Consider the following 51,919-nt stretch of genomic DNA (forward strand, 5'->3'; position numbering starts at 1 on the left):
TTTCTTACATATAAACTACACAAATGAGTTGGATTCAAACTAACAATGGTGAGAGGCAAGTGGTTACAAGTCGATGATCTCGACCACTAGGCCATGTATGTCCCTCATATAGCATTTTAATTTTTCCAAATTTACAATATTTATGCAAAATGGTGAAGGAATAGTCAAAAAGTGAGTTCTTTTTGATACATAGAGATAAATACAGATAGAAATTACTGTTTATTGACATACAATTACAAATAAAGGCATGGGGACTGTTATGGCTGTTTCTGGCCCCAAAATTTGAAAAATTAAAAATCAGTTGAAAACTACAACAAAGCATCTAGTTTTAGGGGTCACCACCTAAATCTAATATTTTTCAGGCAGAGTGTTTAGAAATAAATTTTCCGTTTCTATTGCCAACGGTCTAAAAGTAGAAAGAAATGTTTATTTAAAGCTATTTTTTAGCGTAATTTTGGGTATTTGGTGACATTTACATACTCCGCAAATCAGAACCAATGAAATTTTTAAAAGTATATAATTTATGTTATTTAATACATATTTTGAGTAATTTCTGGTGTTGGTTCTTGCAGCGAGGGAGTTGAATTTAATCCCACGTATCCAGGGTATACGCCCTGGGGTCTAGGCGACAGTGTCAATGAATCTGCTTCTTTAAGTCAAAACGCTTGTCGTTTTCAAAATTAACAAAAGAGAAATTTAACCAGTTTGTTCAGAAGGTTTGCATGGTTCCAACTGATGTCTAGTTAAATAGCCACGGGTCACCGGATTCGTAAAACCGACGGGGACAGAAGAGCAGACATACGAGTATATCAGAGGGAGGCTTACAACTCGTAAATAAGTCAGGAAAGCAGCTATATCTCTTCATATGATTCTACGTATCAGCGATCGTTAATCATTTATACGCAAAGGCTTTTTTTTAATTGTGTCGCCACGGCCGTATCTTTACCCGATGAGCCATTTAATTATATCGGGATAATGAAATTAATAAAAACTTGTAATCTAATTTCAAACCACAATTTTTATAAACGGTGTAAAAAAATCCGACGAACGTATAATTGCCATTTACAGTATCAAAAAATAAAAATGATAGATCTAGTCTAGATTTGGTGTCAGATTTTGTTTTGTTTTTATGCCAGAAATAACGAACATAAAAATCATATATTTCTACATGATTTCATTTTATTCAGTTAATTTATAGATCCCGACATGTTAATGATACGTAAATTCAAACAAAAGTTTATTGTGACGCGCTGCGATTACGCTGGGTTTTCGCTCCCCTGGCTTACAATACGGGGTGGTTTAAGTCGAGCGTTGGTGTTTAAAATGCAAAAGCGGTTTATTTGTCGATTGATTACCTTCAGTTCTCTTTATTTACATGAATAAAAAATATTTTTTATGTCGCGAACGTTTTGTGGAACAAAGCACATAGTTACCAGGACATTAAACTTAATTAAAATCTGTACAGGGTGCAGAAATTGTTACTAAATGTTTAGATGTGTTTGCTATTTTTCTATGCAGCTGGATATGACGATTTTTCCCGTCTGAGTAGTTTACTTTAAAAGCAAATGCTTTGCCCCGCCCCCCCCCCCCCCAACCCCCCACCCCTCACCCCTTTTTGGGGATTCACTCCTAAAGAATTGGGTTTTTTTTTCTGTTATCAGTCCACCTGTACGTCCGTCCGATTTTGTTTGGATGTCTCAAAAAGTCATTGACCTAAAGTCATTAAACTTCAAATGATTGTTATTCAGCATGTTAAGTTGTGTCCCTGTGTTTCAATTGGGATTTACACAGTCAGACACGAATTAGGCCTTGATAAACAAAATGCATAAAAAGCCTAAAATGCTTGTGTCGCCTGTATCTCAAAGTATTTAAACCTAGGATTATGAAACCATTAGGGAAATATTAATTAGCATGTGAACTTTTGCACCTTTGTTTTGTTTGGGATTTTTATTGGAAAGACCAGAGTTATATGATTCTTGGTCGTCAAAAAAAATGCATAAATGGCATAACGTTTTGTCGCATGTATTTCAAAATGTATTTGACTTAGAGTCATTACACTTTAGAGGATTTTGTAAAAGCAAGTGAAGTTGCATATCTGTTGTTCTGTTTGGTGTTTCTACTCTCCAGCCCGGAGTTATTGGTCGTTGGCCTAAATGAAAAATACATATAAAGTACTTAAAATTTTTGCGTTGCATTTATTTTGTAAATGTTTTACCAAACAATCGAAGGGGTCCGTTCAAAAGGTACCTATCTTCTAATTTTGGTCAAAAGGAGTTAGACCTTTGGGCATAAAAAAAGACATTCCCACATGATTAACCCATCAGTTGTATTCTTCTGTTTTAAGATTTAAAAAATGGTATTTAAGGTATGCAACAATTGGGTCTAACTCCGCAGTGAGTTGACATCAAGATTTCAGGGCTTTGCTGGCTGTTTCGGATAATAAAAGAACAAACCCTATAGTAAATGGGCTATATCAAAAATTTTTAAAAAGGGCATAAAGGTATGTGAAATTAATATATTCATTGATATATTAGGCAAAATGATGCCCAAATCAGGGTTTTAAATGCAACAATGGTCTTAATCCATGGACTTAGAACCTTGTTGCATAACTCAATGGACTTAGAACCCTTGTTGCATAAAAAATAATTGACAAAAACCAACTTTTTTTGTTATAAAATGATATAAATAGTGCAAAATACACGAAATTTGGTAATATGACTGCTTAGATAGTATACAATCTATAGCTGCAATTATTTTGAAAATATCACACTTCACCAAAATTTTACAAAAAGCGTTTTCAACATTTTTACTAAATGGAGATATGTCCTTCTTGAAGGGACCCTTCCACTAATTTTAAAATTTTATTATCATGAAACTAGTAATGGTGAATTTATGCGTCTGACGTTTGTTTTAAAGTTTTCATGCTGCACAAAAAAGAGTTATGGCGCTTGATTTGGCCCCAGAGTACGCATTAAGAGCATAATTTTGTTTTCCATATATCTCAAAATGTATTTGATCTGAGTCTAAAACTTAAAGGATTATTATATAGCATGTGAAGTTGTACACCAGTGTTCTTTTTGGACATGTACTAAGCCAGACCAGACAGTCCTTGGCTTATTGAAAAAAAAATCATAAAGTGCTTAAAATTGTGTTGCTTATATCATAAAAAATCCACCTAGAATCTTAAAATAATTTTACAGTGACAGGAAGTAGGGGCACCATGTCCCTGTTGACAACGTGTTTAATTATATTTCCCCCGCCCTCCCCCAACTCCCCTCACTGGGGTAGACATATTGTTTTTGTCTGTCTGTCCATCCGCCCGTCACACTTAATTCCGATCAATAACTGGACAACCATTGTCATAGAACCTTCAAATTTCATAGAGTTGTGGGGCTTTTGGAGAAAAAATGACCCCTATTGATTTTGGGGTCACTCCGTTGAAGGTCAAAGTCACAGGGGCCTGAACAAGAAACCCCGTTTCCGATCAATAACCGGAGACGACCCAGAATTTGAAATTTTTAGGATAAATGAACATGCAGAGAGAGGCCCCTATCCCCTATTGATTTGGGTTCACTTGATCTAAGTGGCCAGAAACATGGAAAACCGTTTCCGATCATAACTTGAGAACCCTGTGCCCAGGGGTGTGAAACTTCACGGGTGATTGGACATGAATGTAATTGACCCCTATGACTTGGGGCCATTTTTTCAGAGGTAAAGGGTCACAGGGGCCAGAACGTGAAAAAAAACCCGTTTCGGATCCATAACTTGAGAACACATGCCGGGAACATTGAAACTCATGGGTACTGGACATGCCGAGAAGATGTATTCTATTGCATTTAGTCACATAAAATAGGGTTTAAGGGTTTGGGTGTGTCCCGACTCAACATGGCTAAAAACATGCACGGGAACACTTTAATACACACTGTGGATTGATATCTTTTGTGAATATGACGACGAACATTTTTTGAGAGCAAAATTCAAGCAGGGCATACATCATCAGTTTTTACAAATTTTATATCAAATACAATGAAGCAAGCGTTTGCACATGGTATCGAACATGCAAACCTAGAACTAGGGTTGTTGGAACGTGCCACATTGTATCTGTCTGTACCGGGGTATGCTCGATATTAGGAAAAACAGTGGCAAAGCAAATTAAAAATTGGCTTGACTTTGTGCAAAAGGCTGACAGACAACTTAATGACGTTGGTTCAAGTGATGATGACACTGTATCAAATCAAGATATAAGAGAAGAAGAATAGATTAAAATGCTTATATGGAAGAATGGGAGTATTCCAATTGATTAATTCCGTATTAAATGTTTTATTGTCAAAATTGTTAGTTTAAAAGTAATATTACAATGAACAACAGTTAACTTGGAATGTTTAATATCGTTATTAATGCTGTTGTTGACAGTTTTAACTTTCGGAAACCATAAGTTACGGAACAAATCAACAATAAATGAATCATTTAGACATTAAAAAAATGTAGGGATTAAATTTTTCCCCAATTAATTACGTATATGCTACAAACACAAATGAATTTGTGCAGAACTGCAATTTCAGAAAATAATGTAAACTGGTTGCTATGAAACCATCTTTCAGGTATTTAATAAATGTTTGTTTTATGGTAAAAATGTCTTGATCTATTATTGGGTAAATTTCTTGAAGTCGAGAAGGGCCAAAAACAGTCATTATAGTCCCAGCCTTAATCCCAAAAGTAGATAATTTATTTAAAAGGTTGAATAATTGATATATAAAAAAGAATTTACTTTTGAAGTTCAGATAAAAGTTAATTAACCAGATATGATGCATAGTTCTATCTATAAGAATCTGTTCTAGAGCTACAAATTACAAAATGATTTTGACATTGTGAAACTTACAGATTTAGGAAAGCACCTGTTCAGTGTAAAAGGCCATTTGTTAGCTAAGTGCTGATAAAACTTCTAAATTGCCAGTGGAGAGGTTTGGGAAAATAGAGGCATTGTTCATAATGATTCCAAAAGGCTAAAGATTTATCAGTATAGTTGCATGGATGCTTTCCCTTTCTGTGCTCATGGTTAGGTAACTTGGGATCAAATAGGATAATAAAATTTGTGCCAAATAAAAAAAGTTACCAACTTCAAACAGCTTAAACTTGTGTGAAAATTAGTTAAAAGTTGAATTTAGGTATTTAATTGTATTATAGGCAGAATGATGTATTGCACAGTGTAAAACTTACTTTTCTGCTAATTTATTCTTCCTGAAAATTACAACTGTTAAAAAGCTTCGAATTTAGTCAGCTACGTTGTCTTGGCAGTTACACCAGGGCCCGTATTGTCGACATTTCAAGACTGAAACTTAACCCTTACCCTGCTAAATTTCGATATTAATGAACTTGTCCATCTTTTAATTTGGGCAGTACCATTAACTGTTAAAAGCGGTGCATACCAAAATGATACTGACTGAATGGAGAACAGTGCACATCTTGATCAGACTGACCTTGATCTACACTGTTTGCAAAGGCAGAATCAATTTGTGTCCAGCATGATAAGGGTAAAGACTTGAAATCAGAAATTATGCTTTTAGCTGAAATTACTTTTTGCCATATGTTTGTAAATCTTATATGGATTTTAACGAAGCTTGGCAAGAATATGGCATATTCTACAGTAAAAAGCTGGGCAAATTTTCTGCTATATATAATTTATACAAAGCAAGTTACTACAATTGATTTAAAATATAGTACTTAGTCTTAATTTCAGACTTAAGATGTTGATGAATACTGCACCACGGTCCACAGTTGTACATGTGTTTGGAGACCATACTCAGTCATGTCAGTCAGCCTTGAATCTGATTGGTTGTTTCTTAGCACTTGCTTGAAAATTGACAACTGGAAAAGTCTGCATTTCTTAGACTGGTTTCCAAACAATTCTTACAAAAAAAAAACTTGTATCATTTATTTTAAGCAGTAGGAATTTATTGAACCCATTGAACATGATCTTGCAAGAAAATTGACTACCACTGCTCAAACTTTCAAAGTTTCAAACATCCGTGGTACCTGAATAGTAAAATAGTTAAGTGCTATTTTAGTGTTAGATTGAGCATTTGATATGTGTGAGGTTAAAAGTGTTACGTTTGTTTTTTTAAATTATTTGAATAGTTTTCGCTTTGATTACAATCTTAGAGAGTTAGACCATGGTTCAGTAAGTATGAATAAGCCATTCTTCATTGAATTTGATAGAAACAACTATATAAAGTTACTGTTGGGGTGAGTGATATAGTAAACAAACGATGCATACTGTCATTAGGAGATGATTGCGGTGTGAAATCACTGAGAGACTGACTTGTTACTCTTGAGAAATTGTTAGTAACCCAGGATTTTTTGCTGAAAGAAAAAATAACAGTACCCACACAAAGAAACATTGTTGATGTTAAGGTTTAAGTTTGTTTTGAACAGTATGTGGAGTTTAATTTTAAGCCCCTCTTAAATGAAAGTTTATTAGGAAGACCCTGATTGCTGTTGGTTTGAAATGATCGGGTGTAGAATTCTTCAGAGGGGGTGTATTATGTGAACACCCGTGGGGGGCGGTCGGCGTCCAAAGTATGCCCGCATCTAAGTCAAACAGTTTTCTCCTCTTCACCAAACTTGCTGATAATGTTTGTGGGAATAATATCTCAGCCAAGTTCTGTAACCAGCCAAATCGTTTCCAGGCACTCTTGGATTATAGCCTTGATTACTAGAAAAATGTGAATTTAGCCTTGTCCGCTCTTAAGTCGACCAGTTTTCTTTTGATCTTCACCAAACTTGCTGTAATGTTTGTGGGCATAATATCTTGCCAAGTTCGATAACAGCCAAAATTGCCCAGGCAACTTAAATTTATGGGCTTTTATGGCCCTTGAATTAAACTCGAAAAAAACTGCAAAATTTAGCCTTGTCCATTTCAAACAGTTTTGATCCGATTGTCAGATTCATTCCCAACATGGAAACCCTCACAAATACCTTTTTTCTTCTAACTTTTTTTTTGGTTTTTTTTTGGGGTTAACAAGGCCATACAACATCAACATTATTACCTTATTATACGTAATGAATATTTAGATGGGCATATTTTGTAACAGCCCGGGGCACTTGTTAAGGATAACAGACTAGCAGTTATACCAAACTACAGGGTTGGAATTGTTTTCAAACTCCACAAAAAGTCTTTGGCATCATTAAAATGATCTTGCAGGTTAAATAACTCTTGTTTACATTTTGGAAAAATTATGTGCCATTTTTTAACTTGAATATTTTAGTGAAATTTTTGCATGCCAGCAGGTTTCTTAGGAACTCTGGTACTGAATATTTTGGAGTTTTTCTCAAGTCCAAGCTGCATAATGGAATGACTACTCTGACTTACATTTTACAAAATTTTGTCCCTTTTTATCAACTTAGAAAAGTTTGGTAAAGCTTTTGTATGTAAACTAGTATTATGAGGAAGGGTTTCAAATAGTTGAGCATGCTGTCATTACACAGCTCTTGTCCACTTTGAAAATGACCTAACCACCACAAATTGTGAAGAATATCAATATCAAGTTTTTCGCAACTTATCTCACAGTAGATTTTGCATAGTCAAACCTATACCCTGTCAGAAGGTCAAAACCATGTAGGCAGTGTGGAAAACTAAATTATTCAGGTACCAGAATCCCATTTTCTTGCTTTGTTTTGATAGTCAAGTTTTCTGATATTGTTTATTTTTCTTGGAGAAGCAGTCATGTTAAGTGCCTTCTTATAGAACTTCATTTTTGTGTTGCGTTTTTCTCAGCATTCTGGTTTAAATCATAGATTATTGTTTGAAAGGTTTTTTTTCATTTTTCCCATATCAATTGCTTTGCAGCAGGGGGAACTTGCTTCAGTCAGCAATTTTTCTATTTTTATTGTTTCTGTAAATTTTGAGCAGCGGAATTTTTTTTCTGTTTGTTGTTTTTTTTTCAACAAAAGTACGGAATGTGTAATTTTTTGCATCACTTCTATATCCCAAAGCCATATTGTGTTGTAAGAAATAGTGCCTGGTGGCTGATTTACTTTGGCGCTCCTTGGACTATTCTCCGGCCCAAATATAAGCAGAAATTACGACCACCATAGATAATTCCATATTTAATACTCCTGCCCAGTTTGGGTGACGGGGAAGTGTTGTGGAGGGGGAAGGTTTGGGGGGGGGGGGGGGGGGATGTATAGATTTGACTGTAGAGCTTATCTGAGATTATTTTTTTTACAGGCAGTTAGTGCAGGAGTGTTGTGAAGGAAGGCTTCATGTTTCAGTTTCAATTTATATTGCAGTTGGGAGGCAGACGCAATATTTCTGGTCACCCTCACTGATGGAGAAGGTCCCGGGGAAAGTAGAGATCCCTCCTCCCAGGTAGTTTACGATAAAATGACTTTCAAATCAGTCCATTTAGTCGTCTTTCTTATTACAGACTTTTTTAAGAAGCTCTATATAATTCACATTTGTTTCTTTGTATGGTTAAAAATTTAGCATTAATGCATTTGTTTGAAAATTGTAAATTTAGACTGCTATCAAACATAATGATAGTACTATAAAAGGTTGGTTTTTCCTTGAGAGTTATTTATCTTTCTATTTTCAAAAATTTTTTTTATTTGGCAGTTATACATATGTTATGTTTTTGTTATATTTGTATCACATAAACAGTTTTCTGTTGAAATATTTACAATGTTTGTCTCACTGTTTCCTTGTTGGGGCGGTAGGGGGAAAAAATTCTAATATTGATCTTGATAACTATGTACATGAATGATCTGATGTAGCTGTCCTTTGTGGATACTTGTTTGATGGTTAAATTTTATAAAAACTTGAACTAATAAAATTGTACTTATGTTTCTTTTGGGTTATTTAATTCAACCTTTTGAACAAAACATTTACATAAGATTCATGCCCATTTAAAAGAAGACTGTTCTCTCTCTTCCATCCCTTTCGAAATTACAAAATGAGTCCGCGTATAGGTAGAATTTCTTTGACTTGTTTGTTAATTTTATGATTTCTTTTATGAAATTTTACCAGTGTGTTTTATTTCTCATATCAGTTTTTGTTACTGTACCAAATAGTCAATTTAACCATAACCAGTTGTCCCTGTACCTTAGACCATTACGACTTATTCTCCAAATAACTGACAACTTTTCGCATAATCAGAGATCTTCCATACTGTTTATTCGTCTTCCAGGTGCATATGGGTTTATTTTATGCCCCGAAGGGAGGCATATATTTTTGACAACCGTCTGTCGGTCTGTCAGCTGTCCACAATTTTGGTGTCTCGGTCCATATCTTTGTCATCATGGATGGATTTTCAATAACTGGCATGAGATGGGACCACGTAAGACATGTGGGGGCACACAAGACCCAGGTCCGTAGCTCAAAGGTCAGGTCACACTTTGACGTTAAAAGGTCATTTTCATGATAGTGCATTCGTGTTCCGGTCCATAAACTTTGTCATCCAGGATGGATTTTCAAATAACTGGCAAGATGTGTACCAACAGTAAAACGACGTGTTGCGCCCAAGACCCAGGTCCGTAGCTCAAAGGTCAAGTCACACTTAAATAGTGCATGGAGGGCGTGTCCGGTCCAATCTTTGTCATCAATGCATGGATTTTAAATTTTGGGCATGATGTGTACCACAGTAAGACGACGTGTTGTGCGCAAGACCCAGGTCCGTAGGTCAAAGGTCCTAAACTCTAACATCGGCCATAACTATTCATTCAAGTGCCATCGGGGGCATGTGTCATCCTATGGATACAGCTTTTTGTTTAAATGGGAAAATGTATTATGACTCTAACTTGTTGTAGTTGCAGATGGGAAATTGTGGTTTGGTTAATTGTTGATGGTAAAAGGCTTCCCCTTTTAGTACTGAATTTACTGGAGAGCAGGATATTCCTGCCTGCACCAGAAGAAGCATAAAATTATGTAACCTTTACCCAGCTAAATTTCAAAAATGGACTGGGTTCATCATTCAATTTGGGTAATACCATTTATTATTTGAAGGGATGTTCACTGAAAATTTACTGACCAATAACGAACAGTGCAGACCATAGACATCCGTGCAGGTTATATGGGGCAGCACTGGTCACAAGGCAGAATCACTTGCTGCCAGCCGGCTAAAGGTGAAGCAATGTGGGGGAATCTGAGTCCATAAACAGAAATGACCGTTTAATGACATTACAAAGGCATTGAAAGTAGAGTTTTTTTTAAGTGTTATCAGCTCTCGGAGCACAAAACCAACCCCTACTTGTCATCAGATGACATCTTCTTTGACACATATGGTGGAGTTGATGCCCGCTTGGCCTAGATGTTCCTTGAATGGTCCTCTGCTAAAGTTGTACAAAAAATTTAAAATCCATGCAGAATTACGGTTGCCATTTAATCTAAAGGAAAAAATGAATGTCTTCTTCTCATAACTACATAGTCCAATGCTTAGGTATTTTTTTTGTAGCATTGTTAGTGGTTTTCTTCCAATTTTGTTTTAAATCATGTCCGGCATCCAAATTGGCACTGCCTCTTGGTTTACTTGTTTACATAAGGAAAAAAAAGTCTTTTTTCTAAAACCATAATGCCCTATCCTAATATTTAGCAGGGCATTGTGTAGCAGTCCTGTACCAAATGTTTACAGATATGCCTGGTGGTTCAAAATTTTCTGCACTGTTGAGCACGAAACTCTACCTGCATGCAAATAATCTCATTACCCATAGTTTATTGTTCTTCTTGGTATATTTGAAGGAAATTTAAGGGCGTATCAGGACAAACTCAATTACAGACAACAAAGGCAAGTTAGAAACCTTTGCCCATGTTGGGTAACAGTGAACACATTCTTATTTTTCTCAGGGATTTTTTTGCAAAGGGTTAATGCATTTAGTTATTACTGTAAAATTATTGAAATCCCTAAAAAAGCTATTTAAATCCTCATTTTCAGTCGAGACAGCTTTCTTGGACACATGAATAGCCAGATTTATGGGTGGATGGCTCTGAAGTATATAAAACACTTTGTACAGAATAAAAGTCATCATTTTCATGGTTAATGATTATTTCATTCCCCCAGAATCATGATGATGATGATGAAGAATACCCAATGGCAGGTTAGTCCTCGGAACAGGTGCTGCCCCTGCTGGCAGGGGATGGGAAAAAAAGGGCAAAGTAGCCATATCCCTGTTTCCCTAATAATCAAAGTTTTCTTTGTTGTAGAGCAAAATATTCTAATATTACCTTACAGGTATAAACTTGTACATATATGGGGTGGGAAATGCATGGGTTTTATGACATTTTTTAAGGTGTGGTGATAAGTCGATCATAGTCAGTTACTATTAAAACAGATTTTTGGGTTTGCTGTAAAGTAGATGATGAAAGGTGGCAAGATCGAAAATTTCAGTGTTAATTAGTCGAAAAACATCAGATACAGTATTTCTTTGAGATTTGGCTTGTAACTCTAGCAATGAAATTTGCTGTCATGCAGAGAAGTAAGTTTAATTTAAATTCTTCTTGAAATGTTCGGTATGCAATTTTTCAATAAAGTTCTTTCTAGAAAGAAAACTTTTGCAAGGTAGAACTAGACAGCATGACCAATGAATGGGCTCATTTACATGGCATAGTCTATCATTAGTACACCTATATATGCCTTAAAATAAGACACAAAAGGGATCTAACATTTTCATGTTGAAGACTTTGTGTTGTCTTTGAAAATTGGACAGAGTACTTTTTTCTTCAAAACTTTAATTTTTTTAAAGGGAGAAATGACACTTCAGTTAAATTTGTTGTTTATAAGTAAAATTGTATTGTCCAAACTATACATGTTTTTAAATGTTCTTTGATTGACTGATGAAACAGAATGTGAAGAGATTGTTATGAAAACAATTTTTTGCTTTTGTTGATAGTAACATATTATTTAACTAGCATAACTAGTGTCAGTTGTAAAAAGGATTCAGTTTACACAGTTGGGACTTCAGCTGATAAAGGTCAAATTTCAGTACATGTTCTCAAAATCCTAAAGATCAATTTACTTACTTATCTGCAAGACAAAGTAGATATTGTGTGACTCTGTCACTTGCTAATTAGTGCTAAGAAAAAGGTAGGTTATGAAACGATGCATTGCAGGTTAATATCAAAGAAAATACTGACATCTGAGGTTATTTTAAGCTAATGGACCTTTGTGGGAAATAGTTATTTTTTGTTTGCTATATCAGCCTCTTTGGCCATAAAAGACAATTTCTTATTGTAATAACCTGAGAATTTGTAAAAACTGCATACAGAAAAAACGAATATAACGGAAAAATGCCAGTTCATACGGGTTCCACTACTTAATGCCCAAATAGCTGGCCCATTTTTGGGTGGGGTGGTTTAGAGTTTTGCTAATATTCAGTGATCAGAAAATTCGCCATTTTTACTGTCCTTTATATAATTTAGGGAGCATTGCAATAGGGAGTTTTAATCACTTTTGTTAAAAGTTAACATCCACCTAATGGGTGTTATAACGACCATTCGAAATCACTGCAGTCCTGAAATGTTTCTTAGTTTACGTTTTTTTAGGTTTCTTGGAATGTCAGAATGCATGTTTAGTTTGCTTAGGGAAAGGAACATACAAACTGTTTTTATTTTTTAAAAAGAAAAAAAAAAATAAATATGTATGTGGGAGCGAGCAACTGAACCTATATCAACACACTGGTGAACATTGTACTACTAACAACCCAGTTTGTTTTGCTAATAAACGAAGAAGGCTGAAAATTGCATTTTATTATGCAACAATTCATTTTTCTGATGTCACAATTCTTGCGTCTTAGCGTCAACAGCATAGTGATGCGCTGGAAAAGAAACCAACAGAAAACAGGCAAATACTTGGTGGATGACATCAAGGATGTACATAATAATCCTTGATAATGTGTTAGAATCAAAATAATATACCTCAAACAGTGATTTGTCATTGAATAAAATCATTGTTTGGAGTCCAGATGCGAAGGAATTATGTCACGATGGCGTATAATTCCTTCGCATCTGAACTCCAAACAATGATGTTATTCAATGACAAATCACTGTTTGGGATATAATATTTCTTAAACAAATTTCACATTTGCCTATTGCGCATTTGCAACATCCTGAAAAAGTATTCAGTCAGGTGTAAATAATGCATTTTATATATATTCTGATTGTGTTTGGATCTATAATGAAAATATTTTAATCTAAAAACATTGGCTTGAAAACAAGGCATGTCTGTTTCTAGATGGAGTATTGATGATCAAATATTCTTGTTTTCTTATGTTTTCTCTTTTCAATGTGTAAATTAGATGACAAAGCCAAAGTTGAAAAAAAACATGATTGTATTATTTCTGAAACATTTTTGCAAATTTTACAACAATTAGAAAGATTTCTTAAAATATTTTTAGAGGAAGAATCTCAAAAACCCTAATGTACTTTGGCAAATGCTTTTGGGGAAAAAAAGCATTTGAAATTTGTAAGAGAAATGATATATTTTATATGATGTTTTCTGGCTTAAATATTTTCACAAGCTTGTCTGGAGTTAGTGGTCAGTGGTCAAGCAAGTATTGAAAAAATTGAGAAATATAGCCATTTGGTCAAAAAATGAATTATTATCATTTTTTTCTAAATTTTTTAAAATTTCACAAAGCTTTGGGCCAGAGTTAGTAATTGTCGATCAAGCAAAGTGATGGAAATAGTGAAGATAGGCCTGTTACTTGATACAAAATTAAGGAATTTATTTATTCTTAAATTAAATATTTTCCATGGAAATCTATGTCAAAACTTTAACCCATTATATAACATGATTAGCCATTTTTATGATAAAGGTTTAAGAAAATGTTTTAGAAATTAAGAATTTAAAGAAATAAGCTAAGTGGAATTTAGTGTTAAATTTTTAGCTTATATTTGAACTATTGAAGGGAATTGCATAGCTAGTTTGTGTGATTGAATATTATTGACTATCTAATATATCTAGTCAGTTTATAGAAAGTGTTGGTTTTTGGGTTTTGATATATTTTGCATTGTGTTCTTGTTTTTAACAGATTTATACAATCAAGATTGTATTTTCCCTTTGTTGTGAATTTTCCCAGCAAACTTGAGTTTTGCTGGTATTTCTTGATTAACAATTTACCTTGATACTAGGATGGTTCCTTTTAAAGTTCCGTCTGCTGAATTGAAGACAGATAGAGCCTGGCTAATGAGGGATCATCAGCATTAAATGCATTATGATAAAAAATTGGTATATAAAATGTGTATTGTAACTTACAGTTTGTGATATTTATGGAAATAATACGTTTTCAGTGTTAAACACAGGTTTTTTTGAATGATTCATTGAATAAAAGATAAAAATTTTGATCATCATTCGGATATGACAGATTTTTTTTTAAGGGAAAATTATTTTCTTAAGGTGTGGGATTTATTTGTTGTCTCATTTTAAGCAAAACTAAGGTTATCTCATTGAGTATAACTTTATACTACAATTCCCTTAACAGCCCCTTTTATTGTCTCATATTGGAAAATTATGTGGTATATATGTATACTTAATATAAAGACAGCCAACATGTTTAGCTCGGTAGGGAGAGCGCAGATCTGCAGATTGCGGGGTAATGAGTTTGATGCCCATGTGGGGGGGCAATATGTTTTCTGTGAACATTAGATATTAAAGAATTTATCCTTGCTTGATCATGGGGGAAGTGGCAGTTATTACAGAGAACAGGGTTTTTATGGTACAGAACCCAGAAACACTAATTAGGTTAACTGCAGCTGTTATATAACTAATAATACTGTTGAAAAATGTTGTTAAACCCAAAACAAACAAACAGAAAAAAAAATTCAAAAGGGCATATAGGGACATTTAATTACCCAGCACTCTGATGAATATGGGCCCAGTGGTTCTATTGGGTCAATTATGGTGCTGAGGAGTTCAAGAACATTGCCAGTCATTTCCATTTTTTTTAAAGTCGCTAAAGGTTTCATTACTTGTGTAATAAAAGAGTCTGCCCAATAACAATGTTTTCTTAAGGTTTTAAATTTAGTCCTCTCAGGCAACTTTTCCAGCTGTGACAAACAAGTGAAATAATGATTGATTTTCAACAAAGGGTGGTACAGGATGCCGTGCAGTAGTTTTTTGTTCTGTTTAATGTTAAAATATCTTAAAATTAAAATAATTGATTGATTTAAAACATTCATTTTATTAATGTTCGTTGAGTGTTTTAATTTAGATTTTTCAGAATGTTACTTTTCAACTTTAAACAACAAAGTTACTTGACATAATGAAAGTAGGTTTATGGGGGAAAAAGTGTAAGTGGAAAAATTTACAGCTAGCCATTAAGAAGTTGATATATTATAGCCCCCTCGAAAAGGAGGGGTAATTGTTTTGCAGAGTCGGCTCAAACTGTCGGTATGTAGACCAACCGTTCGGGTGATAACTCAAACGCTTAAGCCAGGATCATGAAAGTTGATAGGGGTTGGTCTAACCAGCAGATGACACCTATTGATTTAGAGGTCAGTAGGGTTGAAGGTCAAAAAATCACAGTGACCCGAACAGACAAACGGTTTCGGATGATAACCCAAGAACGTTGGGCCTAGGACATGAAAATTGATAGGGATGTTATTCATGACCAGCAGATTACCTCTATTGATTTTGAGATCAGAAGGTCAAAGGTCAAGGTCACATTGACCCAGAACAGTTAAACAGTTTCTGGATGATAACTCAAGAATGTTTGGGCCTAGGATCATGAAAGTTGATAGGGACGTTAGTTATGAGCAGCAGATGACCCCTATTGATTTTAAGGTCAGTAAGTAAAAGGTCACGGTCACAGTGACCCGGAACAGTTAAATGATTTCCGGATGATAACTCAAGAACACATGGGTCTAGGATCACGAAAGATGATAGGGAGGTTTATCATGAGCAGCAGATGACCCCTATAGATTTTGAGGTCAGTAGTTCAAAGGTCAAGTTCACAGTGACCCGGAACAGTTAAACCGTTTCTTGACGATAACTTCAGAATGCTTTGGCTTAGGATCGTGAAATTTGATAAGGAAGTTGACCATGATCAGCAGATGACCCCTATTGATTTTGAGGTCAGCAGGTCAAAGGTCAAGGTCACAGTGACCCGGAACAGTTAAACGGTTTCCGACGATAACTCAAGAACACTTGGGGCCCAGGATCATGAAAATTGATAGGGAGGTTGGTCAGACCAGCAGAGACCCCTAATGATTTTGAGACCAGAGGTCAAGGTCACAGTGACCCAGAACAGTTAAACCATTTCCAGACAATAACTTTAGAATGCTTGGGCCCAGGGTCGTGAAAGTTGATAGGGAGGTTAATCATGACCAGCAGATGACCCCTATTGATTTTGAGGTCATTAGGTCAAAGGTCAAGGTCACATTGACCCAGAACAATAGAAATTTTATGTACAGTGACCAAATGATTTCTGTTCCTTGTGCAATTAATGAATGCATCAAGGGGGGAGGATTGCATGTTCTACGAGCTCTTGTTTTAATTAAAATCATGGCTATTTAAATTTGATTAATAAAAGCATTTGCTGTTTCGTTATTACATGTACATCTTTCATATAAAACTATTAGGCAACCATAGAGCTCAGCATTGCCATTGGCCTATTTCAAGACAGTAGAATCAACCAATCAGAATTGTTTGCATTTATCCAAAAAATATTACTTAATACAGTTCTGGCTGTCACTGATTCCTCTTTCATTATGTACAAGCAAACTGGGTGTAAAATGTTTTTAGCATAATTATTAGAATATATTTCATTTCTTTGCAAAATTGCAGTGTTCATGCAATGGTTACCATCTCACTTCAGTATTTTTGCTCACCATTATCCTACTATACATTCTCTATTGTTTGTTTTATCATTACAGAGTAATAGAGTAACCCAGAACAATGTACAGGAAACACCAAGGTTCAGCAACAGAGGTAAGTAGGCAGAATGTTGTCTGCAATGTTCAAGTAGTTTTATATAAAATGAAATGAATGTCAATTATACTTTTTAAAGACTTACAATCTAGTGAATTATTGCATGTCAAAACAATGTCGTAGGATAACAGAAATGTTCATCAGACTAGATCTTTAAAACCTGAAATTTGCTTTTGGAATCATTATAGACCAAGTTACCTTGCATCAAACTTCTATACAAGATCAGAATGTTGATATTGAATATCTCACTCTAAAGTGACAGAAAAAAAGATTATAATAAAATTATGAAAGTTTGAATAAAGCTGTGATACTGTGATGAATTTGTAGCACCAACATCAGCTTCCTCCAGGGGTAAAGGTATATCAGAAACTTCCATATTCTCCCAAACTCCTGTTTTATATGGGTTTTTTTGCCTTTCTGGGTTTTGAATCTCTATGCTTCACTCCATTAACATAACACTTTACATAACATACTGTCATTTCTGGTCACTTATTTCCTTTCATTAAATTTTCTGTATTTTCATGCCCTTTTTATTGCTCAGAATTAATCATACAAAACCCTTTTATGAGAAATTAGCGCTTGTCTGTCTTTATCCAGTTGATAATTTTTAGAAAGCTTATCTATTTATTTTGTACAGTCAAAATAAAATATTTTATATAAAATGGTAATTATATAAAATGGTAATTTTATGTAAGATAATAAAAACTTCATAATTATCCTCTCTATGTTCTTCATCGCAGGGAAGATTTTCACAATACAAGCACTATTTATAAACCTCTACAAGACAGTGTGCATGAGTGCACAACCCAGGTCACAAGGTCTTAAGGTCAATGTCGCACTTGTAGGCCAAATGTCAGATAGCTTAATTTTGTGTCCCCTCAGCGTAATCTAAACAGCTTAGAAGTTTTCCATAAAAATAGCATCCACTGTTTACCTCACATCAAGATTACCTGCAGAGCCCATGATCTAGGTCACTAGGTCCCAGTTCAAGGTCACATTTAGAAATCAAAGATCATGTAGATTATATTTATTCCACTACATATCTTTTAAAACACTAAAATGAATTTTATGAAATTAGCATCAGTTGTTTACCTCATCCCAAAGACATGCAGAGTGAACCACACAGTTTACTATGGTCAGGATCACTCAAAAGTTAAAAGTCAAATAACTTTTTGTGTCCACTCCTAATCTTTATGTTAGCATAAACTGTTATAGATGATATACTGAATGCTCAATGTAGGTCCAAGGTCAAGGTCACACTTGAACGTCAAAGATCATGATCACAGCATTTTTCCCTATATAAAAGTGGCATTAGGGGTATTAATCACCTTTAGTGATAGCTCTAGTTTTTGCCAAGTTTTTCTTTAATATTCCAGACTTACTTGATTGACACTAAATAGCTAATTATTTAGTAACAAGCCTTTTTGTGTGTGTTCCTTCACTACACCTTTATAAATTTGTCTTTTTATTCTTTACATATATTCCTTTACATTATAGGAGGATATTGTTTTGTAAAATACATTTCCTTTTACCCATAGTTCAGATTAAGATAAGTGTAATTTATACTTTTCTATACTGCTAAATATGTGGGTTCAACAGAGTTAGGTACTAGAATTATGGTATACTCCCGAATAATGTCTGTGCATAATCTATCCGCTCTCAAACTCATTCACAGTCCATGCAAATCAGAATGGTACTAAACAAAAACCTAGTCTATCACTCAAATAAAAATGCTTATTTCTTAAAGAGGGAAGAAGGTAAAATTTCGAATGAAATTGATGGTCTATTTAGAAACCACATAGGTCTTTAAAAGTCCACATTTTGAAAAACTTGCAGTCCTTCAGGTTACTTATTAGGGGGTTTGTGGTACATAAAGAATATATTGTTGAAATAAGGGGAACTGCTAATTGTATCTTCAGTTGGGTCTGCACGATCGCGACAGAGTTACGCAGCACGGCCACCAGCTACACAACAGAATGGACAGGCAGATGCAAATGAAGTAAAGAAACCGGGAATACCCGTAGCTGGTAAATATATATATGCTTGTGTATATTCAGCAAGTGTCTGTTGATATTTTGTTGAAGCGAAAGGGTACATTTACCAAAATTAAATATGTTTAAAATGTGATCAAGCCTCTGTATAAAGACAACATTTTTGAGAGTCAAAACAAAAAGTGAGCCACACCATGAGAAAACCAACATAGTGCATTTGCGACCAGCATGGATCCAGACCAGCCTGTTTTCAACATAGTTTGTATTAGTCTGAGGCAACAAGTCAGAGGATAAAAATTCAAGTTAGGAAGTGGTGATTGAATAAAGAAAATATATCAGAGGTTATGATATGTGTAGGGAAGGTGTTAATAAGTTACTAGAGGAGTACATATTAATACTGGTGAGGAATTCAGGAGCACCGGTTATCTCAACTAAGTGGAATACTGTTGAAAGCTATGTTTAACCCAAGAAAACTTACTAATAAACCTACTGAACTAAAAATTCCCTCAGCATTAAGAGCAGGGCCCACGCTGTCGTTCGCCACTCGAGCCATTTGGCGAATCTGCGATGAAAGTGGCTAAGAAAAATCGCGTGTGGCGAAAATGAAAAAAATGTTCGTAATTTGGACCGCCATTTTGTTTCAGACGTTCTAAATCGTAACCTCCGAGAAATTATGTTAAAAAACAGTTGACTGGTTCCGATAATTTTACCTTATAAAATTAACTTATTTCGGGATAGTACTACCCAGTCTGCATTTACTTAATTACATATAACAATGTGTAATAAACATCTTGACACGCGAGAAGATGCAATTTGCAATCAATTAGCAACCGATTATCGGGTTAAAATAATCTTTTTGTTTTGTTGTCGTTACGGCAGATTAAATGATTGATGCCTTTAATTTCCATGGATCAAAAAATTAATAAATAAATCGGCAAAATAATGAATGGTTTGATGAATGTTTTAACGTTGTCGCCACCGTGAGACAGTATCTTAGTCAGGGGTCCAGTGTATTTTTTGTTTAATATAAAAAACAACCTTTTTTCACACAAATATGCTTTCTATATGTTATAGTCAAATGAAAAAAAAAATGATGACAAAAAATCCGGTCACAATATCATACACGACACTGTGACCGGATTTTTGTCGTTTTTTTTTTTTTCATTTGACTAACATATAGAAAGCATATTTGTGTGAAAAAAGGTTGTTTTTTATATTAATCAAAAAAAAAAAAAAATACACTGGACCCGTGTCTGTGATCTTAGTATGTAATTAGTAAAGGTGTTTGCCAAGTTTTTTGAATGTCTTTAAAAGTTAGGAATGGATTTGAAATGTAATCCTGTATCAGGGTAGATTTCTCGGAAGCACAGAGCACCAAAAACACAGACCCTGGGCCATGAGGGTATGATAGAAGAGAAGTCAGTTTCCCTTTTAATGCTGAGCACCAAGCAAAGGAGCTACTGGTACAACTTTTCACGCCTTTGGTATGATGCGACCAGGGCTCGAACCCACAATCGAAGCGGATGCTCTTCCAAGAAGACACGTTGTTATTTAACAAAAAAAATAAAAACAGAAAAACTCCCAAGCTGGAGCACACAGTCACATTCACACAAATCAAATGTTAGTGGTATTTAAAGGCCTAATATTTGTCTTATGTTTTTTGTAATGCTCAGGTGAGTTTTTCTGATCGCTCGATGTCCGGCGTTTGTCATCTGTCTGTCGTCTGTCTGTCAACATTTAGCTTGTATATGTGATAGAGGCTGTATTTTTCAACTGATCTTCATGAAATTTGGTCAGAATGATCTCCTTGATAAAATCTAGGCCGAGTTCGAAAATGGGGTCAAAAACTAGGTCACTAAATCAAAGAAAAAGCTTGTGTATGCGATAGAGGCTGTATTTTTCAATTAATCTTCATGAATTTTGGTCAGAATGATTATCTTGATGAAATCTAGGCCGAGTTCGAAAATGGGTCATCTGGGGTCAAAAACTAGGTCACTAGGTCAAATCAAAGAAAGAGCTTGTGTATGCGATAGAGGCTGTATTTTTCAATTAATCTTCATGAATTTTGGTCAGAATGATTATCTTGATGAAATCTAGGCCGAGTTCGAAAATGTGTCATCTGGGGTCAAGAAGTAGGTCACTAGGTCAAATCAAATAAAAAAAGCTTGTGTATGTGATAGAGGCTGTATTTTTCAACTGATCTTCATGAAATTTGGTCAGAATGATTATCTTAATGAAATCTAGGCCGAGTTCGAAAATGGGTCATCTGGGGTCAAAAACTAGGTCACTAGGTCAAATCAAAGAAAAAGCTTGTGTATGCAATAGAGGCTGTATTTTTCAATTAATCTTCATGAATTTTGGTCAGAATGATTATCTTGATGAAATCTAGGCTGAGTTCGAAAACAGGTCATCTGGGGTCAAAAACTAGGTCACAAGGTCAAATAAAGAAAAAGCTTGTGTACGCGATAGAGGCTGTATTTTTCAATTGATCTTCCTGAAATTAAGTCAAAATAATAACCTTAATGAAATCTAGGCTGAATTTGAAAATGGGTCATCTGGGGTTAAAAAGAAGGTCACTAGGTCAAATCTAAGAAAAAGCCTGTGTATGTGATAGAGGCTGTATTTTTCAATTAATCTTCATGAATTTTGGTCAGAATGATTATCTTGATGAAATCTAGGCCGATTGCGAAAACAGGTCATCTGGGGTCAAAAACTAGGTCACTAGGTCAAATCAAAGAAAAAGCTTGTGTACACGATAGAGGCTGTATTTTTCAATTGATCTTCCTGAAATTAAGTCAAAATAATAACCTTAATGAAATCTAGGCTGAATTTGAAAATGGGTCATCTGGGGTTAAAAAAAGAAGGTCACTAGGTCAAATCAAAGAAAAAGCTTGTGTACGCGATAGAGGCTGTATTTTTCAATTGATCTTCCTGAAATTAAGTCAAAATAATAACCTTAATGAAATCTAGGCTGAATTTGAAAATGGGTCATCTGGGGTTAAAAAAAGAAGGTCTCTAGGTCAAATCTAAGAAAAACCTTGTGTACACCATAGAGGCTGTATTTTTCAATTGATCTTCATGAAAGTTGGTCAGAATGATTGTCTAGACGAAATCTAGGTCAAGTTTGAATATGGGTCATCTGGGGTCAAAAATTAGGTCACTAGGTCAAATCAAAGAAAAACATTGTGTATGCAATAGAGGCTATATTTTCCGATTGATCTTCCTGAAATTAAGTCAGAATGATTGCCTTGATGAAATGTTGGTCAAATTTGTATATGGGTCATCTTGGATCAAAAAGTAGGTCACTGGGTCAAATCAAAGAAAATACTTATTTATACTCAAGGTTTTTGCTCCAGTTTTAATGATAATTGGTCAGAATACTTTTTTCCATGAAATCACTAGGTCAAATTATGGTGTGTTTCTCAGGTGAGCGACCTAGGGCCATCTTGGCCCTCTTGTTTGAAAACCTGCTAATAATATTATATATTTGTATTTTAGCAGATCGTAGAAAATCAAATTGTGTGAAAGAAGTGGAGAGGATAGAACAAAGAAGGAAGGACAGAAGAAAAGAGCATGCTGCTATACGAGAGCAGCACGAGGGTGAATATGACACCTCCGATCCTAACTGGCAGTTCTACGCAATGATCAAGTATGTCTTTAGACTCTTTACAGTTGTCTGACTTGTATTGTCAGCAATGACTCTCACTTTCATTCTTTGATTATCCTGTTTGCAAGTACAATTGTCAGCTAACAAGGTTTTTTTAAGGCCCTGACTGACAGCTGTTAAAGAGGTTTTTAGGCCTGATGCATCTTAAAGACTTTCTGTAATGGGCGTATGTTGTGACAGGTTACAATGTACCTCTCTTTGTTTGGACTTTAAAATATAGTATGTATACTAACTTCTACAGTTTTCCCGCCATTTCAAATAAGATGTGGTAAACATCATCAGCATCAAGTAGACTTTTGCATGTTCAGTTGATACTGCCTTGGTAGGCTAGTAGTGGAGCAACTGCTTTAAGTGCGTGAGGTTGTGGGTGCACTGCCTGGCTGTGTCATACCAGAGATGTGAAAAATGGTATTTGTTGCGCTCAGCATTGAGGATAGTTTTAGGACTTGTCAGCAAGATGTCAGTATATTGAGATTGTATGGGGAATGATGTCACTTGTCTATGGTATGATATTTCATTGAGGCAGCACTATAAAATTGGGTTTTGTGCTCACTTCTAAAAGTAGATATAGTAGTTTCTACGACTGAAAAATTGTTTTAAAAAGTGGCTGAACCCAATCACACATACTCGTGACCAGTTGGGTTGTTTTTAGTTATGCCCCTTTTTTGACTGATGTTATTCTATTAAACATTTTAAAGGGGATTTTGTCATACAATGCTGACATTGTTGTTTCAGGGAGTACAGAGCACATCTAGAATACCGGCCGCTAACGTCATCTGACCCTATAGTGAACCACCAAATTTGTGTCTGTCTTAGAGTAAGACCACTCAACAGAAAAGGTATTATTGTCTCTGTTAGATCATAATTAGAAGAAAATACACATTGTGTAGACTGAAATAAAAGAATAGGTTACATATATTTGTACCCCACAAACAACAAAGTTGTAAGGGTGTGTATACTGCTTTCAGGTTGTCTGTTTGTCCGTAGACACAATCTTGTGCGCATCATCTACCCTCATCCCCTTGACACAATTTAATGAAACTTCACACAAGTGATCAGTAACAACATTTGTTGTGCATGTTGCATGTTAGGTTCTTTCAGAAAAGAAATTGATATAGAGTTACGGGACTTTGATTTTTGTTACTATGCTATATCCATAGAGTCTGCATATGCAATCTTGTGCGCGCCTAATCTCCTGAACCCATGCATACAATTTAGTGAATCTTAACACAAGTGATCAGTAATAACCCTAGTTGTGCATGGTGCATGTTAGGTTCTTTCAGAAAAAAATCTGCACAGTTATGGGACTTCATGTTCTGTGTGAGTGCAGGTGGGGCTACATTCATCACCTTTAGTGATAGCTCTAGTTGGTATCTGACTTGATCAGTTGCCTCACAAACTACAGGCTTGTGCATAGCCAGAGTTGAATTCTTCTACCTGACATGCATACAGAATATCAGTGACTTGAACCTGTTAAGTAATGGTGCATACAAACTGGTTTTGGGTAGACATTAATTGACAGCTAATTGATGCTGAATAGTTTAAAATATTACTTTAAAGAAAACTGTTAATTTTTCACACCATCATAAGATTATTTTTTTTCCTTAAAAAAATTGAGGAGCAAATGCCTATATAAATCCTACATTGGCCAGAATGTTGAAAAAAACTATTTATGGACCTTAAAGACTTGAGGCAGGTATTAGGTAAGGGTATTAATAAATGTTAAATGTATATTGAATTTCTATATTAGAAAGTGTGATCTGTTAACATATATGTAATAAGTGATTTTGGTTTAATTCTTGAAACTATTTTTTCTAGTGGAACTTCAGTGGTTGAACAGTTAAGACTGCTGACTAAGATAAATTGTCACAATACTTTGAAAACAACTTTTTATACGCCCGATTGGACGTATTATGTTATACCCCCGGTTTCCATCTGTCCGTCCGTCCGTTAGCAATTTCGTGTCCGCTCTGTAACTCTTGAACCCCTTGAAGGATTTCAAAGAAACTTGACACAAATGTTTACTGCATCAAGACGACGTGCAGAGCGCATGTTTCGGATGGCTTGCTTCAAGGTCAAGGTCACACTCGGGGGTCAAAGGTCATATGAGTTTGTTTAGTGTCTGCTCTGTAACTCTTGAACTGCTTGAAGGATTTCAAAGAAACTTGGCACAAATGTACACCACATTGAGACGACGTGCAGAGCGCGTGTTTCGGATGGCTTGCTTCAAGGTCAAGGTCACTCTTAGAGGTCAAAGGTCATATGACTTTTTCGTGTGTATATTGCTCTGCATTGCAGTGTTCTTGTTTTTATTTGGCAGATTCCTTTTTTGTTCACTTACATTAATTTTTTTTTTTTTTATTACTTCCCTTTTATGTTACTATAAATAGCTTATTTTGTAACTTTTTTATTATTGGTCGTAGGGAAAAACCAAAACCACTTTTCTGTGGTACAACATGGATGGTACCTCCTTTTTTAAGGTGTATTTTGACATATCTGTACCTGGTAAGGATTTTTTTGTGGACTTATAATTTCTTTTTTGAATTTCTTCCCTTTGTTGTTCCTGTCCTTTGGGCTTCAACAGTCAAGTTCTTTTAATTTTGCTCCCATCCTCTGATATAACCCTTCGGGCGTATATTGCCCCGCTTGGCGGAGCTCTTGCTTTTTTTTGCGCCAGATGTCGATATAAGCATTTTCAGGGGGTCATGTATCAAACAATATTAACATGATTGTTGCTTTTTCAGAAATTCAGAAAAAGGAGACCAATGTTACAACAGTTCCCAACAAAGAAACTGTGATTATACATGAGCCTAAAACCAAAGTGGACCTTACGAAGTACCTGGAAAATCAAAACTTCCGCTTTGACTATGCATTTGATGAAAATGCCTCAAATGAAATGGTTTATAGGTATGAATTGTAAATGTAGATATTTGTATTGTTGAGAGAAGTTGCAGTTTGTTAAAACTAAGGAAAGTGCATGTACAGGACTTCTGAAATTGCTTATTTCTCAGTGTTTTTTCTGACAGTTTATAGAATGAAAAAATGAAAAGAAATGTCTGTCAGAGAAGAGGAAAAGTAAAAAATTGGTTGAAAATCTCAGCATAAGAGAAAAGCTTCATTATTGTTTAAATTGAAGACAATTTCTTTTTTTAATCTTGTAGTTTCATTCAATGTAATATTTTTTGTTGTTCTTTATCACAGTTATCTTCATTCATTTTCTACAGATACACAGCAAAGCCTTTGGTAGATTGTATATTTGAAGGAGGAATGGCCACATGTTTTGCATATGGTCAGACAGGAAGTGGTAAAACACATGTAAGTTTGCATAGGAGAACAGATTTTCTTGTTTTTTAGCTCACCTGAGCACAAAGTGCTCAAGGTGAGCTTTTGTGATCGTCCTGTGACCGTCGTCGTCGTCAACAATTTGACTGTTAACACTCTAGAGGTCACAATTCTGGCCCAATCTAATGAAACTTGGTGTTACCCTCAATAAAATCTTGGACGAGTTCGATATTGGGTCATCTGGGGTCAAAAACTAGGTCACCAGGTCAAATCAAAGGAAAAGCTTGTTAACACTCTAGAGGCCACATTTATGACAACATCTCTATGAAACTTGGTCAGAATGTTAATCTTGATGATTTTTAGATCAAGTTCAAATCTGGGTCATGTGGGGTCAAAAACTAGGTCACCAGGTAAAATCAAAGGAAAAGCTTTTTAACACACAAGAAGCCACATTTACGACCATATCTTAATGAACCTTGGTCAGAATGTTAATCTTGATGATATTTAAGTCAGATTCAAATCTGGGTCAGGTGGGGTCAAAAACTAGGTCACCAGGTCAAATCAAAGGTAAAGCTTGTTAACACTCTAGAAGCCACATTTATGACAATATGTCTATGGAACTTGGTCAAAATGTTAATCTTGATGATCTTTAGGTCAAGTTCAAATCTGGTTCATGTGGGGTCAAAAACTAGGTCACCAGGTCAAATCAAAGGAAAAGCTTGTTAACACTCTAGAGGCCACACTTATGACTGTATCTTCCTGAAACTTGGTCAAAATGATTGTTTTGATGATCTTTAGGTCAAGTTCGAATCTGGGTCATGTGGGTTCTAAAACTAGGTCACCAGGTCAAATCGAAAAGTTAGTTAACACCCTAGAGGCCACATTTATGACCATATCTTAATGAGCTTTGGTCAGAATGTTAATCTTGATGATATCTAGGCCAAGTTCAAACCTGGGACAGGTGGGGTCAAAAACTAGGTCACCAGGTCAAATCAAAGGAAAAGCTTGTTAACACTACAGGTTACATTTTGACTGTATCTTCATGAAACTTGGTCTGAATGTAAACATTGATGATTTTTAGGTCAAGTTCGAATCTGGGTCATGTGGAATGTGACCTACTGTCCTACTTTTTTTGTTTTTTAAGATACAGCCTTGAAATTTGGATGACATGTACAGTTTTGCACACCGATCTTAAAACTGACTTAAGTGACCATGAATATGACATACTGACCTAGGTGAGCGATACAGGGCCTTCAGGGCCCTTTTGTTTAGATTAAATTATTTGTGGGAGACTAATTTCCATTGATTTTAATGTTTTTCTGATCCATTAATGAACAAATAAAATACCCGTTTTATTAACAAGAGTTTACACGAGTCAGTGACACTGAGAATGAGAGGATTACTACCTGCATGAAGAACTGCAAGTCTCAACAATGCAGAGTTTGATGCAAATTCTTTTGTTTTTTCAGACTATGGGAGGGGAATTTACTGGTGGCAAGGGTCAACAGGAGTGTGCGAAAGGAATCTATTGTCTAGCTGGTCAGTATTTTAATTGTACAGCGGTCAAGGAATGTTATGATATGTGTGATGCCACTTTAGATTAAGATTTTAAACAATGGCCAAAGATGGAATGAAATACTTATCTTTGTATACAAAGGGAGGCATTTGTTCAGCAGAAATCTGTTTTTGCATACAAGTTAAAAGCAAAATTTGCAGGGAGCGTATAGATGCTGCTTCGTTCATCTTTCCATGCAGAGTCCAGACTGTTTCTCGTAAACCACACTCTGGAATTCCTTGAAACTTAGGGATATTATTTTTCTGCATATTGCCACCGATCTGATAGTCCTGGTGTCATTTCTTTATATCTTGGACATAAATTTTGGGGGAAAGGTTTTCCTGCTATAGTTCAAAACTTCCCTTGTGGTTAGGAAGCTGTCAAGCTGGCTTGCAGAATGTTGGTGGTTCTACCTAGATATAATGCTTGAAGAGGAGCCTAGGGTTTTTGTCTACCATAAAGAAGCTGGAAACCCAACACTAAACTTAATGAAAGGATTAAATAATTGTACTTTCATCTTTTGTTTTTCAGCACGAGATGTATTTAAATTAATTCATACAAAATTTAAGAAGTTGGATCTGGCGGTTGGAGCAAGTTTCTTCGAAATTTATAGTGGAAAGGTAAATAGAATATGACATCTACTCCAGCAATATTCAGCTTAACTGAACCATACGCTCAGGATGAATTACTGTGATCAACTTGTGTCTGGCCATCTGTCAAACTGTCCGTTGACAATCTAATAGATACTGTGTTCCTTAAGCAATCTCAATCAAACATGGTCAAGATTGTATATGACCATTAATTTTGTTTCCCCATATGTAGGGAAATATTTTGATTTTGTCTGTCTTTCTCTCACAAAAGTTTGAACAACTCATCTGGAACTACTTGTTGAACTTCAGCCAAACAATATTTAATGGTTCAGTTCCAAGACTAGATTTGCATATTGCCAGATTTTTCTTTTCTTTGGTAAAGTTTTTGCAGAGCAACGACCCGTTATAAGCCAGATAAGGATAAAGTTTATCTGCTGTAGACAGTGTTAAACTGACAGCCTGTACTACTAACCTGAAAATAGATTAGTAGTATAGATTGGCATTTTAGTGCAGAAGGTTAGGGACATTTCAGTGAGGCATGTTTCTGGTAAGATAGGAGTCCAATTAAAAAATGTGTTCTTTCTCCCCATATAATTATGGGGAGATGTATTGATTTTGTGCTTTCTGTCGGTCCCTCAGTGCTGGTTTTGTATGTCATAGGCATTTTCATCTGAATGATTTTTGGTGGTTGTGTCCACTTTGAGGTAATTTTTATATGCCCGTCTGAAAGACTAGACGTATTATGGGAATGCCCTTGGAGGGCGGGCAGCGTCCACAAACTTTGTCTGGAGCATTTCTTCTTGATGCATGGAGGGATTTTGATGTAACTAGGCTCAAATGTTCATCATGAGACGGGAGTGTTATGCGCAAGAACCAGGTCCCTAGGTCTAAGGTCAAGGTCACAGAGGCCAATGGTCAGATACAAGAATGACAACTTTGTCTGGAGTATTTCTTCATCATGCATGGAGGGATTTTGATGTAACTTGGCACAAATGTTCACCACCATGCGACGGAGTGTCATGCGCAAGAACCAGGTCCTAAGGTTTAAGGTCAAGGTCACACTTAGAGGCCAAAGGTCAGATACAAGAATGACTGTCTGGGGCATTTCTTCTGCATCCATGGAGGGATTTTGGTGTAACTTGGCACAATTGTTCATCATCATGAGACGGAGTGTCATGCGCAAAACTAGGTCCCTAGGTCAAAGTCACACTTAGAGGTTAAATTTCAGGGATTTTAATGTAACTTGGCACAAATGTTCACCACCATGAGACAGTGTCATGGGCAAGAACCAGGTCACTAAGTCTTAGGTCAAGGTCACACTAAGTCTTAGAGGCCAAAGGTCAGATACAAGAATGACTTTGTCCGGAGCATTTCTTCTTCATGCATGGAGGGATTTTGATGTAACTTGGCACAAATGTTCACGACCATGAGACAGGAGTGTCATGTGCAAGAACCAGGTTCCTAGGTCTAAGGTCAAGGTGACACTTAAAGGTCAAATTCAAGATTGACTCAAGAATGAGAACTTTGTCCGAGCATTTCTTCTTCATGAATGGAGGGATTTTGATGTAACTTGGCACAATTGTTCACCATCATGAGACGGAATGTCATGCACAAGAACCAGGTCCCAAGGTCTAAGGTCAAGGTTACAGTGCAGTTCTGTAACAAAAACTTTTCTTCTAACAAGCTCTCCACGGGCATATTTTGTGACTATGGCACCCTTGTTTGATAAGATTTGGCCAGAATACTTATATTGTAGTTCTATTGTTCTATTGATCACAGACTTGAGATTGATCACTGCCAAGCATAGTTGCTTATGTTTAATGGGCTTTTATTTCTAGTTTTGAATGAAATTGATTATGGACCAAATTGGATTAGTTACTACTGAGTAATTGTCCTTTGAATATCAAATGTGCCATAAAAATGCCTTGTTAACAGAACAGAAGCTTCATTGCTGTGTAAGCCTTCAACAAACTTGATCAGAATTCTCTGACGAATTTGCTTATGGGTCAAATCGCAAAAGTAACATCACAGTTGTGGCCTTTGAGTTAGTAATGAAAAATGTATATTTGACCTTGTTAATACGATAAAGGTTTTATTTCTTGCGCAATCTTTACAAAAATGGAAAAGAACTTAACGACCACAAAATCATAGATGAATTTAATAATTGGCCAGATTGGAGTAGTAACACCAGAGTTGTGACCCTTGAATCTGCCCAAAATAGCTTAAAAACAATCGTAGACTTTTTTTCTGAACAATCTTTACCAAATTTGCTCAAAATGTGACTTACTGTCCCCCAGTTCAGTTTCTGGTGTTTCTTAGTAAACACCCTCACTACCCCAACCCCAGCCCCAATACACATTTATGTACATCCATTCCCTTCCTCCCCATCCCTAAGTGTTTGTGCTGATTTTGACTCAAATATTTCATAGATAAACTGTTTCTTATACCTTGTGTTTATTGATCACCTTTAACACTGAAATATGGTATTGTTAATTTTAAGTCGTGCGTAATCGTCCAGTAAATGTCATGTTGTTACTTTGCTTTTTTAGGTTTTCGATTTATTAAACAAGAAACAAAAGTTACGGGTTCTTGAGGACCACAAGGGACAGGTTCAGGTCGTAGGTCTCAAAGAGGAAACAATTGCCAGTGCTGATGATGTATTACGACTTGTTGCGCACGGGAACAACGTGCGAACGTCAGGAGTGACCTCAGCAAATCAGCATTCCTCGCGTTCACATGCAGTGTTTCAGATAATACTAAGGAAAAAGTAAGACATTTTTATGTCCACTGATTAATTCTATTGTTGATGGTCACTTTCTTTGGTAGCATATGATAATAGTTGCATTTGTTAATGTCTTGAGATTGTTAAATTCATACATTCAGTGAAATCCTAAAATTTCCTGCTTTGGCCAAAATGGCTACTGTGGAATTCCACAAATAAGTCAAATTCCAATTCATGGGCCTCTGTGCCAGAGTGATTTGAATCACTTGTCCCTAGGCCTCACAGATGTTGGTTCAAAACCTCGCTTGGGGTTTAGAATTATGTGAGAAAGCCATCCTGCTATCTAACAGAACTGAGAAGGTCGGTGGTTCTACCCAGGTGCCTGTTCCATGATGAAGTAATGCCCGGATGGGCACCTGAGGTCTTCCTCCTCTATCAAATGCTGGAAAAGTTGCAGTATGATCTAAAATTGTGTGGAGGTGACTCTAAACCCAACAAAAAAAATAAAATGAGCCACGCCATGAGAAAACCAACATAGTGCGTTTGCGACCAGCATTGATCCAGACCAGCCTGGGCATTCGCGCAGTCTGGTCAGGATCCATGCTGTTCGCTAATGGTTTCTCTAATTGCAATAGGCTTTGAAAGCGAACAGCATGGATCCTGGATCCATGCTGGTCGCAAAGCCGCTATGTTGGTTTTCTCATGGCGCGGCTCAAATAAAAAATACAGTTTATTTATATTGATGATTACACAGTGTTAAAGTCTACAGGACATTATCAGTTATATATATTACATAAACTATATACAAGAATAACACTCTTGTCAAGATTTAATGATTTTAAGTCCTTGTTTTTTAGTGAGAGACAAATTACTTCAGCTTTTACTAAAATTCAGTAGTTTGTTCTCACTGTTAGTGTATTACAGTTACTGGTGTGTGAAATGTATGAAGTATTTAAAAAAAAAAATTAGTTAGTGTCCTGACATTTTAATGGCTTTTTTCTTCCTTTCAGAAATACGAACAAGTTATTTGGAAAATTTTCTCTAATTGATTTAGCTGGTAAGATATATTTATTTCTTCCTATAAAATTTTTGAGTAAAAAGCATTTCAAATGCATTTTCTGAAATATACACTATGTTTACTCAAGTTCCTATGAAATCTATCCCAGAGGCAGAGTGTTCCAAAGGTTTTGATGCTACTTTGACCTATTATTTACAGTCCAGTTAGAAATAAGGATATGCCAACTTGCCCCTGAAAGTCAAAAATCAGTACATCAAGTCAAAATATGGTAGTTGGATTGCCCTATGGGTTACTTCATATTTCAGGATTGATTTTGCTAAGCGTTAAATTTTATAGTAGTGACATCCATTTTTAGATGGCCACTTGTGTAAGGTCGGATACCAGGTACAAGATAAGTCAAATGAGTTTAACTTCAGACATGTTTAAAGTAATTTGTACAATACTTACCCAGGCAAGTTGAAGTCAGTGTGACCCAAGCTAACATTAACCTTTAGCCTGCTGGTGGCAAGTGATTCTGCCTTTGCGACCAGTGCAGACCAAGATGTGCAAAGGTCTGCACTGTTCGCTATTCAGTCAGTAGATTTTCAGTGAACACCCCTTTGAATAATAAGTGGTACTGCCTAATTTGAATGATGGACCTGTCCATTTTAGAAATTTAGCAGGGTAAAGGTAAAGTATGACTTGTCCTGCAGGCAACTTGATCAGAAAAATCTGGTTTTCTACTGTAAAGCCTGTAATTTTTCAGAATGGGTCCTGATTTAAGGCTTTTTAACTCTTACCCTGCTAAATTCTAAAATGAACTTGTCCGTCTTTCAATTTGGACAGTACCATTAACTGTTAAAAGGGGTGCTTACCAAAAACATACTGACTGAATAGCAAACAGTGCAGATCTTGATCAGACTGCATGGATGTGCAGGCTGATCATGATCTACACTGGTTGCAAAGGCAAAACCAATCGTGACCAGCATGCTAAGGCTTAAACTGCCAGAGTTTGTATATATAACTGTGGAAAAAAAGGACATTTCAGGCTTTAGAAAGCAGGTTCACAGATTTTGTCATTTTAATCATAATCCCAGGTCCGTAATTACATACATGTATCTATCATCATGGAGATCTAAGCATTTTGCACATGATAAGCAGCAGTTCTCTTTTCCTACAGCCTCTGTTAGTGGGTGATTATGGTCGGTGGAAGAGATTTTAATAACTTAGAAAATAATGTTAAAGTTGATCAGTTAAGATAATGTGAGTGAGGAAGAAAGTATGAAATTCTATCAGTTACAGTTTTGATATTCTTTTGCCAAGGTAGTTTATAATGAAAAGAAGCTTTTTTTATTTCTATACAAAACATATAAAGGATGTAAGTATTTTGGTATGAAAACATGGTTGTCTTCCATACACAGAAAAGAACTAAAATCTGTGATTTATATATTGTATTAAAGTTCTGATACTGCCCTTTTTGCTGTAAATGTACTTCTTTATTGAAACACTTGATACATTTTTTCAACTTGTGGGGAGAGCAGGAAACATTTTTTGGAAGTATGTGTTCCTGACATACATGTAATATGTAATGCTGCTAAGTTATATAAAGTATTAATAACAGGTTGTTAACATCTAAAACTCTGCAGGTAATGAAAGAGGACAAGACACAAAAAGTTCTGATAGACAGACGAGAATGGAGGGTGCTGAGATCAATAAGAGTTTGTTGGCATTAAAGGTATTCATTGATATTCATAATACATGTATTCTAAGAGTTTGTTACTGACTAGTGAGAAAAATTGAACCAAAACACTTATTATGCTAGATTATAGGTACTGGCTGCAAGTCCAGATGAGAGAAAAAATGGTTAAGTTTGGAAAACTACTTCAAGGGATAGGAAATAAATAATTAAAAGAAGAGACAATTTTCAGAGAATCTTTTCGTCATACCTCCAAAATCAGGGTGTTTGTACTTACTGGTTTGTTGGCAGATAAATATTGTCTATTTTAGATAATGAGCTTTATTGCACCATTATTTATTGTCCTGTTTGTTATTACAGGAATGTATACGAGCATTAGGACGGAAGGCTGGCGCTTACCTACCATTTAGAGCCAGTAAACTAACACAAGTATTGAGAGATTCTTTCATTGGTGATAATTCCAGAACTTGTATGGTAAATAATTCTTTAGTTCTGTTGGCTTCTGGCTGGTATATTCTTCTGTGTAGCATAATTTCAAACTTTACTGTTCATAAACACAAACTAAATGATTCAGTTTCCCTTTCATGAATGACCTACGTGCCCATTGGATTAGTATTATATTTGACAATGGCCTCTAAATGATTATTTTTAGGAATAAAATCATTCTTTTGGGGGAAGTAACATAGGTATAAAAATGAACTGTATAAAGTTTCTGTGGGGCCAAGTGATTGCTGTTGTTTTGAAACCTTGCTTAGGGGTGTAGAGTTCTTTCATGTTGGGAAGCCATCCATTTGGCTTGCCAAAGGTCATTGGTTCAACCCAGGTGTCAGCCTGTGCCTGAAACAATGTTTGAATAGGCACCTAGGGTCTGTCTTGGCCATGAAAAACAGAAAAGTACCCATATGACATGTAATTGTGTCTGTGTGATTAACCACACAACACAAAAAAAATGTTTTTGTAAAATGTTATATTTGAATTTCAGATATCTATGGTATCTCCAGGAATGAGTTGTTGTGAACACACACTGAACACATTGAGATATGCAGACAGGTAATACAGCAATACCATGACTTTTCTTTTGCCTTACATAGCAGACTTTCCATTAGTGTTTACATTAGAATCAGTCAAGCTTGTGAAGTAGCACAAAGTACCACAAAAGGGTATCTCTTGAACTTGGAACTTTTCTGAAGTTGTGTCATGCCTGATCAGTTCAGTAGGGAAAACACTAAGAGAACGAACATACAGGCAGCTACTTTAATCACTTGACAAACACAATGTTCTCCATATTCTCCCTCTGATTCATATACTTTGAAGTCACTAATATCCCTGAGGAACAAAATTTCACAGGTGCATCAGTCTGGAAAGTTAAATCCCAACAAATTCCCATCCATTTGTATTTTTATACGCCCGTTTTGGAAAAATGGGACGTATTATGTGATGGCGTGTGCGTCTGTCCATCCATCTGTCTGTCATAATTTGTGTCCGGAGCATAACTTTATAACCATTTAAGTTATTGATTATAAACTTGGCATATGGGTAGATGGCAATGAAACAATGTGCAGAGCACCTGATCTGGCTGTGTAGGCAAAAGGTCAAGGTCACAAATTGAGCTAAAAGGTCAAAATTGTCCATCATATTTTTTGTCTGGAGCATAACTAAATAACCATGCAAGTTATTGACTTCAAACTTCGGATGTAGGTAGGTGGTGATGAGACAATGTTCAGCAGGCATGAACCAGGATGGTAGCTCAAGGTCACAGCAAGGTGAAATCTGCCATCATATTTTATGTACTTATTTACTGAGCATAATTAAAAAACTATTATTAAAGGTATTGACTTGAAACTTGAAATATAGGCAGATAGGCAGGTGTTCATTCAGACTGCAACAATCTACATTGCAAGCCCCTGTGACCGGTCATTGTCCGGCGTGCGTCATCCGTGAACATTTGCCTTGTGAACACTCTAGAGGCCACATTTGTGACCCAATCTTTATGAAACTTGGTCAGAATGTTAGTCTTGATGATCTCTAGGTCAAGTTCGAAACGGGGTCATGTGGGATCAAAAACTAGGTCAGTAGGCCAGATCAAAGGAAAAGCTTGTGAACACTTTAGAGGCCACAATTTTGACTCGATCTTTATGAAACTTGGTCAGAATGTTTGTCTTGATGATTTCTAGGCCAAGGTCGAAATTGAGTCATGTGGGGTCAAAAACTAGGTCACCCTGTCAAATCAAAGGAAAAGCTTGTGAACACTTTAGAGGCCACAATTTTGACTCGATCTTCAGGGGTTTGGAAATCCCAATATTTTTCACTTGTTACGATGTTGTAACCGTTGAACAAATTTGTCCAAAACATTGTGATAATTGTTTACGTTTCCGGTTTCTATTCGACATGTTACCGTGTGCAAAAATCACGCGAGAGCATGACAGGGAACCAATCAGAACGCAGAGAAAGAGCTGCTAAATTTAGACACAGTATGGTTTTTCCAAAACTGGAGAAATTGAGAGGCCCTTGGCGGGTTAAACATCCGTTTCGTACATCAAATTCTGTTATAAACTCCATAAATTTGAAGTACTGTTCAGCGTTCCTAAATTATTCTTTCCTTTTTTCATTTCAAACCAGAAAATTTGTGCTTGTCTGCGGACAAACGGAATGCAAAAATTTACTTGTCCGCAGTCAAAAAGTCCCGAGTCGGACAAGTCGGACATAGGAATTCCACACCCCTGATCTTGATGAAACTTAGTCAGAATGTTTGTCTTGATGATTTCTAGTTCAAATTTGAAACTGGGTCATGTGGGGTCAAAAACTAGGTCAGTAGGCCAAAATCAAAGGAAAAGCTTGTGAACACTCTTGAGGCCAGTTGTGACCCAGTATTTATGAAACTTGGTCAGTTTGTCTTGATGATTTCTAGGTCAGGTTCGAATCTGGGTCCTGTGGGTTCAAAAACTAGATCACTCGGTCAGATCAAAGGAAAAGCTTGTGAACACTAGAGACCACAATTTAAGTTTGAAACTCATGAGAATTAATCAGAATGTTTGTCTTGATAATCTATAGGTCTTGTTTGAATTTGGGTCATTTGGGGTCAAAAACTAGGTCACCCGGTGAAATCAAAGGAAAGGCTTGTGAACACTATAGGCCACAGTTGTGACCCAATCTTTATAAAACTTGGCCAGAATGTTTGTCTTGATGATTTCTAGGTCAGTGTTGAAACTGGGTTATATGGGGTCAAAAACTAGGTCAGTAGGCCAGATCAAAGGAAAAGCTTGTGAACACTCAACAGGCCGCAGTTGTGACTCGATCTTTATGAAATTTGGCCAGAATGTTTGTTTTGATGATCTCTTGGTCAGTTTTGAATCTGGGTCATGTGGGGTAAAAAAGTAGGTCAGTAGGCCAGATCAAAGGAAAAGCTTGTGAACACTCTAGAGGCCACAGTTGTGACCCAATATTTATGAAACTTTGTCAGAATGTTTGTCTTGGTGATTTCTAGGTCAGATTCAAAACTGGGTTATGTGGGGTCTAAAACTAGGTCGGTAGGCCAGATCAGAGGAAAAGCTTGTAAACACTCTAGAGGCCACAGTTGTGACACAATCTTTATGAAACTTGGTGAGAATGTTTGTCTTGATGATCTCTAGGTCCAGTTTTAATCAGGGTCATTTGGGGTCAAAAACTAGGTCACATGATCAAATCAAAGTAAAAGTTCGTGAACACTCTAAAGGCAACAGTTGTGACTCAACCTATATGAAATTTGGTCAGAATGTTTGTCTTGATGATCTTTAGCTTAAATTCGAAACTGGGTCATTTGGGGTCAAAAACTAGGTCAGTAGGCCAGATAAACTCTGGTGAGCGATATAGGGCCATCATGGCCCTCCTGTTTCATTTAGCTTCTTGCCCTTTAAAATTCTGTCACCCATCCCCGCCAAAAAGAAATTTTGTTTTCATGCCTGTGAAATAAAGTTATTTCACGTTGGCCTTGAAGTGTTGGATAGATGTTACATGCAGACATTTTAGTATTGGCATTAAATGCAAAAAAAATTGTCAATTGATCATTGTAAATGCAACTGAAAAACTTTTAGGGCCGAAACAGAATAGCATGAATTTCAGTGAAACAGCTCAGATATATCTGTCTTAGAATTATTTAGATACAGAAAAAAGCTTGCCACATATTCTTAGAAATAAATATGTTTTTAGCTGCTTACCTTCTTGTAAATGAACAGTTTAAAAATGAATTGTTAACATTGAAAAGATGAAAATTGTTTCCAAGAGAATGTATTAAACATCCTGTAGACTGAACAAAATTTGTGTCTTGTTTCAGAGTGAAAGAGCTAGGTCCAGGAGGCCCTGTTGAAGGGAAACCAGCTGAGATAGAGTTGTCCGATAACTATAACAATCTAGGGGCCATGTCTCCACAAAACAGTGCTTTAGCCCTTTTAAGGACACAGAATGTAAGTACAGCATCACTACTGAAAAATAAACACCTACTTGATGTGAAAACTGAGTTTTGTAAAGGTCAATACCAACTGCCTAAATTCAGTTTTGCTTTCCCAAATGTCTGCTATAGAGGTTTGGATAGAATTTTCAGCAGTTGTGGCAGCTTATTTTTCTTCGTCCATATGTAAATTTCTCTTCGTAAAACCAACATAATAATAGTTATGTCTCCCCCAGGAGACATATTGTTTTTGCCCTGTCCGTCCGTCCGTCTGTCCGTCCGTACGTACGTACGTCACACTTCATTTCCGAGCAATAACTGGAGAACCATTTGACCTAGAACCTTCAAACTTTATAGGGTTGTAGGGCTGTTGGAGTATACGACCCCTATTGTTTTTGGGGTCACTCTGTCAAAGGTCAAGGTCACAGGGGCCTGAACATTGAAAACCATTTCCGATCAATAACTAGAGAACCACATGACCCAGAATGTTGAAACTTCATAGGATGATTGATCATGAAGAGTAAATGACCCCTATTGATTTTGGGGTCACTCCGTCAAAGGTCAAGGTCACAGGGGCCTGAACTTTGAAAACCATTTCCGATCAATAACTAGAGAACCACTTGACCCAGAATGTTGAAACTTCGTAGGATGATTGATCATGAAGAGTAGATGACCCCTATTGATTTTGGGGTCACTCCATCAAAGGTCAAGGTCACAGGGGCCTGAACATGGAAAACCATTTCCGATCAATAACTGGAGAACCACTTCACCCAGAATGTTGAAACTTCATAGGATGATTGTACATGCAAAGTAGATGACCCCTATCGATTTTGGGGTCACTCCGTTAAAGGTCAAGGTCACAGGGGCCTGAATATTGAAAACCATTTCCGGTCAGTAACTTGAGAACCACTTGACCCAGAATGTTGAAACTTAATAGGATGATTGGTCATGCATAGTAGATGACCCCTAACGATTTTGGGGTCACTCTGTGAAAGGTCAAGGCCACAGGGGCCTGAACATTGAAAACCATTTCCGGTCAGTAACTTTAGAACCACTTGACCTAGAATGATGAAACTTCATAGGATGATTGGTCATGCAGAGTAGATGACCCCTAATGATTTTGGGGTCACTCTATTAAAGGTCAAGGCCACAGGGGCCTGAACATTGAAAACCATTTCCAATCAGTAACTTGAAAACCTCTCAACCCAGAATGTTGAAACTTCATAGGATGATTGTTCATACAGAGTAAATGACCCCTATTGATTTTGGGGTCACACCGTTAAAGGTCAAGGTCACAGGAGCCTGAACATTGATAACCAGTTCCGATCAATAACTTGAGAACCACTTGACCCAGAATGTTGAAACTTCATAGGATGATTGAACATGCAGAGTAGATGACCCCTATTGATTTTGGAGTCAGTCAATTAAAGGTCAAGGTCACAGTGGCCTGTTCATGTAAAATCATTTTTTGGAAATAACTTGAGAACCACTTGACCTACAATGTTGAAACTTAATAGGATGATTGGACATTCAGAGTAGATGACCCCTATTTATTTTGAGGTCACTTGATCAAAGGTCAAGGTCACAGGAGCCTGAACAGTGACTTGAGAACCACTAGGCCCAGAGTGTTGAAATTTAGCGGGATGACTGGGTCACATGCCAAGTAGATGATCCCTATTGCAGCCAACCATCAGTGTCTCTTTGACTTTCGCTCCTGACCCCTATTGACTTCTTGCCTATAGGACTTAGCATTTGGGGAGACATGCGCTTTTTTACAAAAGAATTATCTAGTTTAAATTTATTTTTCAAGCTTTATGATTCTGTATTGGACATTATGTTTTAGCGAGATGAAGTGTCAGAAGATATGATGACGTTCCATGAGAAAGTTAATCATATGCAGGAATTGGAAGAGGAAATAATTGATGACCAGAAATCACTGATTGATGTAAGTGTTTCATATGTAACAATGTCCACTATGAAAGGTTTTGAGGATGTAAGTAGGTCGGGGCAGTCAAGACCTGAGATTCGGGTGTTTCTACCATCTATTTATGTTTGTGCACATCTGTGTTAAGGGAAAATGCTGCAGAATTTAGAGGAGAGCAAATAAAGACCAGATACTCTACCTACTTTTCTGATTTAAACTGGCTGTTGGCTTACAGAAGGTTGGTGGTTCGACCCAGATGACTACCTGTGTCGAAAATAATGCCCAGTGGTGCATGTTGGGTCCTCCTTCACCATCAGAAGCTGGAAAATCACCATATGACATATACTTATGTTGGTGTTACATTAAACCCAACAAAACAAGGACCACTTTAAGACTTGAGGCATAATGTCTGTGATTATTTTCATTGGCGAAGGTTTGAACTTGAAACCTCCAGGTTGATGATTCTTACTGGCTGACAGAATTCCATCCATGTATCTAGTCACTAAACATAAGTTGTCATTGATTAGTATAATAAGTTGTCATTGATTAGTATAATACATAATCATTGATTAACGTAATAAGTTTTCATTGATTCTAACACGACCCGATTCATTTTCCTACTAAACAAAGAAGGCTGAAAATTGTGATATTATACAACAATTAATATTTCTGACGTCACAATTATTACGTCATAGCATCAAATGGCATAGCGGTGTGCTGGAAAAGAAACCAATAGAAAACAGGCAAATATTTAATGAATGTTGTCAGTGATGTACTTTAAAATCCTTGGTAACGTGTTAGAATCGAAATAATATATCTCCTTTAGTGATTTGCTCTTGAATAAAATCATTGTTTGTCGTTCAGATGCATAATATATCACTCAGGCTGCGCCCTTGGGATATAAACTCTTCGCATCTGGACTCCAAACACTGATTTTATTCAGCAACAAATCACAAAATGAGATATATTTTTTCTTAATTAACGTAAGTTGTCATTGATTAACATATAAGTTATCATAGGTTTTGTACTAGTGTTGACTTTGCCACAGATGACTGACAACTGCCATGTATTTACATAAGCCGAGTCGTAAGTGACTTACAAAGAAGGTAGAGGGTGAATGACTTAAAAAGTCATTATAAATAAAGTGAAGTCTTTATATCAGCAATTCTGCCCGTTATGTTAATTACTTAATAATTGTTCTCATGTTTAACAGAACACTCAGAAATGGTTGACAGAACAAAGAAAACTTTTCAAACAGACTGATGAAGTGGATTATGATGTTGAAGGTATGTTAACTGGGAGGCATAACTTACTTTTTGTCACATTTTTTTTGTTTGTTACATTCATATATTGTTTAATCAAACAGGCTTGCAGAAGGTTGGAGGTAACTAGGTACTAAATTGTGCAGGAAATATTGGCGGAAAGGACACTTTGATTTTACCTCTCCTTTGACGCAGGAAAGTGAACGTGACCTTTTGTATTGACATGACAGCAAAGGAACATAATACAATCGATGATTTAGGCTCTACATGATGTTTAATTTCCATTTTAAAATACTAATAGTTAGGGTTTTTTTGTTTAGACCCCAGAAGTATATTTGGAATATATTGGTGTCATGCACGCTTGTTGGTCTGCTGTCAGTAATTCCCAGGGCCTCCGCTGTCGATCGCCAATGTCGCCATTTGCGATAATTTTAAGAATTTGGCGCTAAATTTTGCAAACTGGCGAAAATAAGTGGCGCATAGTTTTTTTTCTCGTCATTTGTTTTTTTTTCCGTAGTGATATAAGCGGCCCAATAATTGGTTCCCGATACACGTGTTTACCTAGGCGCTGGTAGCGAATAAAATCGATAACCAGTCTAGGCGGTGTAGTTTGACAATTCGACTGTTGAAGTTGGTTGACACTTTGAGAATATAATTGCGTAATAATGTGTGAACTGATGGTTAATCAGTAATCAAAACATCTGCCAGCTTGTATGTTTGAACTCTGCCGAGAATTCACCAAAATTAAGGCCGATCACGGTGTACTTTATGTGTTGTGATTTTTACAAAAAAGATCGACATGTTTGTGGCATGCAGTTGTATGACTGACGAATTTTTAATAAGTACGAAAGATACATTTAATTTGTTACTTTTTGCAAATATATTAGATAATTTTGTAATTCCTCAGTTTTTATAAAAGATTTTAACGATGAATCCGAAAACAAAACACAACAGCCTCAATTTGTATCCTGGACCTGGTAAATTAATTTCTTTGAAATGTTCAGAAACTGGAAGATATCACTTGCTACCATGGCTTCTTAAAAATCATCAGATGAGTGTTCAACTCGACCTTCTAAAATAGAAAAAATTCCGAATTTTCCTTTCCGAAAATAAATGAGTCCTGGAATATTGGTAATTCATGGATAGATATGATTCTTAAACTAAGGAAATGATTTGTGTCATTTGTATCCAACTACAAATTGAATTTACTTCTACAGTGAACTAATACATCTTCAAAAGAAATTATTTACTATATTTTATTTCTCTATGCACAATTTGACAGCCAACTAAAAGTGGCTCAGAACTTTGGCTCAAAAATGGCACTAAAGTGGCTCCAACTTTTTCAAATTGGCAAAAAGGTTGGCGACAAGTATGAAAAACCCAGAGGAGGCCCTGATTCCTTTCTGGAGGAATACACTTGTAACTTTTAAAGGGCTTTGATCTAGATAACTACACATGAATGTCCACATCATATAATGACAAGAATAACATATGATTCAGTTCCCTTGGTCCAAAATCAAGGTCGCACTGAGGTCAAAAATCTAGTGACTCTACTTTGCGTCCACTCCTTATCTTCTAAACTGCTGGAAGGATTTTCAGAAATTGGCATTAATTCTTTACCTCATAAAGACTAGGTTCATGGTCACACTGTTAGGTCAGAGTTCAAAACCTCTGTTTGAGACTTATTTTATGGGTGTTAAATAACTGCACATACATGTTCATCACCACAATACAATAAGAATCATGCATGACCTATTTCACTAGGTTGAAGGTCAAAGTCACATTGGAGGACAAAGGTCAAGTAGCTTAACTTCCTGTACTCTGTATCAGATGGAGATCAAGGTTATTAATCGCAAACATTTTACCCTCCCTTATCAAACCGGCATCTGAGGTATTATTCACCTTCAATTATGGCTCTAGTTCTATTTTGTTTTTGGTTTTATGGTATGTTAAAAAAAGAAGAATACAGCCAAATTCATCAGAGGGTACATTTTCCAAATAAGATTCTTATAGAAATGTCTTGACTGTCTGAATAGATGGTGTTTTGGGTGTGTGTTTGTTAGCTCACCTGAGCACGGTGCTCAAGGTGAGCTTTTGTGATTGCCCTGTGTCCGCCGTCGTCAACAATTTGACTGTTAACACTCTTAGAGGTCACAATTTTGGCCCAATCTTAATGAAACTTGGTCAGAATGTTACCCTCAATAAAATCTTGGACGAGTTGGATATTGGGTCATCTTGGGTCAAAAACTAGGTCACCAGGTCACAAAATCAAAGGAAAAGCTTGTTAACACTCTAGAGGCCACATTTATGACTGTATGTTCATGAAACTTGGTCAGAATGTTATTCATGATGATCTTTAGGTCAAGTTCGAATCTGGGTCATGTGGGTCAAAAACTAGGTCACCAGGTCAAATCAAAGGAAAAGCTTGTTAACACTCTATAGAGGCCACATTTATGAATGTATCTTCATGAAACTTGGTCAGAATGTTAATCTTGGTAATCTTTAGGTCAAGTTGGGATCTGAGTCATGGTGGGGTCAAAAACTAGGTCACCAGGTCAAATCAAAGGAAATGCTAGTTAACACTCTAGAGGCCACATTTATGACCATAACTTAATGAAACTTGGTCAGAATGTTTATCTTAATGATCTTAAGGTCAAATTCCAATCTGGAACAGATGGGGTCAAAAACTAGGTCACCAGGTCAAATCAAAGGTAAAGCTTGTTAACAATCTAGAGGCCACATTTATGACTGTATCTTCATGAAACTTGGTCAGAATGTTAATCTTTATGATCTTTAGGTAAAGTTCGAATCTGGGTCATGTGGGGTCAAAAACTAGGTCAAATCAAAGGAAAAGCTAGTTAACACTCTAGAGGCCACATTTATAACCATATCTTAATGAAACTTGGTCAGAATGTTAATCTTGAAGATCTTTAGGTGAAGGTCCAATCTCAGTCAGGTGGGGTCAAAAACTAGGTCACCAGTTTAAATCAAAGGTAAAGCTTGTTAACACTCTAAGAGACCTAAGTTTAAGTTTAAAACTCTAGAGAATTGATCAGAACGTTTGTCTTGATGACCTCTAGGTCAAAATCGAATCTGGGTCATGTGGGGTCAAAAACTAGGTCACCAGTTCAAATCAAAGGAAAAGCTTGTTAACACTCTAGAGGCCACATTTATGACCATATCTTCACGGATCTTGGTCAGAGTGTTATTCTTGATGATCTTTAGGTAAAGTTTGAATCTAGATCATGATTGGTCAAAAATAAGGTCACAAGGTCAAATCAAATGAAAAGCTTGTTAACACTGGAGGCCACATTTATGACCATATCTTCATGAAACTTGGTCAGAATGTTATTCTTGATGATCTTTAGGTCAAGTAAGTTCGTATAAACTCTAGAAGTCACATTTTCTACTTGATCTTCATAAAACTTTGTCAAAATGTTTGTCTCTATGAAATCAAGGCCAAGTCTCTATGAAATCAAGGCCAACTTAGATTCTAACTTATCAGGGTTAGGTCAGGTGAGCGATACAGGGCCTTCAGGGCCCTCTTGTTTCAGTAAATCATTAAATGTTTATTTATTAAACATCACTTTCTTTTTTTTTAGGCTATGCAAAACAGCTAGACGCACTACTTGCAAAAAAGATAACAGAATTAACATCATTACGGGAGAAGGTTGCAAACTTTCGTACAGACATTCAGGAGGAAGAGACTTTGAGCAAAAACATGAAAATGAACAAGAAAAAGTGACAGTGATAACTTGAGGGCCAAATAAATAGAATTCCTGTTTTTTTAAGAGGTTGCTTTGCACATGTTTTCTGTACAGAAAACACAAAAATTTAGATGAACAACTTTAAGGTGTGGAATATTTGTGGATCAGACCATTGGAATTAATTTATTTTGGCTGTAGTCTAGGACAAAGTCTAATGTGTCTCTAGTACTATGTTGAAGCTACAGTTCATTGTCCAGTGTCATTTGTACATGTGCATTGATGTCATCAACGATCATTAAGAAAAAGCTTAAAGTGCGCTAAAAGTGTCCATTACCTTGTGAACGCTGTGTGTGCCGGCTTTTTGTGATAATCTCAGATTTAAAATGCAAAGAGTATATGTTTATTAGAACTTACTCGGTAGAAGGCTTGTATTGAGTGGTTTATGCCCAAAATGGGAGTATATTGTTTTGTGCACAACACTTAAAATTTCAACCAAATAAACCTAATTGCTAAGCGCTAATACATTGGATGTTCACTTCCGTATGTGCTTTTTCTAAGAACTGAACTTCCCAATTTCAGACTTAAAATTTTCTGTGAAAGCAGGTTTCTCAAAATCTACAACGCCAAATGCTTCCAAACTTCACACATGACGTCAGCCCCATTTGCTTCTGAAACAGTCTGTGTATGAAAAGAATTGGTACCACTGTCTTACCCTTGCATGATCATTAGAGGCGACTAGAAGGGTGAGCATTTGAATTTGCTGCATCTCTGTGTTTCCAGCAGGTACAAAAGTTTTGATTTTATACTTCATGTTTTTATTTCCATGTAAATGAGACATGAAACCAAAATTTTTAGCCCTGTTTGTCGCCGTGTAACCTGTACTGTGTTGGTGCGCCGTAAAACCAAATCAAGTCAAATTGCACATGACTTCAGCATCAAGAGGTGACCTTGTGTGGCAAGTTACATAACGATAGCTTTTATTTTGTTGTTATTATGCCCTTTTCTAACTTAGAAATTTTGTGAGGTTTGCAAGTAAATATGTTTTACAAAATGTTTTCAGATTCTCCACATGTCTTAGCAACATCGGCAAGTTTCATTATTCTGGCTTACATTTTATCAAAATTATGCCCCTTTTCGACTTGGAATATTTTACTAAAGCTTTTGTGTGTAAGCTAGTATTAGATGGAAGGATTCTTGTTTATGATGTTTTTTTATCATTTAACCTAGTGTGCAAAAGAATGGCTTTCTCCTGCTTAAAAGTCAAGATCTGCTTACCTTAATTCACCTGAGAAGTTTATATAAGTGTTCTTATTTAAAATAACTGACAGAAAAATAATTGTATACATTACTGATTAGTTACACTGTTCCGAATGTTACGCTGATAAGGACATCTTGCATAATAGTACATTAATGTTATTGGATTGGTAAATTATCCTTGCAAATGTTTACATGATGTTTAGTTATGAAGGGCTTAGTAATCATAATTGTCAGTTGTGATATTTTTTCTATTTATACCATTGACTATCCATGTGTGTAAACAGTATCCTTGTTGGATGCATGTTAACTGTATCCTTGTTTATTTTGTGATATAAAGGTGTATGAAAACTTATTTTGAAAACTTCAGTAGGATTACAGTTTCATCTAGCTTTTCATGTAAATATTCATGAATAAATAAAGATTTATTATAGTTGTATTTAAAAGTGATTACAGAGGTCTAACAAAATGTGTTAAGGTTTCTTCAGTGTATATGATATGACTGTCTTTCGAATAATGAACTGAGTGCATGTCTAGATCTGTGTCAAAGATACTCATAAACTGTTCAGGACAATACTGGTGTAATTATGTATCAATATCTATAATGTCTTACTGTTAAACTTCATGCAGTTTGTCAAAGACAAAGTATTTTTCTTGTCCAAGATGTTGACTAATTCCTACATGCAAAAGATAAATATGATCTTTAATGTAACTACACTTACCTACCTTGTACATGAAGTGCTTGGAATGTAGTTGGGTTGTTAGTAAAATAACAAAGACTACAAGGTGACAGTTTTTCCAGCTTTGTCAAATACAGTGTACAAGTTTATTTTACAAGCTGGACTTGTAGGTGTTATAATGACATTGTGTAAAATACTGCGGTCGTGGAACAATTCCATAAAGTCAGTGTTCTTTTAACTGCCATTGTATTGCTTTAAATATTACTTTGGTTAATGGGATAGTATGTTCATACGAAAAATAACTTACCATCAGTTGCCTCTCGGTTTGCAAATTGTTGTGTTCTATAATTTGTGTTTTCTTTAGATTTTTATTTACAAATTTTTAGTAAGTATTGTGTAAGGTCCAATACATCATTTTCATGGTTAACCTTTAGACTGCTAAATTTCTAAAATGGACTGGTCCATCATTCAAATAGGGCAGTACCATTTATCATTCGAAGGGGTGTTCACTCAAAATTTTTTGACTGAATAGGGAACAGTGCAGACTATGATCAGCCTGCATATCTGCAAAGGCAGAATCACTTGCTGCCAGCAGACTAAAGGTTAATTTTCATGCAAAGTTATTCCATAAATGTTGTGAAATATAACTCCTAGGGTCCAGAAATAAATTAGTCTTAGCTAAGTGGTGCTAACGTTTGCTCAATATTTTATTTTATTTTTTTATTTTTTTTGAGGCACATGCTTCCAGTTCAAGTAAAAAACAACAAAAAAAAACACAACATTAAAATGCCTTTGATGAAAGAACAGGATTAAAGCTGATATTTTTATCTGCTGCAAAGAACATCTGAAAATCCTGCTCTTTTTATACAAAAATTCTTTTTATGGCAGTGTAACTTCTGTACATTTATAATAACGCAAGTTAACTTGTCACATTGATTCATGTTTCAGCTTTATTTACTACTCTTTAAACACAGTAAAACATCAGTCAATGGAGGTTCCATGGATCATCCAAATTGCTCATAGTCTTTACAGGTTTCAAGTAATCAAAACAGAAAAAATATTGAATATAGCCAGGGACCCCATGAATTTCGTGGATTAAGTGGGGTGCTCAAGTTGTTGTTGCTGGAGTTAGCAGCATTTCAGTAAATAAAGAATTAACCTTACCCTGCTAAATTTCTGTAATGAACTTGTCAGTCTTTCAATTTGGACAGAACCATTCACTGTTAAAAGGGTGCATACTAAAAAGATACTGACTGAATGGCAAACAGTGCAGATCATGATCAGACTGCACAGATGTGCAGGCTGATCATGATCTACACTGGTCGCAAAGGCAGAATCGATTGTGTCCAGCATGATAAGGGTTAAAGTTTTGTCATGAATTTGTTGGACTTCTTTAAGCTAGCAGGCTCAACTATGTGTTTAGGTCAGTGAAACTAATATAATGTTTGTGATAAAATGTCACAGGATCATGATCTGACTTTTGCGTCTCAAAATAGACTGGTCAACCTTTACAGAAAACATACATGTTCACATGACTTAAAAAACTGCGTTAAACCCAAAACAAACAAATAAAGTAACCAGCAATAGGTCTGTATTGAAACAATAAAAACAGGAATCAGTATGAATTTACTTTATTTTTGGTGCATAATAGCTTTTTTAGGTAGACGAGTGCAAGCTTACTTATTTGTGTTTGTTCTGTTGTCAGAGACTGCCATAGAAAGAAATAAAGAAATTTAATGAATTTTATAAAGTACAGTGTATGTTAAACACTAAATCTTGCCTATTCTGTCAGTTTTATACCTTTCATTATGCTTACGTAAAAATTTTGAAATATAAGCTGTAAATTTAAATGCTAAATAGTCGTGATTTAAATGTTATAGATATGAAATAAAAAGTTGTGTTGTAATTTTGGATAAAGTTACTGCTCTCTGTTTGGATTACTGTGTGTTGATTGCTAGTAAAATGTAACACACATAAATCAGAACATACAGAAGAGGGAAGTTCCGTCTATCCAACACCAACGCATAAGCCATTGTGTTTTATATTCAGGTGTTTGAGTAATAAGTTGAGCCTGTTAATTCTGAGAAACTAAATTTTATATGCCATTTATAGTTTGTTTATAAGTTTAAAAAGGAGGTAATGAAATTCTGAATGATTTAAGAATACACTCAGTGTTGGTTATCTATAAACAGTATTTTTCAGCTCAACACAGTTATGTAACATTTGTTCTATTTCATACACACCTTACATATGTACATTTTTATACATAAAGAGGGACCTATGTCTTACCATACATAGAACTGTGATAAAGTAAACATGTTGAACACAAAAATATACTTGAGAGCAGTGAATGAGTATTTTTTAATTTATTAATCTGTAACATGTTTTTCTTCAGTTTGAGAAAGGCAGATATTTTCTGTGGGACTAAACAAGCTAATACTGTACAGTAAACGTATATCAAGCAATGCGGTGTTGTTCTAGGGAGGTTGTAATTGCATAGGAATTGTGTCTTCCTGTTTTGTCTGCCTGTGGAAGATGATTGAGTGCTAGTATTAATGTTCAGTGTAGTAGAGCTTAAAACCTAAATGTCATACTATTTATTTATTTTTTTTTTTTTTTTTTTTTTTTTTTTTGGTGTTACTGAATCAGTTACCCTAAACACATCAGTCCTGCCAGTTGTATTTTGATAATATATTGAATAATAAATAAAATGAGAAGATCCTTTGGCAGCACAGAATGCATCAATAGAAGACTCTGTTTGATTTAGCCTGTTTGTGAGCAGTAATACAATGAGCAACGCCCCCTTGCACCGGCTAGTAGAACCTTATTATATAGAAGATTGAATGGAAGAAATGATAGACATCTCTTCCTATAGTTTCAAAGTAAAATATTGCATTTTGCATTTTGATTTTTGGGTTGTGAAAGAATAGTCTTGTGAACAGAACTAAACTTAATGTAATCAGCATAAGTTCATATGACATTTTTGATTTTTCATGAAGAGTCGTAAAGGAAATTTGAAACAAAATACTGTTGGGTCACATCTTTTGCTGTGACTGATGCAGTGCGATAGTAAATTACTGTCCAATACATTTGAAATGCTGATGGCTGCAAATGAATAATAGATAATTTTGCTGTTGGGTGAACAAGTGGTCCATGATAAACACTTGACTGGAGAAACTATATTGATACGTCATCCTGGAAACAGGATTGTTGAGTACAGTTGCTGTATGTGACAACTTTATCAGGCTAAAAGGGGGCCCGAGTGGTTAAATTCCCAAATCCCTTGTCCCTCATCTCTGTTGGTTGTGCCAATGACATGACTCCTACCTTAAATAATATTTGGAGGACACATAATATTATGTAGATGCCACTTTAAAGCGACAAAAACAAGAACTTTTTAGATGTTTCCTGCAATAGCAGTTATAGATTTATAGATATTTTATAAATACACCATTTAGTATTATTTATTTTTACCTCATCTTTAACATCACTTCTTTCATCAAACACTTCTGCTTTTCTGTATATTGCAAAAAGGAATACATGGATGCCTAGCATAAAAGTAGTTTTTTATTTGGATAAATACTTACTTAGAAATCATTATTTGCCTCTCACCGATGTGGGTTCAAGCCTCACGCGGGGCATTGAATTCTTCAGGTGAGGAAGCCATCCAGCTGGCTTATGGAAGGTTGGTGGTTCTACCCAGGTGCCTGCCCGTGATGAAATAATGCACGGAGGGGCAGCTGGGAGTCTTTCCTCAAAACTATAAAGTGGACATCTGACCTATAATTATGTCAGTGTGACGTTAAACCCAACAAAGACATTATCAAGGACTAACTTCCATAAATTTTGTGTCTAAGCAGGTCTGCAAAATAAAATCTGAGGAAGAGTGAAGGATTTTTATTTTCGGTCTATGAAGAGCCATTGCAGCTGCAACAACATTTTTACAGCAGTGAAAAACGATTTCATGGTATTTATATTTTTCCAGATTTGATAAATGTGATGTATTTTCGGTACCTGAGTTTATAGATTCACCATGAACTATGGCCTACAGTTGAACAATTTGTCCATCACAATTGTGTATCAAGTAAATAACAGACTGTATTTTTTTAATTAAGAGTCTTGTTATCTTGCCATCATTGATCAAAAAAAATTTCACATATTATTTTTCAGTTCCTTTGTGAATAAGTTTTGTGCACTTGTCTTGTTTTACACATTCTTTATAGTACAAAGAAAATACACATTTTTGTTCTAAAATGAAAATAATGTATAAATTTTTGAGTTAATCTAGCTCGATTACGAAAGGTTGACACTTCTGCACAGGTGCCAACTAGTAGAGAGGGGCACCTGGGGTCTTCCACCTTCGAAAGCAGAAAACGTCGCCATATTACCTACAGTATAACAGTGTAACTGTAAATATCACAAACAAACTGGATATATATATATCTGTCTAAACTCTTGGATATTTACCCTTTTTAAAGTGCACTACAAAACTTCTAACATGCTTTAATGACCTTGTATACCTTCAGATAGAAAAAAAAATCTCAGTATCAATAATCTCATCATTTGTTATTTCATTTTGTGTCCGGTAAATCACCTTGTCTTTATATACATATATACTGTATAGTTTTTATTTATTGTATATAGATAGGGAATATTATTATGTTTGTACATTGATGTTATAATGATATAGATTATGTCTCTTTTTTTTTTTATTCACATTCAACTGCGATATTTATAGTACATGCAAGTTCATTGTAACTTCAACATGTATTTTTTTTTTCTCTCATTTTTCCAATGTGTAACTTTGTGTTGACTGATGTAAACTATATCTGATACATCTAAATGTGAACAAGGTTGCAAGACCAAATGAATAAAGTGTAAAATACCAAATTCTCTTGCTTATTTTGTTCATTTGATTACACAGAGTAGTAGAACATGACCTTCGTGGTAGAATAGAGCTTCATCAGAAGTCTACTTTTGAAGAAGCCATCAAGCAAAGTGGCAATTCTGTGGTTGTACTCAGATTTTGCATGTAAAAAAAATAATGCCTATAGGTGCATACGTCTTTCTCTATCGTCTAAAGTTGGAAGTTGACATCCAATTTCTGCTTGTGATACATTACATTCACAACTACACTAGTTGTGCTATGTTTTGCAGTAGTAAGTTACTTTCATACTTTTAGTCAATGATATACCGAGATGCATCTGCATGATGCAATGCAGATCATGACCATTTATTAAGAAATGAATTTTT

The 51,919-nt window shown here is 35.8% G+C and overlaps 1 protein-coding gene across 2 annotated transcripts; it reads left to right on the forward strand.

The window, feature by feature from the left end:
* The first annotated feature begins 16,256 nt into the window (after positions 1 to 16,256).
* On the forward strand, positions 16,257 to 51,556 carry LOC123524843 (kinesin-like protein KIF2A). Of its 2 annotated transcripts, XM_045303357.2 has the most exons (18): positions 16,257 to 16,916; positions 17,244 to 17,273; positions 18,836 to 18,943; positions 22,406 to 22,556; positions 23,310 to 23,413; positions 25,319 to 25,481; positions 25,799 to 25,889; positions 27,326 to 27,395; positions 27,943 to 28,031; positions 30,551 to 30,768; positions 31,734 to 31,780; positions 33,367 to 33,455; positions 33,777 to 33,890; positions 34,399 to 34,466; positions 37,726 to 37,855; positions 39,683 to 39,784; positions 40,977 to 41,049; positions 44,628 to 51,556. In XM_045303357.2, the coding sequence occupies exons 1-18, from the start codon at positions 16,778 to 16,780 to the stop codon at positions 44,768 to 44,770; spliced, it is 1,929 nt and encodes a 642-aa protein (XP_045159292.2). In that variant the 5' UTR covers positions 16,257 to 16,777; the 3' UTR covers positions 44,771 to 51,556. The 2 variants fall into 2 exon arrangements, with proteins under 2 accessions (XP_045159292.2, XP_045159293.2); XM_045303358.2 differs by lacking the exon at positions 17,244 to 17,273 and having other exon boundaries at positions 16,260 to 16,916.
* Positions 51,557 to 51,919: the final 363 nt, after the last annotated feature.

Source organism: Mercenaria mercenaria, chromosome 3 (genome assembly GCF_021730395.1).
Source record: "Mercenaria mercenaria strain notata chromosome 3, MADL_Memer_1, whole genome shotgun sequence".
NCBI lineage: Eukaryota > Metazoa > Mollusca > Bivalvia > Venerida > Veneridae > Mercenaria > Mercenaria mercenaria.

Bases quoted from the DNA above. Each gene is read 5' to 3' on its own strand.
- LOC123524843 (XM_045303357.2), top strand. From the start codon at position 16,778: ATGCAATGGTTACCATCTCACTTCAGTATTTTTGCTCACCATTATCCT. The intron at 28,032-30,550 runs GTAAATAGAATA...TTGCTTTTTTAG, and splicing joins TCGAAATTTATAGTGGAAAG to GTTTTCGATTTATTAAACAA. The intron at 31,781-33,366 runs GTAAGATATATT...AAAACTCTGCAG, and splicing joins TTCTCTAATTGATTTAGCTG to GTAATGAAAGAGGACAAGAC.